Raw genomic sequence first — 72,089 nt, forward strand, 5'->3', positions numbered from 1 at the left:
AAACCGGCATTTAATCATCATTCTTTCACCATCTGGTCAACTCAGAACCCTGGTGCACGCTCACTCTAGCAATTGGGAATCACATGGTCGTCCATTATCCCATGTGGTCCGTCTCTCCCTCACCCATGAGTTATTTTCAGCAATTCATCAATTTACGAAAAATTGATCAAAAATAAGGATTTCGAATAAACGCTCCACAAATCATCATTTTGAGCAAGATTCAAACATTAATAAATTTATGTTGATTCAACAATCAATATATGGATTAATCATATAATATTTGGTAGTCTACCAATATTTTAATTATATTTTATTGGGTCACGTTACCAATAAATAATCCGTCGAATTGAGTAATACTCGCGCAATTACTCGAATATTGATCCAACTATCAATATTCAGTGATTCGTCGAATTGAGCAATACTTACTCAGTTGCTCGAATATTGATCCAACTATCAATATTCAGTAATTCGTCGAATCGAGCAATACCTGCTCAGTTGCTCGAATTTAACAGTATTTGCTCAGACGAGCAATATCAACATAAGAACACGTATGTTCAATCCATGAATCACTGAGCATTCATCACTCATGCTCAATTCAACAAAACTTAGACTCACTGTTGTTGATGGTGGATTTTAGTTCGCTAAAATTGTAAAACCAATTTTTAAGGTGTTGACATCCTGCAAAGGGTAAAGCCGTTTGATGAGTGATGAATACTTCTTCGCTTTATTTTATCGAAGCAATTCGATAAATACACAAAATTCACCCAGGATGGTGCATGTAGCAACAATCTCAAATATTCAGTGAGTTTTAGCATTATTAATTAATGCATGGTTAGCCTAGTGTTTCCTGTGCTGTTCCTAGCCGAGCTCTCATTATTAGCATGACATGACGACTGAGTGTTTACTCTCAGCAGAGTAACATGAATAGAGCTGGCAACTAGGGTCAAAACCCGCGGGTTAAACCTAACCTGGCCCGTGTAAACCCGGACCTAACCCGACTTGTTAGTTAATAGAGCCGGGCTAGAGTTGAGGTTTCAGAACCCGTTGGTAAATAGGGTTGACCCGTCTAACCCGCGGGTTAACCCGCCAACCCGTCTAATAAAATGATTGGTACAGTAATTAGATATTTGTCAACCTATTACCTGAGTTACAGGTGATTTTTGACGTATTACCTGGGTGACCGGTCAAAGGTCAGGGTATTTCTCTCACAGAACCTTATCTCTTCAGTTCCAAATCCAGTTTTCTAACTTTTTTTTTCCACTCCACTTTTCTCAACTAAACTAGATTTGGCCGTAACTACAGAGGTGTCGATGATCGATCAGTTCAAGTCATCATTCCTCTACAACTAACCCCTATTCTTCACCTTTTAATCTCTTCTTAGCGGTGGGTTTTGATTAATTTCTCTAAATAAATCTTTTTTTTACTAATGGTCTATGACTCTGTGAATCTGTGATTGTTTTTTTTAGGTAAGTTGGGATCATTTTGTGCTTGTACTCAGTGGTGGATCATCTTTTGCGTGTGGGTTGATGTCTTTGTTTTTGGATTTAGATTCATTGTTTTTGATTGCTTTTTATGATGGGTCTTGTTCAATTTTGGATCATGTTAACGGTTTATTTTCCTCTTGTAGTGGCTCTTTCCCCTGGTGGTATTGGTATGTATCTACTGCTTTCCCTTTTTTGGAATTAGATTTATTGTTATTGATGGTTAATTGGTTATGGTCCTTTTGGGTGAATGAGTTTGTTCAATTTTTGGTTTTAATGGATGGGATGTCTTGATTATTATTTTCCTTAGGAAAAAATATGGTTGTTGACTTGTTTCTATTGATGCATGATATTTTTGTGTGAAAGTGAAAGTGAAAGTATGACACATTTGTTAAGTAGGTGCTTGTCATCAGATGCAATGGCATTGGTACTCTGAACTAGAAGTTATTTAAGCACTTGAGAAAAGATACATCCTACTGATGGATCATGGAGTGTTGGGTATTTTTAATGTGGCAATTAAAGTCTATTTGTTTTGTGCAAAAATTAGATGCCATGTGAACGTAGTAAGGTCTTTGTTTGCATCCATATTGGTCATTGTGTGTTGTGAAATTGATGAATAGTTAGTGACCCAATTTTGATTGGTCATACATGCGATCTCGACCATCTGTGTTTATACATATTTAGTATCAATCTATGATTCAATCAGTAGTGAGTTTTTATGTTAGCTTGGAATTATGAATGAGACAATATTTCATTTCATGTTTCCAAAGGGAGATGAACCCACCATCAATGACCCATGTGATAATTTTAACTAGAGGTTGCATTTGCACCCACTCCGACCAAAGGTTTTGAACTCGCACTTTCTTAATTAATTAATCAGATTTAATTCCTCAAAGACCATGTGATATTGCTTTATTAGCTAGAAATAAGATGTTCTGGAAAAAAAATTGTATGATTAACCCGAAAACGCTTTGCCTTAGTCTTTCTCTTCACTGCTAGTGTTCAAGTTCAAGATATGCTAGTGTTGTATTATATTCATATGCCATTGTCCAATGGATATGATTAAATCTAATTTTGACCTTTTTGATTTTCTTATAGCTTCATAAAATGTCCGATATTTGGGCTCTCTTTAAATTGGTAGAACAAGCTGATGGTTCAGTAAAGGCGATGTGCAATGTTTGTGGCCATAAATATTCTTATGATAGTCACAGAGGTGGCACTTCAACTTTGTCAAGGCATAAGTGCCCTAGGCGTGAAATGCAAGATGTGGGACAAATGTTATCCGTAAATGGAAAAATGTCTACTAGTGCTCGCAAAATAGATCAGATGAAATTCCAGGAGCTTGCAAGAAATCTTCCATCAAGTTTAGTGGAATTGCCAGAATTTAGGGAGTTGTCACTTGTGTGCCTATCTGAATGATGATGTTAAAATCCTCCTCACTGATGAAAGACTGCAATTCCAATTCTATTTATAGACTTTTTGGAGGTTCAGTTTTCTTTGTTAAATAGTTGACTTGAATGCCAGTGATGGAGGCTGCTGGAGCTAGCTCTTTTGTTATGCTTATTGTTGTAAAAGTAAACCATTGTATGTGTATTTGTTTTAGAGTGGTTTCAAGACTTGCAGTTGCAACTTACCAGTAACCAGTATTTCAATTTTAGAAACATAAGAATTTCTGCTATATGATAAAACCCAGAGCCAACCCGTCAACCCACAGAGCCAACCCGTCTAGGGTTAGGGTTGAGGTTTCTTGACCCGTTCTATAAATTTATATTGTTAGGGTTCAACACTATCAACCCGTCTAACCCGCCACAGGTTGATCCTAACCTGGCCCGTTGCCAACTCTAAACATGAATCTCCAAGTGCCAATTTTGAGACATGCACGAAATATCCGTACAGGCTACTCTCTGATAAAGAGAATTTCGAGTCGATGCACTTTCGAACGCGTTTAATTTTCTTAAGGAAAATCTGGATTGCCCATATCAGTCTCGGAAACGATCACGGCCACACAAGTTGGCCGCGCAATTTAACAAGCCTACCCAAACCCTGGCAAGAGTAGGCGATCATCGTGATGACCACCGACAGGCCTGTTTATGCCCTAGTCGGTCGAACGTCACACGAACTCCTCCCAGCACGTCGAATGCCAGCCCTAAAATAGGGTGGTTGCGCTGCTTTGGAAGAAGCTCGACGAGCTTAGACTGTTCAAGGCAGTCTTAAAATCATCACGACCGTCCAACTTCACCAGCCTGATTGGACGACTTAGATCATCCCGCGAATGACCATTGAAGTGCCAATGCAAACATAGGCGGGCCCACTTTGTCCCTACCTGATCGGCTTGCTCACGACATGGCCATAGAGCCATGAGCGTTTGCACAAAACACGATGGGCGTGAGGCTTTTCAAGGGTCATCACACTAGCGTCTTAAATTGATCTCAACCATCAAACTTAGCCAGCATATTTGGATGGCTTAGATCGCGCCTAGGACCATCGGACAAGTACACATGTGTTCACCGTCGGCCCAACGTGGGCCCCACACGGTCGGTCACCCCAAAGGAGGAGCATAGCCTGCCAAACCGCTTAGCCAAAGTCACGCGTACGTGACCGTTTTAAAACCCTAATTAGGGTTTGCGGCGCCGCATAACTGCCGCAGTTCGATCGCGTCCATCCATCTTCGCCAGCCTAAGTGAAGGGTGTATATATAGACTTAAGAGGTACCAAGAGTATCAACGTGATCACCGTAGTCCCACCTATGCGTATCACCAATCGGCCTAGGCCAACCATGGCCGAGCGTCCCGAAACGCACGCCCAAAGGAGGCATATCAGGCGGTTCCCAAATCCTTTGCGGCAAAGGATTTCTATCGCAAATCGATCACGGCCACTCATATTTGCCAGTCGACTTGAGTGGCCTAGATCGCACCTTCATGAGACAAAGTGGTATGGACATGCACACCGGCATGCCGTCTATACGCATGCCCAGTCGGTCCCACCAAAAACTTTGTCCATGCTTGATTTCGGTCAAGCTAAAGAGTGATGTTTGCGCACCTCTTTAAAACCCTAAAAATCCATCAACAGTCGCAAATATGTGTCGTAGATCATCTCTTCTGTCCAACTTTGCCAACTTGGTCATACAACCTAAGCTAAGAGTTAAACAACCAATGAGGCACCTTGGTGATCACCGTACGACACTCTACCATAGGGAGTGATCGGCCAAGGGATGGCCCGCCCATGCGGCCTTCGAACGATCCCTTGAAGATGTTTGAACATGCTGCCATTTTAATACGCTTAATCCGCGACTTACTCCATTAAGCTTAAAACAACGATGATTCATGCATATTGATTGTTTTCAATGCATTACATGCATCGAGCATACACGATATTTCATGAATATCAATTTCTTAAATAACTTAGCTATTTAACTTAGCACCGTATGTTATTTCTTGTGGGTCCCATGATCCACTCATTCGAGACATCAAGCATGTCACAAACTGGGGGATACTTACTGGGGGTACTGGCGGTTTACAGCGTGCGGCGTGCAACACGCCCATTTACAAGAACGTGTCAGGAGGCATGGACGGTTAAGGTGATGAGGGAAGTGGGCCAAGACGTGATCATGTAATCACCTACATGACCCCACTACTCCATCACTTAACTTCCTCCACTTCCTACGAGATGAGGGTTTGCGCTCAATGACTTGTATAAATAGGTCCTTCACCTATTTCCAAACAGGACAGACACAGAAAAACCAAGTGTTGTCACAGTATCCAGAAAACACCCAGAACTGATAGCTTACAATGTGCAAGCCAGTTCGACGTTCTGATACAAGTCATAAACAGCCAACACCTTCACAATCTCAACACCTTCTTCGCTTCCCTCCCTAAGATCAACCCCATCTCCTTCACTTTGTGACCGAAGCAAGTCTGGAATGGCCATTTCTTGGTTTAGGCCAGAATTGTATAGATTGAACTCTGGAATCAAAAGCACTCCCGTGCAGTGCATTTGTTTAGGGTTTAGATTCGTTTCTCGTCCACACACCCAAATTTACCAAAAACCAGTAGAAACAGTTTTCACCCATAAACAATTGGCGACCACAGTGGGAGATTAATCTCTCGGTCGTTAATTCAATTTCTTCAATACCCAGTTCAATTTTACTGATTCCAAAATGGTGGATCTTAGGTCTGGATCAGCAACCAATCCCGAAGGAACTAGCACTGACAGCGCTATCAACGTTGATGTCCCGGTCAGTGGCGTTACCGTACAACCCGTCAATGCAATCAATGCATCTCGTGGAATTACGTCATCTACCACCAACGCCAACGGAGCAGGAGATGTTCCATTGGGCGTGACGCCTCCCATCACCAGAGCCAGAGCAGCCGCAAACCCCGGTATTTCTTCAAGTGTAACGCCTCCAGTCGTCACCAGAGCAACTTCCACTACTCCTTCAGGACGAGGGTCTGGAGGAACAAGAGCAGGACAACCCCCTATTACCATTGTGGATTTGATGGAAAAGAAGGAATTTCTTGCTAAGACTCAGACGGACATGGCTTCAACTCAGAAAGAGGTACTTACTTTTCTCAAAACATTAACATAGCGATTGCCGCAAGAGTCACCAAAACCTCTGGAGCCAACAAGGAGCACCTTCAACACACCCGGAGTGGGCACTTCAACGACGCGACCCTACATGGATGAAGAAGCTCGTGTTGCTCCTGAACGTCCAAGGGAAAGGAACCAACCATACGACTTTATTACGCGTGAAGACCTGGAGCGACTCCTCCAAAACTGGGGCAAAGGAAATCCAATGGACATGCACCAACATCAACCTCCATACCCTCGGGATGTACAACGATTTCCTCTTCCAAGAGGATACACCTCTCCTCAATTCTCCCTTTATGATGGTACTGGTAACGCTCGTGAACACATCTCTCGATTTTTGGAATCTTTAGGGGAACACGAATATAATCATGTTTTGCGCCTGAAAGAGTTCTCAAAGTCACTTACTGGAAGAGCGTACACCTGGTAGAACAACATCGCACCTAACAGCATATCCAATTGGGGTGAGATGGTCAGTGTTTTCTACCGGAAGTATTTCTTAGTGTCTGAGCAGATCACCTTTTCAGACTTGGGGAGAATCTTTCAACGGAACAACGAGTATCCAAACGAATTCGTTAAAAGATTCAGGATTCAAGCGTTGGATTGTCATGATCTGAATGTCACCGAACGCTAGTTGGTGGAATTATGCATTAACGGGATGGTGCCTATATACGGTGCTTTGTTAGAGAATCTGGGCTTCCAAACATTTTCTGAGCTCCATGAAGCTGTTAAGCGTTCAGCCACAACGACCCCGACATTGTTAGAAAGAACCAGAATTGTTCGAAATGAAGATGCACGTGAGAGTCGAGGAAAAAGGAGTCTCATCAACAAGCAATATAACACTGGTCCTTCTGTAAGCGTGGTAGGAGAAGGAGGAAAGAGGAAAGCTCCAGCAACAGAACAGCAACCCAAGCATGCAGCTCCAGCGCAGAAACTTCATCTCGAAAGGGAGCGGGCAAAACTCCTGTGCAAGAAGCTGGTGATACCACCCCGTACTTCCCGTTTCCCATGAATGAAGTCATAGAACTATTAGAAGCATGGATTCAAGATAATGGGATCAAGTTACCTCCTATCAGACGTCCGCCGACCTAAGAAGAGATGCCAAATCCCAAATATTGTCACTACCATAGGTTCGTCCATCACCCGACTAAGGATTGCAACAAGTTGAAACACATTTTCAGAGAAAAGGTGGAGGTAGGAGAGCTCTAGTTAGGAAACGAAGGTGTTCATAGGGACCCTCTTCCTATTAGGAGATGCATGATCTCCGTGGATTCTGTTCACAAGACTGTACAGTCTATGATGGAACATTTGTGCGAAATCCTGTATTTCTCCAAGGCACAGCGTCAAGAAATATTTGCATCCCTCAACCACATTGTGTCAGGCAGGCGTTTGTATCCAGAAAGGGAAACAACGAAAACTCAGTCTTTCCTGGAAGATGCAACCAGCAAGGGGAACTGGGAACTCTTGTCGTCACTCATTTGAAGGATGTCGAGTTCGACATCACACTGATTGATGCAGCCTCCGAATTCAACGTCATCACCGTCAAGCCTCTGAGAGCCGCAAAGATTTCGAAACAGGAAGCTATTCGCAGCCCAGCGTGATCAAGGGGTCAGAAGGAGAATTCAGAGATGCCTATGGATGCATTGACCTTGAAGTTAAAATCGGTGATGCTCCAACACAGGCTAAATTTTACATAGTAAAAGAGTATCCGAATTACGACATGGTCCTGGGATGCCCGTGGATACACGACAACAAAGCATCAATGGGAGTGTGTCCTTTGCCAATTTCATAACCTGAAAGAATCTCCAATGAACCATCAAATCATGAAGATTATTTTCTGCCATATCAACACCTTGCAAATAGGACGCAATTTCCTGGAGAAAGTCCGAACTCATACCTTAAAAGGTTCCGAGCCCAAGTAAGTCTCTTCGAAAAACCTTTTTTACAAACAATAAAACGTCTTCCTGCTGAGGCTCGGGGACTTATTTCGATCAACAACCTAACCGACACTAAGAGATGTGAGTGGGTTGCCGGTCCTTTCAAGCGTTTTGCTAAGAGCTTGGAAGCAGTCAGAGACAACGTGTCCCAGAATCAAGGTTTTGTGCCGAGCCCAAATCCGTTTCAAATTGGAGATATGGCAACAAAGATGACCACGTTTCGAGTTGGAAACGTGGTGGTGAAGATGACTACCCAATCTGATTTTCCAACAACGAAGGAAGATGAACCGTATTTGGTAGCAGATGTCATCCTAGGCGGCTATTGCAAGATCATCAACGCCGAAAATCTTGAGGGCGTGACGATTCACTCACGATGGCTCAAGCCCTACAATTCCTATGAGCATTGTGCTACCCCTTTTTCTCCAGTATTCTCCGTAGTAGTTCCTCCAATAATTTCCCTTTAATGCAATGTTTGTAATTCCTCCAAAATGATTGCTCTATTTGCATTCATAATTATTAGGGTTTCAATTTTCAATTAATCAAAGTACTATTCCCTTTTAGGAATTTCTTTGCCTCTTAAACAATGACACAAAATTCTAAGTCAGCTTAAACCATCATTACCCACTAAATTAAACCAGAAAGAAAACCCTAAAAGAAACATTCCGTATCCCCTAGAAAACGTTGGAGGAATAGAAATATGTACAGAGGAAAAGAAGGAAAAGCGCTTTGAGCAGTCTACTCCGACGGAAATCAGGCAGACCTCATGTCAGGAGCACAGGCAGGTTCGTGGTGTTTCATTATAGCATTATTTTTCATCACAAGAATAACGTGCAATCCCATGAACCTGAGAAGACTTTGATGTACCCATATTGGAAGATTTATATCAAAACAACATGAAACCCTTATTCAAACAAGCAAGCAGAAAGGGGAAGACTTTGAACTCAGCCGCCACTGAGTACAAGGAGAAAGTGTTCACAAATTACGAGAAAATACTCATAAAAAAAAGGGGAACATGGAATAGGGAGATTTAATCATCAAGGAGATCAACCGTGCCTTCGCCATTACCGGAGTCTGCTTCAACACCGTTGTCATGGGCCACAACTCCTTCTTCCGGATCTACTTCCGCTTCTCTCTCTGATATTTCTGCGAAGTCAGCAACGTTCTCCGCTTCAACGTCCTCAGTAGAAACAACTTTCATATCTTCTTCAAAGACCAACCCAGCATGGGAGATTGTGCTAACAACCTTTGGACGCGCGGGTTCATCAGTATCAGAATCAAGGATTATCACACCGTCACGAATCACATAATCGCACTTATCCTTACCCGTCCATTCATGTTCAATGCATCGCCTCTTTAGTCGTGCTGCAAACCTCTCAGCTCTCATGCTTACCAGTGGTTGCGACGCCTCATCATGTCTCCATTTTTCCTCTCTATCGATTGAAGTCAAAAGGTTTTGAATGCGTTCTCGAGCAATGCGCAGATGCATAATCGACATGCACCGTATAGCGCGATCAGCCTCGCGAAGCGGAACATAAATTTTAGCCATCACCTCCTCGAACGCATCATCAACCTCAGGTTTGTTGACCTCGAAGCTTCTTTCTGGAGAAGTACCAGAGTATCCCTTACCAGCAGCCTCCATGAGATCCTGCGGGAGCAATAATTGGGATAAGGAAAGGAACAATTCTGTGATCGGAGGAGACTCATGGTCTTCTTTCCCGGGAAGAAAAGGAGTCTCCACTTGCCGTATGCAAAGTCTACAGATGCGGGATAGCGATCAGTGGATGATTATCGCATATCTGAGGGCAGCTGCCGTGCAATAAGAAGAAACACATCCCGCCCAAAGAACGAGCTAGACTCCATCCTGGTAACACGCGCTGAAACCTTTCCCGTGAATTTCTTTTTATTTGTCACCATCTAATGCCTACCCCACAATAGTGTAACTATTACGTGCTAGGCAGGGGACTTAATGTTGACGGTGGATTTTAGTTCATGGCTAAAATTGTAAAACCAATTTTTAATGTGTTGAAATCCTGCAAAGGATAAAGTCGTTTGATGAATGATGAATACTTCTTCGCTTTATTTATTCGAAGCAATTCGATAAATACACAAAATTCACCCAGAATGGTGCATGTAGCAACAATCCCAAATATTCTGTGAGTTTTAGCATTATTAATTAATGCATGGTTAGCCTAGTGTTTCCTGTGTTGTTCCTACCCGAGATCTCATTATTAGCATGACATGATGACTGAGTGTTTACTCTCAGTAGAGTAACATGAATCTCCAAATGCCAATTTTGAGACATGCACGAAATACCCGTACAGGCTACTCTCTGACAAAGAGAATTTCGAGTCGATGCACTTTCAGTTCGATCGAACGCATTTAATTTCCTTAAGGAAAATCTGGACTGTCCATATCAGTCTCAGAAACGATCACCGCCACACAAGTTGGCCGCGCTATTTAACAAGCCTAGCCAAACCCTGGCAAGAGTAGGAGATCATCGTGATGACCACCGGCGGTCCCGTTTATGCCCTAGTCGGTCGAACATCACACGAACTCCTCCCAGCACGTCGAACGCCAGCCCTAAAATAGGGTGGTTGCGCTGCTTTGGAAGAAGCTCGACGAGCTTAGACTGTTCAAGGCAGTCTCAAAATCATCACGACCGTCCAACTTCACCATCCTGGTTGGATGGCTTAGATCATCCCGCGAATGATCATTGAAGTGCCAATGCACACATTGGCGGGCCCACTTTGTCCCTACCTGATCGGCTTGCTTACGACATGGCCATAGAGCCATGAACGTTTGCAAAAAACACGATGGGCGTGACGCTTTTCGAGGGTCGTCACACTAGCGTCTTAAATTGATCTCAACCATCCAACTTAGCCAGCATATTTGGATGGCTTAGATCGCGCATAGGACCATCGGACAGGTACACATGTGTTCACCGTCGGTCCAACATGGGACCCACATGTTCGGTCTCCCCAAAGGAGGAGTATATCCTACCAAACCTCTTAGCCAAAGTCACGCGCACGTGACCGTTTTAAAACCCTAATTAGGGTTTGCGGCGCTGCATAACTTCCGCAGTTCGATCGCGTCCATCCATCTTCGCCAGCCTAAACGGAGGGTGTAGATATAAACTTAAGAGGTACCAAGCGTATCAATGTGATCACCGTGGGCCCACCTATGCGTGTGACCAATCGGCCTAGGCTAACCATGGCTGAGCGCCTCGAAACGCACGCCCAAAGGAGGCATATCACGCGGTTCCCAAATCCTTTGCGGCAAAGGATTTCTATCGAAAATCGATCATGGACACTCATCTTTGCCAGTCGACTTGAGTGGCCTAGATCGCACCTTCATGAGACAAAGTGGTACGGACATGCACAGCGGCATGCCGTCTACACGCATTCCCGGTCGGTCTCACCAAAAACGTTGTCCATGCTTGATTTCGGTCAAGCTAAAGAGTGATGTTTGCGCACCTCTTTAAAACCCTAAAAATCCATCAACGGTCGCATATATGTGCCATAAATCATCTCGTCCGTCCAAATTTTCCAGCTTGGTCAGACAACCTAAGCTAAGAGTTAAACAACCAATGAGGCACCTTGGTGATCACCGTGCGACACTCTACCATAGGGAGTGATCGGCCAAGGGATGGCCCGCCCATGCGGCCTTCGAACTATCCCTTGAAGATGTTTGAACATGCTGCTATTTTAAGACGCTTAATCCGCGACTTACTCCATTAAGCTTTAAAACAGCGATGCTTCCTACATATTGATTGTTTTCAATGCATTACATGCATCGAGCATACACGATATTTCATGAATATCAATTTCTTAAATAACTTAGTTATTTAACTTAGCACCGTATGCTATTTACTGTGAGTCCCACGATCCACTCATTCGAGACATCAAGCATGTCACAAACTGGGGGATACTTACTGGGGTATTGGTCTGGCGGTTTACATCGTGCGGCGTGCAACACGCCCATTTACAAGAACGTGTCAGGAGGCATGGATGGTTAAGGTGATGAGGGAAGTGGGCCAAGACGTGATCATGTAATCACCTACACGACCCCACTACTCCATCATTCAACTTCCTCCACTTCCTACGAGATGAGGGTTTGCGCTCAATGACTTGTATAAATAGGTCTTCACATATTTCCAAACATGACAGACATAGAAAAACCAAGTGTTGTCATAGTATCTAGAAAACACCCAGAACTGATAGCTTACATTGTGCAAGCCAGTTTGACGTTCTGATACAAGTTATAAACAGCCAACACCTTCACAATCTCAACACCTTCTTCGCTTCCCTCCCTAAGATCAACCCCATCTCCTTCACTTTGTGACCGAAGCAAGTATGGAACGGCCATTTCTTGGTTTAGGCCAGAATTGTATAGATTGATCTCTCGAATCAAAATCACTCTCGTGAAGTGCATTTTTTTAGGGTTTAGATTCGTTTCTCGTCCACACACCCAAATTTACCAAAAACCAGTAGAAACAGTTTTCACCCATAAACAACTGTCTAATCAGTCAACAACTAACTTACTAATACACGTCTTCCTTTCAAACTTAACAAATCATGAGACATCAATCATGTCACATGGGGGGATATCAATTAGGGTTTTGGTCTGGCGGTCTACGACATGTGGATTCATCCACGATGAGAAATGTGAGTAAGTCATGCAAACGGTTGAAGGAGTTAGCAAAGTAGTGGGTGGGCGGTTAACCAAGTCTTCGCACGACCTGGAACTGGTTTCACCACGATTTCCCACTTTCCCACTCTTTCACTCAAGAAACCGTCACACTGGCAGGGATCATTGTGTTTATTCTGACAATATAAATAAGTCTCTGGATCCATGATTGAAAGGGGACAATTTTTCGAGTCATCACTCTCAGAAATTCCATCAATCGACCATAACTTACTTTGAACTCAATAGTTCACAGAAAACTTGCAGAAACCTTCAATACATCCATAATCCTTGATCATCATTGATCCACACAATTATCAGCTTCCCTCATACAGATCAACCCATCTCCCTCTTTATGATCGAATTGACTCTGGAACGGCCATTGACTTGGATTAGGCCGGAGTCCTATAGATTGATCTGTCGAATCTAAGCACTCCCTTTGCAGTGTATCTGTGTGAGGTTGAGAAGTTTGCTCGGTTGAGGAGTCTGGGCAACACATTCGTCTCCTCAATTCCTTAAAAACTAGCAAATCGTCTTTCCCCATCTACACACACAAACTATGTACGATGTTACTCGGCGATTTTCACATGGTCAAGAACTTGATTGAAGCGAAAGCTTACAAAACATATTCTGAGAAATGTGTAAGCCATTTAAACTCAGCTCAAAATCTCAAATGTGTATAATAGAAAACTATATCGTAACACGACTTATGTCTCGATATAGGAGATAAAGTAGAAATATACTTTCTAAGTGATAGATGAGTTTCAGTCTCCATATACCTTTTGTTGATGAAGTTCCACAAGCTCGCCTTAGTAGTTCTTCGTCTTCAATTGATGAACGCCTGATGTAGTTTTAATTGTGGTAAGAACGGATTTGATTCTCGGACTCTTTTAAATATTTGATTTCAGATTAATAAAGAAAAATACTAAGACCAACTAATTGAAATTGATTGATTTTTAACCAAGGAGAGATGATTCTAGGGTTTTGGATTCCACTACTTCCAATATTGTAAACTCAATAACAATTTCTTTGACAAAATACTCCTAACTTACTAAAAACAATCTTCGAACTCAATCTCATGCTTTAGAAGATATAACATTACAAGCTCTTTTTTTTAATTGACTTTCGTCGCTATTCTAACGCCTAATTTTCCTTCGCTTATAAAAGATCGGTATTTAAACTACCCAAAACAATTTTCACGAAGCATATAAAGAAGAGAAAAATTTTAATAATTTAAAAATTACATTAAATGAGTATTTTTGTCAAAGAAAATAATTACTAAAAATTGCGCATCAAAAATAGTTTCTTCCAAAACCCTAGAAGATATATTTAGCTACTCATGAATCGAAAAATGGAGAAAACTTGATTAATCATTGTAGTCAAAAGAGTATAAGATGCTTACAATGATTCTGCAGTCGCAAAAGATGTTTAGCTACGAAAACAAAACAATTAAGGAAGAAAACAACCACTGCGGGTTTCAGCACTCAAAGGATTTTCACTACTGAAATTCAATGATAGAAGTCTTCTGTGGTTCTATAGATTATTTCTGAGACTGCTGTTGCGACTGTCCCGAGCGTACCTTTGTTCTTCGTGTTCTTGATTAACAGCAACAACAACTTTCTGAGAACTCTTGTTTTACGATTCTGCAGTATCTATTCTCTCCTAGGCTATTCGTATCCCGACTCTGATTCAATGAAAAGCTATATATACAACCTAGAAGCCAAAATACTTCCCAAAATATCTCGCAAATTCTTCTTTTCTTTCACCTAAAGCTTCAGACATTTGATTCTCTGTAATCTTCTCTACGTGTCTTCCAGATCCTTCTGAACTTTCCATACTCCCTGTAGATTAACTAAGAACTTGACATAGTTAAATATCAGTATAATATCTTCTCAAATCTTCCAATTATAACACACAGAGGCCGAGTATTTTTCATTCCCTGTTTCACTGAGAAACATATGGGAACTTCATTTTCTTACGACTCTGAAAAGATTGTATTTCCTGTTTCGAGAAAACATGCCCGAACCAACTCACTCCCATGATTATCTCCGGTTAAATCTCTCTCCAGAAACACGCAGAAATCCCGAGAAAAATATCCTCCCCTGTTTGCTCCAATCCGACGTTGTATCCCAAGTTAACCGGTTATGATGGGCATACCAGTCCTGTTTAGCTCCAAAAAGTCCATCCCAATAAAATCTGGCGATTGAATCTACTCCAAATCCTCCCAAAATTCTAACCCTAATTCTGTCCGTGAAGATCAAAACTTTCCCGCCAATTTCAAAATTCAAAATGGGAAGAAGATGACTGCCCCTTATCCAACAGCGGTGTCCCTTTAGCAATTTGGGGGTATAAATATCAATTCTTGGGGTCCGAATAGCAATTTGTGGGCTACAAGAAGTAATTTTGGGTTGTAAATAACAGAAACTCCTCTGGGTGTCTTTAACACATTTCTCCGGAGGTTCAAACACCACTTTTCGAATTCTTCCACCAACAGCAGCCGTCTCTTACCTCTCAGATCCACTTCTTTTCTTCAATTTCTTTATTACATCACTAAAGCTACCATGATTTTCAGACATAACTTGCATCACTAAAGCCGACATGCTTTTCAGATAGAGATGAAGAAATAAAAAACAAATAATGAGAAATAATCCGCCTCCAACAGCAGTTGCACATGAAATGATACTTTAGCCTTTTTAAGCGACGTTTCTTCTTCTTTTGCTCCAAAGTACCTAAAACTCAAAATTAAACATAAAATACATAATTTGTAAGAAAACTTCGCAAAGAAAGCATAAACAATAGATAAATATCAAGGTGTTTTAGACACCTATCAAATTCCCCCACACTTAGACTTTGCTAGTCCTCGAACAAATTAAACTAAACTAATTTTAAAACATACAACTCCATCTCGTTGAGGATACGGTCACACTTAGCATGTATAACAAGCCTTTTAAACCCCTAGGTGGCCCTAGTGGCCGAGTTATAGTCTCGGGAGGGTTTACAAGAGGTGTACCCACAAAACCTTTATTCCAAACCCTAGCTATCTGTGAAGAACTCGGGAATGACACTAAAGAATCTCTTTGGTTGGCATACTCTCATTGATCACAAGAGAAAGTACCCTGATGCGAATCATATTCATATATATATATATATAAGTGACAAAGTTCTATTCAGATAGTCACACTATGGACTTCAATATCGGAACCACACAAATGAATAGATTAATAAGATGGATTATAGAGATAGATAGTTCAAAACAATGTTGTCTAAGGTAAACGGTGTTTCCCATTTCTGTCTGAAGGCCTCCGCTAAGATGAACCTATGAATCCTAATGGATTGAGATACTGGTCTGGACTAATATCAACACGCTTGGCATATACAAGGGAACCAACGGTCGATAATCTTAATTCTAGATCAACTCAATTGGCATATATAAGGGAACCAACGTCGATTTTATTGCACAATCTTAAACTTTTTTTTTTTGTTTTTTCTTTTTAACTACATGATTTTATCTTTTGGATCCAAGCGCATGCTTCTTGTCAGTAGATTACATGATAGTTCCCATGGATCCTGCATTCCACGCTTGTTTAGGCGACGGAGACAGGGAAAACGCACACACATATTGCTATCCAGGTGTTAATCATTTTTTTAAAAAAATTATTTTGTTTGGTCTGATTGGTATGGTCTATTTATTATTTAGTAACTCAATCACTCTATTCCATCCGGCAGTGGTAACAATTCGATGTGTGGGCCCCACCAAATCACTTAAAGAAACATATAAGTTTTCAAATAAAATAAAATAAAAATAGAACATAGTGTGATGATTCCATTTTAACACTTGAACTCTGTCTTTTTATGAATAGACTCTGTTATTGGGCTCCTTAACTCCTACAACCAAGATGTTTCCATCCACTTAGATTGGTTAATGTCATCCTAAATTCGCACAAATTCCTAGGCTCTAGAGTTTTTATTACTATTTTTTTTATATTAAAAACTAACTAAAAGTTTTTCCCTCACTCCCAAACTTAAATCTAACATTGTCCTCAATGTTTCAAATTAATGTCCAATGCCAAAAATATAAGTAACAAGAGTAATAAAGAGGTAAGTCAGAAAGATAGTACCTGGATGAAGCGTAGAAATCCCTCCATGGGAGAAAGAAAGAATAAAAACAAAAACAAAACTAATGTACAATAACAGTAGGGTCCTCCAGAGGGACCTTAATATCACTATGTATGGGTTGCTTCCCAATAAGCGCTAAGTTTAATATCTTCAGCCAGACGTTGGTAGAATTAGTCACCACATAAAATCATATAGCAAATAGTCGGAACTTATGTGGGTCATCAAAACCGAATAAATCTACCACAAATAAAAGGAAATCCAAGAAAATGAACAAATAAAGCACACCCTTATCTAGTTTCCCTTTTAAGACAACTACATCTAGTTGTGGTTCGGGCTCAGGTTATATGAAAGGGTCTAGATATAATATTTTCATGGGCCAGGTTTCCTCATTGGTAGGATGCGGAGGATCAGGTTGCAGAGTCTGGAAAAACTCAAATAAGAACTTAGAAGCACATAAGAATAACCAGAATAATTGAGGATCTTCTAAGTCAATTAGATTTGACTCACATAGTTGACCATAATGGTGGTCATTCTTAAGTAAATGTGTCGATGATTCTAATTTCCTAAAATAATTAGGTTTAGTTCTAAAAACTATATAATGACACATTTCAGATTGGGATACTCCCTGTTAGAGCATAGCTCAGTCGACCTTGCATGCATTGTTATTTCAAGCATGTTTGTCAATGTTAGTGATCAAAACTATGAGTATTGATTTCTAGTCTACATAGCTAAGTCTCGGACTAGGATAGAAAAGTGTAGTTAAGCTCAAGGACTTCATGGCGATTCATCATACAACGACGAATATCTACTCAAGGAACCGTGGAACTTCATCAACAAAAAGGTATGTGGAGACTTGAACTTATCTATCACTCAAAAGTCTATCTTTTCTATCTCCTACTTCTTATTAGACAAAAGTCGTATGCTATATAGACTGGATCATACACATTTGATATTTCGAGCCGAGTATATCTCGCCTATTTATATCTCGAAATCATGTGTTGGTAAAGCGTTTCGCTTTGATCGGGTTTATCTTCACCTAATGACGAAAGTCATATTGTTTCAATCACTTTGAAAATCGCTTTGACGAGAAATAGTGTAACAATTATATAACGTCCTCTAAGAATGTTTCAATGGTTGGAATGAGAGTTTAGGTCTATATAACCAATGATGGATATAAGCATTGTGTGGAAACACATATGTGCATAAGTCATATTCCTTAATCCGAAGTTTGTGAACTTTGTTGATTGAGAGAAACCGGAGGAATTGGCTTTGCCAAGTCCGCGAACTGACGAAAGTTCTCTTGCCGAGAATTTATGCTGGGATTTTCCAAAAACTCGTTTGCGTGTTTAGTCCGCTAACCTAGTCGGCGAACTGGCGGAGGTCTCCTTGCCGAGATTTTCTGCTGAGTTTGGAAAACTCTGCCGGTTGTCTTAAGTCCGCGAACTTGTTTGCGTACTTGAGTGGGTTATGATCTAAAGATGTGCTCTGAACATGAAACTTAAATTACTAAGGAATGCAGTATGCAAACCGTGGCTATAAAGTTCATGAGTCAATTCAATCGAATCGAATCATCTTTGTTTCAATTGTGTCTTGTGTAGTTACATAAGATCTCATAGCAATTGAAAAACTCTCTAACTAGTTCATTTGAGTCAATTGAACTAGTTATGGTGAAGAAGAACAAGGTCAATATGAAATGCTCATATGGTTAACCTTTTGGGTTACTATGTTGAACCAATGTACACATACACGTTTGGGCACGGTTTTCACAAACCCAGTAAAAGTATATCTCAAGTGTGTGTGACAAGCTAAGTTTTCGATCTAACAGTTGAGAAATATTAGCTTGAATCTAAATCAGGTTTTCATCTAACGGTGAATATTGATTGCTTTGTAACTAAGGCAAAACCCTGATTTGAAGATTATATATAGAAGACATCTAGCATTGGGAAAAACCAATCCCCACACGTCTGTGTGATACTAGTGCGCTCGCTAGAGTCGATTATCCTCTAACCTTTGATTTTCTTCTCTAAAACCAGGTTAACGACTTAAAGACTTCATTAGGATTGTGAAGCCAGACCGATACTACTTTTATCGTAGTTGTGTGACCTGATCTTGCATCTTCTATCGTACGAGTACAATATTTGATTGGATTGAGATTGTGAGAGTTCTCCGATAGGCAAGATAAAGAAGTCACAAACATCTTCGTCTCACTGTTTGTGATTCCTCGATGTCCTGTTGTGTATTCAAGTAAGACTGTTGAGAGGTGATTGATTAATATAGGTTGTTCTTCGGGAATATAATACCGGATTATCAATTGGTTCCTGTTCACCTTGATTTCATATCTTAAGATGGAACAAAAACCTAGGGTTTTATATGGGAGACAGATTTATCCTTTGATAGACTTTTCTGTGTGAGACATATTTGTTTATTATCATGTCTGCGATTTTGGGTTGCAGCAACTCTTGGTTGTGGGTGAGATCAGCTAAGGGAATCAAGTGCGCAGTATCCTGCTGGGATCAGAGGCGTAGGAGTACAACTGTACCTTGAATTAGTGGGAGACTGATTGGGATTCAACTATAATTCGGTCCGAAGTTAGCTTGGAGTAGGCTAGTGTCTGTAGCGGCTTAATATAGTGTGTATTCAATATGGGCTAGGTCCCGGGGTTTTTCTACATTTGTGGTTTCCTCGTTAACAAAATTTCTGGTGTCTGTGTTATTTCATTTTCTGCACTATATTGTTTATCTTTATAATTGAAATAATACAGGTTGTGCGTTAAAGTTTAATCGATTAGAGATCCGACCTTGTGGTTGTTGATTTCATTCATTAACACTTGGACATTGGTCTTTGGTATTGTCCAAGTTATTCCTTGTATTTGATAAAGACTCGCTATTGTTTTTAGCTTGAGTAAAACTCAAATCAAGAGAGTGATATTAACTCCTTGAGATACTTTTATCTAGATTGAGTCTGACTGTCTAGTTGATTCTCTAGCAAAGTATTTCGGAGTTAGTCCATACAGATTGCTAAACGAAATATTGGGTGGTGTTGTTAGACCCCCGCTTTTTCAATTGGTATCAGAGCAGGCAAACACGTTAAAGACCTTATAAGTCTGTGTTTGTAGCGATCTGATTATAGACGAGTCTATCTCTAATAACGTACCAGTTCAGAAATTACCAGATGATTCTAAAATCTTGGATTCACCTGAGAGAACTGTCACATCTAAGTCAATATCCAAACATTCTCTTGATGTAAAAATTGTTGATTGGGAAACTCTCTTAGAAGAACAGTTGGATGAACTTTCTGATGAAGGTGATTCAGATATTGATAAAGATGTTGATGAGGAAGTCTCAGAGTATGTTAAGTTTTTGGATTCGTGGAATATGAAGAAGATTACAACTTCTCATGTCACACCTCTTCTGACTCCTCTCTGTCGAGAAAACAAGAAATTGAGAAGATGTTACGCAGGTGTTTATTTTTCGAATCGTTCTACCGAATCGATCCTCAAGGATTCTGAGGAAAACCTACGTATGAAGTCACTTGAATGTGATAATCTTTATCAAAAGTACTTTTTGTTGGAAGAGAAACTTGCAGAATCTGAAACAAGGTTTAACTTCCATCAAACAAGTTTTGACGACAGAGAAATCGCTTATCTCACTCGAGAAAAACACCTTGAGGCTAATTTAGCTGCTGCTCTTGATAAAATCAAGATGTTGGAAGATGACTTGAAAAATTTCAATACTAGTTCAAGCAAATTAACCACTATGCTAGGAGCAAGTAAAAATCATCGTGATACACGAGGATTGGGCTACAAGGGAATAAATGCTCCAAGTACTAGCAAAGAGGTAAAATTTGTCAAGGCTAGTGATTCTTCTCAACAAAAGATTTCCACTGATGGAAAAAGTGAAATACCTTCTCCGGCAGTTAAGGTTCAAAAGAGAAAAGTTTATCAACCTCCAAAGTTAGCACACACGGATCGAGGTAAGAACATTCCTTATGTTTGCCACTATTGCGGAAATAAAGGTCATCTGGAAAGGAGATGTCGTTTCCTTATAAGGAATGAGAAACTTCATGATGTTCTTGTTTGGGCATCACAAGAAGTTGTGAATCCAAGATCATACGTTAAGGCTGATCCTCTGAACGTTACAGGTTGTAATTGTCCAACCTTTAGGCAAAGGAATCAGTGCTATGATAGACCTAAATTTTCCTATAAACGTCGTACGAATCCTTTTCATAATCGTAATGGTTATCAAAAGGATAACTTCGTAAAGACGAAGACAAGATCCGATGCTCCCAATTGGAGAAAGACTAACTTGCAAAAGAATAGTCAATCCAATTCTCTTCCAAGAATTCTAAAAGAGAGTGATGGGAAGAAGGTTCCGACTGTTCCTAAACGCACTCAGAAGTGGATACCGAAGAAAGACAATGATGTTTTGAGTGTGAAAAGGAATGATCTTCCAGAAAACTCCATGACTATGGAAAAGGCAGTATCCATGATGTTGGAACTTAACAAGTTTTTTGGAAAAATGGAATTGGATGTGAAAGGTTCTAAAAGTGATATCTTTCATGATAATACAAAGGTCACTTGTGGTGAGCAAGACTTTGTTCACCCCAACGCAACTTGATTGTGTTGGAAGTGCATCCTCACCAAGGAATGCCCTGCTTTGTATACGGTAAGGGAAGCACAAGAATTGGGGCACACGGATTATGTTCGGTAACGCGGTAGAATTCGATTGGATTCATCTAAAAAGGTATGTCTATAAACTTGAGAAAGATTTGTGCTTTTATTTTCTTAGAGAACTTATAATGATTCACATACCTTTCTTATCGTTCTTTTCTACCTAACTTGATCTGTGTTTAAGGTTCTTAAATGTTCACCTTTGAAAATAATAGTTAGGGATGTTTGGACTTCATGGTACACATACCAAGTATGCTACCATCATTTAAAATCAAAATCCAGGGGTTTAAGTTCGCATACCCAGTTTGCAAACTTCTCCAAGTCATGAAAATTCGTTTGCAAACCCGCACGCATACTTGCCTGTAGACGTCGATATTCGGTAAACTTGTTTTGGCCGTAATTTCTTCGTCCGAACTCGGAATGATCTCATTATTTTTGCATTATCTTCCTCTTTGATTTCTCTTCAAAATGGAGATGAGAATTTCTGAATTTGGATGAGTTAAGATTGGTATTTGTCCTGTCTCTTGTTTTTGAGTATTTTGCTCTGTTTCGTTGCACTTGTTCCACTTCTCTTGAACTTGGGCACTTGTATTCTTGGAGTAGTACTATTCTAAGCTCATTTGTATCTTTTACAAGAATGTTGTTGGTGAATCACAAAGAAGGAAGTTCAAAAATGGACAGTAGTACGCATTACTATGGGATTCTTGAATGTTCACAATCATTTTATGTGAACTATGGTGCATGGTCGTTAATGACTTTGTATGTTCTTCTTTGAAAATCTTTTTACACGCCTTTGGTAGCTATTCTTGGTATAAATTCGGGCGAAAAAGATTGATTTTACTCTCTAAGGACAAATCATCTTATATGTGCATTACGAGTTTGTCTTGATGCCTAGGAAACTTCTTATGAGAATTTATTCTTGTTTTTGAGAAGGATTACTAGAGTTTGGAATAGCAATTATTGTGATTACACATTGCTATGTCCAACGGTTTCATCTTCATGTTTTTAGATTTATTGGTTTTAAATTCTAAAAATATTTGGAGTATGATGTTACTGCAGTATTAATCTTTATGATTTTGTGATATTGCAATATTTTTATGGGATATGTATTGTTTGCGTCCGTGAACTTGAAGGTCCCATATGTTTCCAAAAGTAAAGTCGTTCATGAATTGGTTTTCATATTGATGAAAGGACGAATGGACTTTTGACAAATACAAAAGTTATGCCTATGCAGTCATTTACTTGATGGAAAATAAGATAAAATCTTTTGTGTGACAAGGATAAAGTCTATTATGTCATTATGCATATAGTGATGGAAAGATAGAATAGATCCTTGTATGTATTTCGCGGTATTGATCTTCTTTGATCCATTCTTTTTGTATTACCGTGAAGGCTCCATTGTGTGTCTTATGTTGAGCACGATACAACTAAGTCGATTATTCTTATTGGCTTTGTTGGTTGTTCCGTAAGGTACTTTATGTCGAGCATCTTTGAACTAAATTAATCATCTTGGTTGGTCATTTAGTTATTTGCTCCGAAAGTCTTCTTTTGTCGAGCAAAACAATTGACAATTAAATTGATTACTTCTGTGATTAGTTTGGTTGTATTTTCCAATTAGATTAATTATAGGTTCTCTTGTAATTAGTCTAGTTGAGTATTCATATATTCCACAAGTCCTTGTGTTGAGTATATGAACGGCTATACTAATCATGTTCTATTGGTTAATGTAGTCGTATATTCCGTAAGGTTTTCCTTATGTTCAGTATGTGAACGATTAAGTTAGTCATCTCCGTATGATTACCTTAGTCGTGGATCCGTAAGATTACTTATGTTGAGCAAAATCAATTAAATTGATCACTTTTGTGGTTTGATTTAGTTGCGTATTCCAATTAAATTAATCATGGGTTTACTTGTGATAAATTTTATTGAGTTTTGTATATAGAAAATCATTCCTATGGTTTTTGGTGTCCAATTAAAAATCCTTCTTTTCTTTCGAAATTAAGGTCGCTCTTGTTGTTCTTTCGGGAATGACATCAAATGTGGGAGAGTTCTTTTGAACTTGTACTTAATGGTAATATCTTGCGGGGTGTGCGGCTGCGGAATTTTATAGGGGTTATCTTGTATCTTAAAACTCCTTGATGAATGCATTTAGCTTCGGCTTTATGATTGTATCTAAATTAAGTTGGTATGTATTTTTTTCTTGTATTCTATGAAACGTCTCTTCTCGGAAATTTCATTAGGAACCCGTTCTTATACCTTTGCCAATTTTATAAACAAAAAGGGGGAGAATTAATGTGTAGTTCTACTACATATACTTATGATTTTCGGATCATTGTGTAAGGGGGAGTGGTTTCCATGTGAGATGGAGTATTGACTAAGGGGGAGTGATACATATCACTGCAGTATTATTGTTAAAGTCGTGATGCAATTGGACTTTGATGTTACATAATAATACTATGTCACTGTATAATAAAGATTGAGAATCTCGATTTCTCTCATTGTTATAGCTACGGATCTTCGACAACGGTGATGCTAAACTTATAACCTTTGGGATCATTGGAGTACTTGGAAGGAAGAAGATTTCAGGGAACGTTGAAGATTAGACTATGGAATAGGAGCCACTAAAGTTTATCTTTTTTGTATTCCATATGTATTAATAGTTTTTGTAGCGCCCCCTAAGCTAGAAGCTGACTAATCCAAGAGATTAACTATAAAATGAGGCACTAACGATCTATAACATATATTTAAACATTAAGAAAGAAGTTCTAAACAAAGATTAACCCGAATCTAAAACCTCTCTGAAATAAATACAAGAAATCCTCTCAAGTGTTACATATTTAATAGTGAGTTGATTTACAAATAGAATATCAACACAAAATAAACATAGCGGAAGCTAACCAACTAACGAAACTAACTCCTCAAAGCTTTCATCGCCACGTGCACAACTTGATCTGACTCTGAAACTGAAAGTGGGAATGGGTGAGCACATCATCCCTAAAAGGGGTGCCCCGTAGAAATAATAACTAAGTTTCAAGTAATCACTAGAATGATTTAAAGACAATGCAGGTTTTACTGAAAACCGATAAAACACGGAAAACATATAAAGCTTATTAAAATAATAGTAATATTGAGATTATAAAGTTTTACCAACCAATAAACCGGCACACATTCACAACATAAATAGTAGTTGAGCGACGTCTTCCTTCGGAGTAGCAAGGCATAACTGTTGCGGATTATTCAATGATCATTAAAGCGTCCATGAGATTTCCGTCCTCAAATCATAAACTATATGTACCTTACTAGTACCTTATTCTACGCGCACTCTACATATAAAGTATCTAAAAAAATCTAATGGTAACAACATTATATCCGATCGAAGTGCTTACACAGTGGAGAGCCCCTTTTACCGTCCCCGCGTAAATCCAACAATCTTATATAAGATTCTCAACATCATTCTCTCTAAATACCAAAACATAATATAATAGCTTTTGAAAGTAATTTAAAAGAAACAGTAAACATTCACGTATGAGACATGTGTTGCCCCCGTACAGAAATAGGGAAAATATAATGGCCAAATTAAAATCAGACCTATATAATATTCGACCCAACGAGGTCTATCTAGGTTCGCAATAAATAGATATAACATTTGGGAGCACACATCTCACACCAATCAAAAGGAAACCTTCTCCCTTTCATGCTAACAACAAATAAAGATTGTAACCACTTTCCAGTCAATGGAAAGAATCACATTTTGGAAAATAAGTAAATACTCCCAAAACACAGATATTAGTTGTTTCTAAAGATCCAAACCCATCCCAAAATGTAAAATAAAACTAGTTTGTAATACACACAAATAATACATGCGTACACATATCATATAGTAACAAAGACATGCATGCATTTCATAAAAGATAGATTTTTAAAACAATAATGAATACAAGAGAGTTCGTTATTGATTCCCACCTCTTTTGATGACAAGCCTCGCGTACCTTGAGATCCATAATCCACTGGTTCGTCTTTTAGATTGATCGTTGTTAATGCAGAGTAACTGTTAGTCACACAGGCACTCTAAGATTAGCCAAGAGGCTCATACAAGTCTCATATCATAATCTCATACAATTCTCTAGTTATAGGCTAAGTGAACTGTCTAATGGTTCTAAGCCCATTTATGTTTCTACACCTTTTCATTATCTATCTTTAGCACCAGTAAAGGTTTACTAATTCAATTAGATTGGTTCTATAATTCATTAGATATGTCTTAAGAATATCTACAACTTTGGAGAAGGAACCAAAGGTTAATTCAGACCACAAAGTCCAAAACATCAAACCAAGAATACATTGCACTAACCCAAGTCCACTAAACTCGGCCCATACACAAGTGTTGTCCCAACTGGGTCAACTAACGGTCACTGATGGTCAAATGGTTCAACGAACAGTCAACGTCCAGTCAAAGGTCAAAGTCAAGGGTAAATGGTCAAGGTCAAGTCAACTGAGTCGAACCGATTCAACTCGGTGAGATATCCTGAGTCAACTAAGAATAGAGTCAGTCAGCCGATCTGATTAGGATGACTAATAGGCCAAATTCTAAGCCAAAATTCTAATGCATAAACAAGGTGCAACACAGAACATGACAAGACATGAACCAAACACTACAATTCTAACTTCAATACAACTCTACAGCTTAACCTAATTACAACCCTCATTTCTTATTCTTGAATCTCAACAATTCTGCCAACCTCGCATCATTTTCTGACAATTCATACATCCACTTCTTTAGCTAGAATCCATACTTGTTCTTCATATCACATGTAATTCATTCACAAATCACACCTCATATCTCCACCGACCATTCTACACAACAACAACAACATCATCTTCTTTCACTTGCACTAGCTAACACATTCCTAATTCATACATCTAAACTTCAGTTCAGCTTCCACCTGCAATCATCAGTATCTCTTCATCTTCATATCTGCAACACCATTCTTCTCAGCTTATTTTATACATATCTCAAGCCTCCTCTGTAAAGCATATACATTTCAACTTTCCAAGCTCAGCTAAGACAACCACCATCAATAAAACTTCTCCATTGATTCATTCTCATAATAATCTAGCATTCATATTAAAACACCACCAATTCAGTTGAACAACACCACAACCATTGCTATTTTATCTGACCAGCCAACATCCGATTCATCTTCATGGCTCATAATCAACCACTCTGCCATGTCTTGCACCAGCAACCAAACATTACATTTAACTTCAACACTGGCAAAACTGTACATTCAAACCTTAATCACTTCCAGCTCAATTGCTACAACTGTAATTCAGAACAGCATCGCCAACTACAATTCCAACTCCAGTACAACGCCTTGTAACTCATAAACCACTACCACCTGTAGTTGTATCTCAACATCATCAATTTTCAACCAATTCAAACAAACAACACCATCAGTTCATTCTAGCCTGACCTAAACTACAATCCCAGTCATACTTCATATCTCTCAACTCAAGTTCAGTATTACCATCTTCCCAATACTTGAAATTTCATTCACAGTCACCACCACCTTCACCAGAACCATCTCCTCTGCCATTAACCAACCAACACCCTAAATTACAGAATTTAAATCACACAACCTATTCACGTGAACCCAATTCAATCATCACAGACCTGATTCCCAATTCTTCTTCATCAGTAATTCTCATCTCAGAAAACCTAATCCTCAACTTCAATTTATCAAAACCCTAACTTGAAACTCAATTATCTTAAGGAAACTAAAATTAAATCCTATAGAATCATCTAGACCTCAATCAAACACAAACCCATCATAATGATTCGACCAGTCAATCAAATCAAATAATAAACTCTCGAATTAATAAAACCCTAAGTTACCTGATTTCGATTCATCATCAGAATAGCCTCATCTCATCAAATCAACAACAACCCCTCTTCTCTTCATCCATTAACGACCCAGTTCACCTCTCAATTTCTTTCCAAACCCTAATTTCGATCTTCTCAAACTTATCCCGAATCTGTAACAATCTTCATTTGTTCTTCTTTACAAATCAGAATCACAACATCTTCATCATCTCTAAAACAGCTTCAATATCTAGTTTACTTCTATAATTGATCACACAACTCACCAAGAATCAACAGAGGTCGAATAGAGAAAGAGAAACAGAAAGAAGAAATAAGAAGAGGAAAGAAGAACGAAGGGAGAAGAAAGAAAAGAGAAATGAATATCTCTTCGACACGTTTGGGTGATAAGGCCGACCAAAACTATAAAGGCACCCAGAAAATTGATACGGGCAGCCAAGCGGTCTACGACCTAATTACTATTTAACCCCTTCATACTTATCCGATGATATCTTCTTCGTCCGGTATCCGAATGACACGTTCGAGTAATCCATTCTGCATAACTTTTCAATACCTATCTAACGATACTAGTTTTGTATCTAAATCGTTGTTAGATTAATTTCTATTAGTTAAGGTTAATCTCTAATTAATCGAGCCATTAACAGCTAAGTCAACTCTTGGCTGGTCTAAATAATCTTTATGATTTTGTGATATTGCAATATTTTTATGGGATACGTATTGTTTGCGTCCATGAACTTGAAGATCCCATATGTTGTCAAAAGTAAAGTCGTTCATGAATTGGTTTTCATATTGATGAAAGGACGAATGGACTTTTGATAAATACAAAAGTTATGCCTATGCAGTCATTCAATCCTAAATCAATTTAAGCACATCAATAACAACAACATGAAAACTGACTATCTTAGCATACAATCAAGGGATTCATCTAAACCCTAGCAGATGAATATAGAACATGGTGAAGATGATTAGAACACAAATGTATTAAGATAACCAACTGATCCAGATGAGATTGGATGATTTGTTACACAACAGTTGCCCTATTTATACCTCAATTTCTTCTCAAAAATACTAGAAATGATAAATTAGAGAATAACCACTCACTTAAATTGTGTTTTCCGACAAACCCCTTCTGCAATTTCTTCTCTGCCACTTGATTTGATGTTTGCTTTTAGTTATTGAGGCTAACCCTAGCCTTATCTATCTCAACCCTAGATTCTAGGGTTATTGATGTGGAGAAGAAGCTATGATGGAGATAGATAGAGGCTAGGAGGTTGATTGATTGCAAAGGATGGATGATAGGTTGGTCGTGCTCAGAGTTGGTCGAAGATGGAGGTGATTGATGGAGAGAAAGAGGTGAAGGTTTTGCAGAGTCTGGAGATAAGAATAACGACATACAAAGGGACTGTTTGGCTCTTGTTCGAATAGGATGTGAATATGAGGTGCTCTTGTTGATGAAACGCTTTTGGATGCCCTTGGTTGCTAATAATATACATCAAATCTGACGGCTCATAATGAAGACGGGTTTGGATCTTGGATTTCATACTTCTAAGACCATGTCTTCTTCAAGGATAAAAATCTCATGCCCGATTCTAGTTTTGAGAGGTGAAAGAAACATTCTTCACTTGCGGATGAGGTGCAAAAGACAGTCTTCACTGCCTCCCAGCTGGAGCTTTGTTGTCTCTCTTCCATTGTCACTAACTCCGCTTCTTTTGGCTCCTTAATTCTTCCAAGCTTTATTTAGTACCTAAAAATACAAAATTAATTAGTACAAGTATTTATTCTTGAAAATAATGAAAATACAGGATTTGGGATAATATATGATTTTAAAGCGCAAAAGATGAGTTAAATGCCAATAAAAATGTGTAGAAATATGCAATATTTGGCACTCATCAAATACCCCCAAACCTGAACTTTTTTACTTGTCCTCAAGTGAAACAAAAATTAAGAAATCCTAACTATACCACTATCACTGGTCTATCGAATGCATTTAGCGTATGCACTAAGCCTTTAAACCCCTAGGTGTCCCTAGTGGACGAGTTGTAGTCTCGTGAGGATTTACTAGAGGTGTACCCACAAACCCTTCTCCAACTTCAGAGTGTAATGGAGTCCCAAGCATCAAAGGAGCTATGATGACATAGAGTTTCTGCATACTAGTAACACGAAGTTATAAATACCAAAGAACGCATTCTCATCCTTAAGAGTTGAGCGAGAAGTAACCACACCATATGAAAGAATTTGGGTTCGGGAGTGATCACAAGCCTCGACTTCTGCCTCACCAATAAGTTTTTGTGATAATTGCACTCAAAAAGACCGCTTTTTTAATCTCTCATGTGTGCAGACAGGAATAAAGAGAGAAGTCCTGCACACGTTGAATGATTGGAAGGAGAACCTTCCGAAATAATTTCTGGAGACTCCACAGAATCGTGGACAAAAAGAATCTTTTTCTGATGATCTCTAAGAAAGAAAATCAATCATTAGCAAGGATGGGAGTACTCACTTACCTTCACATCTGATCGGCAATCAACACCACTCTCACAACATCCATAGAAACGTCTTCAATCTTCGGTCTTCGGTCTTCAACTGTTGATGATGAACTCTTGAACTTTGTAGAATCTTGACAATGTGTAACTCTTCTCTTCAATTTCCTTATTGCTTGAATTTTCCTCTTAAATTCTTCTTCTTTACCAAGGTGTTTATTAAACAAAACTAAAAACAAACTGTAATAAATATTTTTTTTTAATTACAATCACACTGAAAATAACAAAATAATAATGAAACTACTAAAGCCATGGATGACGGACTTTATCACTTAATTCTTCACAACCTGTATTGTCTTGATTTTATGAACTTCACTAATTCTCATCTTTTTCTGTTTTCTTTGCTCTTGTAAAATACCTCTTCAAATGTGTATAGAATTCTGCTCTTCGTACCGTATCTTCACTTTGAATAGGATTTTTTTTTTTAAAACTTTTTCTTGAATTGTTGCGTGTAAACCTTGGACTATTTCAACTTTCTTCATGTATTCCGACGTTTCTCTGCTCGTTGATGATGATGTGTTTCTATGGATCTGTTGATGTTGTCGAGAGAGAGAGAATGGTGCTAACTGCAAATCAAACTACAAGAAGGAGTTTTCATCTTTAGACGTCATCCTCATGACTGACAAAATTAGCACTCAAGAGATTAAAAGTAGTGTTGAAAGTGGTGCGAAGTTGGGTAGCTCATCATTCCTACCCGGAATTTACGTACGGTTACACACACTCTAAAAGGACTTTTTAGATAGTCACAAAAATTGAAGGTTGGTGCCTCACTTGATGTAAAAATAGGTAGTCTCCGCTAAGGGTGATCACAATTCTACTACAAAATGTCTTTGGAGCACCTAATTCGCCCACCGACATGGTTAAATCCAACTTTAACGCTCTAACAACTAAAAAACCCGATTGTGTTCTCTAGTACTTCCAAGTTCAGTTATTTCGGTCAGACTCTCTATGTAAACATAGCTAGAAGCATGCTAGTGACTCTAAGTTCTCTAAAAGTTGAAGGTTTTATGCAAATATTTACAAATATTTTTGAAAATTTTGATTTTTTTTTGATTTTTTTTTTAAAGATGCAAAAGACTAAAGCTCTATATGCAAAATACTCCCCCACACCTAAATCTAACATTGTCCTCAATGTTTCAACATATGGGCATAATTACAACAACATACCAGGAGAACAACGCAGAGTAGATTTTAAGGGAAGAGATTACCAGATGCAAAAAGGATGGTACTAAACCAGAAGTGGATGAATTCTTTTAAAATCAAACAACAAGATATAGAACGATAACACAAAAAGTTTGGTTAGCACACATAAAAATATGCAAAAAGAAAAAGAAAAAGAAAAGGGAAAGAGAATGGACTTTTAATCCATATGTATGTACAGAGGTGGACCAGTTTAGTCCACATAGACGGGGTCGTCCAAGTCCATGGTCTCAACTTCTGGTAGAAGATACTCCAGAAATGGTTTCAATCTCTGACCATCGACCTTGAAGATGTTCTTGTTCTTGTTTGCTGGATTTTCTATTTCAACGGCTCCATGAGGGAAAACAATACGTACCAAGAATGGACCTGACCATCGAGAACGTAATTTTCCTGGAAAAAGATGCAAACGAGTGTTGTACAATAAAACTTTTTGACCAGGTGTGAAAGACTTGCGCAAAATGCGTTTGTCATGAAACACTTTCATTATATTTTTGTACGTTTTGGCACTATCATATGCATCATTTCTTAATTCTTCTAACTCGTTGAGTTGAAGTTTCCTTTGGGTGCCATCCTTATCAAGATCAAAGTTCAATTTCTTAACAGCCCAATAAGCACGATGTTCTAATTCTACAGGTAGATGACATGTTTTACCATACACAAGTCTATAAGGGGACATGCCAATAGGAGTTTTGTATGCATTTCTATAAGCCCACAAAGCCTCATTTAAACGTAAAGACCAATCTTTCCTAGTAGGATTAACAGTTTTTTCAAGAATATGCTTAATTTCCCTATTAGAAACTTCTACTTGGCCGCTGGTATGGTGTTGCTACCTTGTGAGTGATTCCATACTTGCGCATAAGTGATTCAAAAGGTCTATTGCAAAAATGAGTACCACCATCACTGATTATTGCTCTAGGTGTTCCAAAACGAGAGAAAATGTTTTCTTTAAGAAAAGAAAGAACTACTTTATGGTCATTTGTTTTGGATGCAATGGCCTCTACCCACTTAGAGACATAATCAACAACAAAAACAAGAATGTATAACATACCTTCAGAGTTAGGAAATGGACCCATGAAATCAATACCCCATACATCAAACAATTCCATAATCAAAATAGGTTGTAAGGGCATCATGTTTCTTCGTGAGATACTTCCTAATTTCTGACATCGTTCACAAGCAACACAAAAGGCATGACTATCTTTGAACAATGATGGACAATAGAAACCACTCTGCAAGATCTTTGTAGCAGTTTTCTTGGCACTAAAGTGGACTCCACATGCATGGTCATGACAGAAAGAGATGACATCTCTTTGTTCAGAATTGGGGACACATCTCCTAATGAGTTGTTCAGCGCAGTATTTAAACAAGTATGGGTCATCCCAAAAGAAATGTTTTACTTCAGATAAGAACTTGGATCGGTCTTGTTTAGACCAATGCAAAAGAGTTCTACCAGTAGCAAGATAATTAACAATATCAGCAAACCAAGGCATTTCAGACAAAAGCATCAATTGTTCATCAGGGAATGACTCTCTAATAAGCAAAGATTCATCAACATAGTCCACATTCAATCTAGACAAGTAATCAACAACAACATTTTCAGACCCTTTCTTATCTCGAATTTCGATATTGAACTCTTGTAACAAGAGTATCCATCGAATTAGACGAGCCTTAGCATCTTTCTTAGACAAAAGGTATTTCAGTGCAGCATGGTCGGAGTATATGATGACTTTGGATCCTATCGAATAAGATCTAAACTTATCCAATGCAAACACAACAACTAGCAATTCTTTCTCAGTTGTTGAATAATTCAGTTGAGCATTATTAAGTGTTTTACTGGCATAGTAGATCACATAAGGGAGTTTGTCTACTCGCTGTCCTAAAACAGCTCCTACAGCATAGTCAGACGCATCACACATAATTTCAAATGGTAAGGTCCAATCAGGTGGTCTGACTATAGGGGCAGATGTGAGAAGAGCTTTCAATTTCTCCCATGCTTCCTTACAAGCATCATCAAAGACAAATGCAACATCTTTTGCAAGAAGACTACACAAGGGTCTTGAAATTTTACTAAAGTCTTTGATGAATTGTCGATAAAAACCGGCATGTCCCAAGAATGACCTTATCTCCCTCACAGAGCGAGGTTGAGGCAAGTGTTGAATGAGATCAACTTTAGCTTTATCTACTTCTATGCATTTTTCAGAAATGATGTGCCCCAGGACTATGCCTGATTTAACCATGAAATGACATTTTTCCCAATTCAAAACCAAATTCTTTTCTTTACATAAAATCAACACAAGAGTAAGATGATGCAAAAATTCATCAAAAGAAGACCTAAAGACAGAAAAATCATCGATGAAAATTTCAAGAAACTCATCTACCATGTCAGAAAAGATGCTCATCATGCAACGCTAAAAAGTAGTGGGTGCATTACACACCCCAAAAGACATGCGACGATATGCAAATGTACCATAAGGACATGTAAATGTGGTCTTTGGTTGGTCTTTGGGTGCTATATGAATCTGGTTATAACCTGAATAGCCATCTAAGAAACAGTAGTGACTATGACTCGACAATCTTTCTAGCATTTGGTCAATGAAGGGAAGGGGAAATGGTCTTTCTTTGTTACTGTGTTCAATTTACTATAGTCAATACAAACTCACCACCCTGTGGTCACACGAGTGGGGACAAGCTCATTCATGTCATTTTGAACTACAGTAATGCCAGACTTTTTGGGTACAACTTGAATGGGACTGACCCACTAGCTATCTGGAATTGGATATATGATACCCGCAACAAGCAATTTCATAATCTCACTTTTAAAAACATCTCTCATGTTGGGATTAAGTCTCCTTTGCATTTCCCTAGATGGTTTAGTGTTTTCTTCAAGATTTATGTGATGCATGAAAATTGTGGGACTTATACCTATAAGGCCTGAGATGGTCCAGCCTAAGGCCTCTTTATGTTCTTTAAGAACTTCTAAAAGTTGGCTTTCCTGTTTTGTGTCTAAACATGATGCAATAATAACAGGCAAAGTCTAATAAGAACCTAAGAAAGCATATTTCAAAGTATTGGGAAATGGATTCAAATCAAGTTTAGGTGGTTCAACAAGATATGGGGTAGATTTGGAATCAGAGATTGGAAGTGGTTCTACTGCAGTCTGCCATTTAGCAATGTCCATGGGTGGCACAAATTCAAGCAAAGAGTGAACCTCACTAATGTACTCAGAATCAAAAAGATCTAAGTCAAAGTTATCTAAACATGCTTGCAAAGGATCCACAGATAAGATGTCAGGCAACGAGTCTTGAATCAGACTCTCAATCATGTTAATCTCATGCAATTCAGTATCATCACAATCTATGGGCTGTTGACTAATGTTAAAAACATTCAGTTCTACAGTCATGTTACCAAAAGACAATTTCAACACTCCATTATGACAATTTATGATGGCATTGGACGTCGCCAGGAAATGACGTCCTAAAATGACAGGAATGTGATTATCTGGGTTTTGCACAGGTTGAGTATCTAACACAATGAAGTCCACATGAAAGAAAAATTTGTCAACCTTGATTAACACATCTTCGACAATACCACGAGGGATTTTTACAGATCTGTCCACTAATTGTAGCGTAACAGGAGTGGGTTTCAGCTCCCCAAGTCCTAACTGCACATACACAGAGTATGGCAATAGATTTACACTTGCTCCTAAGTCTAGTAAAGCCTTTTTGACATCATGGTCACCTATGGTGCACGGTATTTTTGGACAACCTGGATCCCTAAACTTAGTTGGGATCTTGTTTTGAATTATGGAACTTACCTGCTCAGTGAGAAAAGCACGTTTGTGCACATGGAGCTTTCTCTTTTGTGTGCAAAGATCTTTCAAAAACTTAGCATAGGTAGGTATCTGCCTGATTGCTTCGAGAAATGAAATGTTTATGTTTACTCGTTTGAAAATTTCCAATATCTCGTTGTATTGGTTACTTTTCTTCTGTTGCACCAATCTTTGAGGAAATGGAGCAACAGGTACATGAGACGCTGCAGGGACATTAACATCAGTGGAATTCTTAGAGTCACTATCATGCTCAGATTCCTTCTCCACAACGGATGTTTTCTGTGGAGTTGTATGCACCGGTGAGTCTGATTTAGACTCGACTAACTGTGGTACACCTACATTGTTCTCAATAACTTTACCACTACGAAGAGTAGTGACAACATTCACATGATCATGAGGATTCTCATTGCTATTTGAGGTGCTTGCCTGAAATGCATTTTTCTAAATTTGTTGAGGTTGACTAGGGAGTTTTCCTTTTTCTCTCTCATTTAGAGCATCACAAATTTGACCCATTTTAAGTTCTAGACTTGTGAAACATTGGTCTGTGGTCTTTTGAAGTTGTAAAAGATTTTGGGTCAACAGACCGACACTATCTTCAAAGCTAGGCTTTTTCTCTACAGGGTACCGAGAGTGTGATTGTACTTGGGGATTTCTAGGATATGAATATCCTTGGTTATTACTCGTTGTACCCCCTTGTACGACCCATTTAGACCATGAAAAATTAGGGTGATTCCTCCACCTTGGGTTATAGGTCTGAGAATAAGGGTTGTTCTCTTGCTTATGATAGTCTGAGAATAAGGATTGTTCTCTTGCTTATGATACAAAGAATTAGCCTGATCAAATCTAGACTCATGAAATGCTTGTAGGTCTGGACAACTATCCACTAGATGGTCCGAACTGTGGCATGCGACACAAGTGGTCATTTCAATTTGGTCACGGAGAGTAGGGGCAGTAGTTTTCACATTCTTCTGCAGCTCTAGCGCTTCTACTCTCCTAGCCAAGGATGCAACATTTTCTTTTTCTTCAAAATCAGACTCGATTCTATGGACATTAGCTACAAGGGCAGTCTTTTTAGGTTCACGAATGGACTCCCACTGCTGAGTCTTTTCAGCGACTTCGATTAAGAAGGTCCAAGACTCATCAGCACTTTTGTCAATAACTGCAGCACTGCACATTGACTCAACTGTGGTTCGGGTCCTGACATCTAGGCCTTCGTACTAAATTTGCACAAGTCTCCATTTTTCAAATCCATGGTGAGGGCATTGGAGCAATAATTCATTGAATCTCTCCAGGTATTTGGCTAAAGTTTCACCCTCTAATTGCACAAAATTATTCAGACTTTGACGAATTGTAGCAGTCTTATGGTTTGGGAAGAACTTGTTGAAGAACTCTTTTGTAAGAGCATCCCAGGTTGCAATGGACTGTGGTTGTAGGGCATACAACCAAGACTTGGCCTTTTCTTTCAAAGAGAAGGGAAATAGTCTCAGTTTGAGGGACTCTTCTGGCATTTGGTTGAAACGCAGAGTCCCACAAATTTCCTCAAATTCTCTTACATGGTGGTAAGGGTTTTCAGCATCAACCCCTCTAAACACAGGCAACATATGAATCATACTAGCTTTTAGTTCAAATTGACCAGCATCAGCTGGTAGAATAATGCATGAGGGATGGCTTGCCCTAGTTGGGTACATGTAGTCCTTGAGACTACGGGGGTGGTTCAGTTCTTCACCCATGGTCTCAGATTGGTCATGGTTATCTACTTCAGAACTAGGTATGTCGACTACGTCCTCTTGATGGATTCTAACTAATCGATTTGTTTGGTCCCTAAAGGTCACAATCATATCCTAGATAACACATTAATCATGATAAAACACTCATACAGACAACAGGGAAGTAAAGCTTATATGAACCAAAATCTAGCTTTGAGAATTAAGCACTCCGATTCAAAGAGATGGAGTAATGATCAGCCACAATGAAATTGCACATCTCAGAGAGTTAGTACATATGAAAACGATAGTCAGTTCCAGAGAGGGATGCACACAAATACAAGTTTTGCTGGGATCAAGATATGCACAACAAAATACAAATTCAGCAAGCAATTGTGTAGTTCAGATATGAAAGAATCAAGAACACAGATGCTATGAGTTGCAGGATTAAAAGAAAAGCTCCAACAGGGTCACCAGTGTACAAGCAAACACGGTGTTTATGTGAATGTTTGTCTAAACTAAGCAAAAGTTCATACAATGACCAACATTTCAGACTTTGACAGATGCATGCACAGAAATAGCAATTTCAGCAGGTGATAATGTCACCCAGATGTTACAGAAACCAAAGATACCAAGGCAACCAGATCAACTGATAGTCATGATATGTTAATCACATAAACAACAAGTGTAAAAAGGAGTTGAAGAACAAACTGCCGGCGCAAAACCGGGTTTAGGCAATTCCACAAATTGTCCAGCTCCCCTTTTCCTTGTTTCGCAGTACAATATTATGGGTACCCGGTGACTCAGAGATCAATTTCAGCTACCCAGAAGTGTGCAAGTATGGCAAAGAATTTCAGAAAGTAGTTGTTTACAACTGATGGTTAACAACTAGAATAGCAAGGCATATACTGTGAACCAAATGATGAATTATTTGAACAACTAGGCAATTCCTAACTGAAAGATCTGAACAGGACAGAATGATGCAAGCAAACGAAAAGAAAAACTAAACAGATGAAGGCATGTAACTGAATATGGAAGGATCAAAAATTGCAGCTACTACTAATAGGGAATATATATATACAGATGACAGAAAAAAATCTAATTCTAAGTTGTGCTAAAGCAATTTACAACAGTTACAGCAGGCCAAAAAGCTAATCAAAACTACAACAGATTGAGCAGAAGTAGTTATGGATGAAAACACACCCAAACTTGATATAAACACAAGACAAATACTCAGCTAACTTACTGAAATTAGATGCAGTTATGCAGATTAAGCTAGAAATAAACAAAATCTACAGCTAAGATGGATATATTACAGGTGCAGACTATATAACAGATGGAGTACACAACAGAGCCATGCTAAAGAAACTTACAGGATGCGAAGATAGATAGGTGTAACGTGATGCAAGATGCAGGAACAAATGTACTAACTAAACTACAGTACAACGACAAAGCTACAGATGAGAGTCGATTACAAACTGAAAAGCAACAGAAATCCTAGTATGCGAAGACAAAATACAGGACTAAGTTACCGCTAACAATTACAGAATGATTGAATGTTAAGGCTAGGTGCAAAGACAGTATTACTATGCAAAATATATGACGATGCAAATGATAGAAAGAATTAAAACTACAACTAACACTGAAGCAAATATGTACAGAACTTGGTATAAAAATCAGTAAATAGACGAAGCACTTCAGCTACACCGCTACCGAGTCCCCGGCAGCGGCGCCAAAAACTTGGTATAACTTTAAACAAGCCTATAATTGTGCTAACTGCAAGTATACAGTGTCGAGTTTGTAAAACAGAGTAAGCACGAGTCGATCCTCAGGGACAAGGTGGGTGTAAGTTGAATCTATGGTCTTATTATACTGATTCAAAGTGAGAGTGATAACAAGGGGTTTTGTTTGGTGTCGACACGACAAGATTTTGGTGGTGAACAAGTAATAAATCAAATTGTAAGAAGAGAAGTAAGAACAGGTTGTAAACAAAGGCTAGAGAGCACTAGGGCATTTGAATCCACCTCCTAATCCTATGCTAAGGCAATAATTATTCAAATTATGTTCTTGTTCCTTTTCAAGGAAGATTACAATGGAAGATTTATCAACTATTCTCACTAACTCACCCCTAGTATAAGCTGTCTTCGTACAATACAACTTATCACAGGCTCATTCGATCAAAAAGCTAACTAATCCTTCATACATCAATTAAGCACAGATCTTCTTCCAGAGAGGTCTCTAATGAATGACTTATCAACCAATCTCCCTAACTCACCCCTAGTATAAGCTGTCTTCTTACAGTACAACTTATCACAGGTTCATTTGGTCTATTAGCTAACTATCAATCCTAAATCAATTTAAGCACATCAAGAACAACAACATGAAAACTGACTATCTTAGCATACAATCAAGGGCTTCTTCTAAACCCTAGCAGATGAATTTAGAACATGGTGAAGATGATTAGAACACAAATGTATTAAGATAACTAACTGATCCAGTTGAGATTGGATGATTTGTTACACAACAGTTGCCCTATTTATACCTCAATTTCTTCTCAAAAATACTAGAAATGATAAGTTAGAGAACAACCACTCACTTAAATTGTGTGTTTCCGTCAAACCCCTTCTGCAATTTCTTCTCTGCCACTTGATTTGATGTTTGCTTTTAGTTATTGAGGCTAACCCTAGCCTTATCTCTCTCAACCCGAGCTTCTAGGGTTATTGATGTGGAGAAGAAGTTATGATGGAGATAGATAGAGGCTAGGAGGTTGATTGATTGCAAAGGATGGATGATAGGTTGGTCGTGCTCAGAGTTGGTCGGAGATGGAGGTGATTGATGGAGAGAAAGAGGTGAAGGTTTTGCAGAGTCTGGAGATAAGAAGAACGACGTATAAAGGGACTGTTTGGCTCTTGTTCGAATAGGAGGTGAATAACAGGTGCTCCGGTGTTGGGTGAATACATCAGATGTTGATGAAACGCGTTTGGATGCCCTTGGTTGCTAATGATATACATCAAATCTCCCATTCTTTAAAATACTAAATCATATGAGCTCCCACGTTGCACCGTGAGTGTAACACTCCCTTCAAATTAAATTAGATAAAATCTTTGGTCATTAGTAAACATGGAGAGGACACTTGGCAATTCTGTATTGGTCGAGACATTAAAACATGAATTACACTCTATTTACACCATGTATTTAACTGACCGTTTATAATACCGACAAAACATGGGTATACAACACTTATGTGTGAATTTACACCTAACTAATTACTTACACTTGGTTTACACCAAATACTTAACTGGACGTTACTAACGCCAGTTAGGTAGACAATACTTGCGTTAAAAATCAGACCTAAAACCTAAAACGACTTCCGCCTCCGATTTCATCTTATTCTTTCTCTGTTCTCCTTCGCCGGCTTATCAGACAAAGAGGAAGAAGAAATAACCGAAAACCCAAATCCGATTTGGAATCTGCCAAGGGTTTGAGGAGTGAACGAAAATGCAGAACGAGTTTCTCATGGATTCGAGTTAGACCCGAAACTAACAAAGTTTTCTCTAATTGTATTCTCTTTTCAATATTCTTCCATTAATATTGATTTTGATTATGTAGACAGTGATTTGATTTTCGGAAGGTAATGGAGAAATTAAGCTATAAATGAAGCAGATGTATTCGATCTGAGAATCAAGGAATTGTTGGTAGTGCTGTTTCTGTTATGAATTTGGGGTCAGGAACAAAGGATTTAAGATGGGTATGATTTAAGTAATGCTGTGGATTAGGGTTTTTGTATGAATTTGATTGATTGAATGTGGACTGTGTAAGAATCCTTCTTTGCAGGGAAGGATAACAAATAAGGAACAAGAAGACTACCAGCAGAGTCTTCCCAATCAACAGCTCCCAATGCATATAAAGTGTTTGTTTATATGCCTGAATGACCAGATTACATGCATCTTTTGTTTTTCACTGTACCAGCAGATTTTTCACATTAAAACTCTATTTAAAAAGCCAAACTACTTTGAGGTCTTAATCTGTCTGATATGTGAAGTGTTCAGTACGCAGGAAGGTCCTTGGAATCAGTATCAACAAAAAATAACAGTTCAGTACCAAAACCTATTGTAAGCCTAATTTCATAACTTTTGTTATTTTAAGTTAATGTAGTTTGTTGTGTATTTTGATTTATTCATCTTCAACAAAACAAATTTGAGGAAAAGATAATTTCTAAATTATCATACTGTAACGTCTTTGTGCAAAATTTGAGGAAAAGATAGAAAAAAAATAATATCCTCCCTTAGATATCATCTCCGATGTCCTCAATCTCGAATAACAAAGTCTATAATGAGTGATGTATGCAGTTTTTTGGTGGTTATGCAGGGTGCAACTGATGGATTTGGCTGGTGCTGCTGATGGTTTTCTCAAAGCTAGCTTTCATGTAGAAGTGGCTCAATTATTCATGACCAGAGAGGGAACTGGTGCTACACAGCTAATTAAAGGAGAAAACTCAGAGGGCATCTAGCATCAAAAGACGAATACAGAGCTCTAGAAATATTGGCGGAGCAGGTAGGCACAAGAACTGCAGCCAATAAGTTCATGTAGAATTGAAAGTAGCAGTGAGAGACGCCATTGGGAGTAGGACAGTCTACATTGGAGTATCGTGCAAAAGGTATATGATTATTTTATCTCAACTATTTCCATCGTTTGATGATACTATTGAAATGTTGAAGGACTGCAATGAAGGTATATGGTTAAAGAATGGATGTCAAATTTATTGATTGCAGGAATGTGGGTGATTCTTCACAGACATCATTTGGTCCTCTTTCTGACTTCTTTGCAATTAGTTCTGGCCATGGTGGGAGCAAGGTAGTTTTGTAAAGGATTCATAAAAGCTGACTGAAGAACTTGGTGAGGACGTACATTTGGATTTTTTTTTTTTTTTTTTTTGCGGGTATAAAATGTCAGGTCCAAGCATAATTCACGAAGATGGCATCGACTGGTAATATCACAATTATATGGCCGCTCTTGACACATTCACCAGTCAATAAACTAGGAGAAGTGAAAACTACAAGACCTTAAAGGATTGTAGTTTAAATGGCATTTACAACTTTTCATTGATTTCTAAATCCCGAGTCTAACATATTATTTCTTTTCACTAGCTTTTTACATGAATGGATATTGGGCAACAACGGCTACAACAAGTATATTTATTGTTGCAGCAATTACAGATTGGTTTGATGGATATATTGCTAGAAAGCTAATTCTTGATATATGGATTGATTCTCTCTAATCCTTCAGCAAAATAATATGCTATTGCAGTTGCTAACACTAATCTATAACATGTGTATTAGATGCGGTTAGGCACATCATTTGGTGGATTCTTGGATCCTGTTGCGGATAAGGTAGGCTCTTTCTTCGTTCTATAATTTTTTTTCTTTACTAGCGGATATTTGTGATGAAGAATATATCCAGGCTTCATATGATAGATAAGGAATCCTATCACACAAATGAATAAAGGAAAGTGGAAATTGTATCGAGTTTGGAACCAGTTAGGTGTTTGTTTTATAATGCAGCTCAAGAGCTCTATCTGATGAATGAATGCAGCTTATGGTTGCTGCGACGTTGGTGTTACTATGTACGGGACTCTGGAAGTGGCTGTGTTTGGTGAAGTGCCATGGTTGTAGTAGGAAGGAATGAATATAGGGAACCCTATATGGCCTGAAACATACATTGGTTTGGATATGCAACTTTTAGCATATAGTACAATATTATCATGTATTAATATCTGAGAGTTGAGGATGTATCAGTCGCACTGTATTCTTTAACCATATGAAGAAACTCAAATGCAAAATTAAAATCTAATAATTGAGGACGATTCAGATCTCTTATGATATGGTAGTTATGCTCTATGAAGAGAAGACACCTTGGTAGGATTGATGAGGTCAATTTCTGCAAGGAGCATGTAATAGTTTTTTCATAGTAACCAAGTTTCATGAAACAATTTGGCGGATTCAAGCTCATGTAGTCTCAAAATTATATAGACCTTGAAAAAATAGCTACTACATGTATAAAGGCTCTGGCTTCTGAATTCTAAAATGTATAATTTTGTGGCAAGAAAACAACAAACAAATGGGAAGTCCAAGTATTGTGTCAGGTGGACAATACTAACACATCATACCAAATCAAAAATGCAGGGGCGAGGTGATGCCGAGCCATACCAAATCAAAAATGTACAACGACGGGGCGGGGAGAATTCCCGCGACAACAAATAAAAAATGCACGACGGGATTAGGTGAAGCCGCATTATTATACCAAATCAAAAAATATGGTTTAAACAAAAAGATGTATGATGCGGAGCACGGACATAATCAAAAAAAATTAAACAACGGGGCGAGACAAAGACGAACCGCACCAAATCAAAAATCCTAAACATGCAAAGGGACGGGGTGAGCCAAAGTGGTTTTCGAGCCCGCCCGGTGTGTAGCACGGGCACATAATCTAGTCTGACGGCTCATAATGAAGACGGGTTTGGATCTTGGATTTCATACTTCTAAGCCCATGTCTTCTTCAAGGATAAAAATCTCAAGCCCGTTTCTAGTTTTGAGACGTGAAAGTAACATTCTTCACTTGCGGATGAGGTGCAAAAGACAGTCTTCACTGCCTCCCAGCTGGAGCTTTGTTGTCTCTCTTCCATTGTCACTAATTCTCCGCTTTTTTTGGCTCCTTAATTCTTCCAAACTTTATTTAGTACCTAAAAACACAAAATTAATTAGTACAAGTATTTATTCTTGAAAACAATGAAAATACAAAATTTGGGATAATATATGATTTTAAAGCGCAAAAGATGAGTTAAATGCCAATAAAAAGGTGTAGAAATATGCAATATTTGGCACTCATCAATAGAGATGAAGAAATAAAAGCAAATAATGAGAAATAATTCGCCTCCAACAGCAGTTGCACATGAAATGACACTTTAGCCCTTTTAAGCGACGTTTCTTCTTCTTTTGCACCAAAGTACCTACAACTCAAAATTAGACATAAAATACATAATTTGCAAGAAAACTTCGCAAAGAAAGCATAAACAATAGATAAATATCAAGGTGTTTTAGACACCTATCAACGTCGTGAAGTCTAATGCTCAACTACACAATCTATCCTAGTCCGGGACATCTATAAGTAGACTAGAAATTAAAACTTATAGTTTTGATCACTAACATTGACAAACAAGTTTGAGATAGCAACGCTTGCGAGTTCGATCGAGCAGTGCTCTAACAAAAATGGAACTCCTCATATCAACTTATTTAGATGATATCACATAGTAATAAATACTTAGCGCTCATCCTAGGAGATTAAAAAGATACAAGCATCCCCTTTAAAATTCCACAACCACACTCCCCACAAAGATATAACAATTAAGCACAAGTTCATTTAAGAACTCTCCCCCATTAAATGTTATTCCCAAGAGAACAACATGAATGACCTTGCTTTTGTGAAAAAGAATGATTTTGGCGGACATTAACAAATCACAAGGATTTGTATCCATAGTATCGACATAAATTAATCTCAAGGCCGGTTACGAACAAAGAGACAATTTTACTCAATTTTACTCAACATAAGAGATTCTTACGGAGTGTGTCAAGCAGCAAAACAAAAAGTGTGATCACAAGAAGATCAATACTGCGAAAAAAATCTCAAAGAGTTTGTTCTATTTTCCATTTATAAAAACATAATTGATTTAACTTATGAGCATATATGAAATATTAGCTCGATTCACGAGAACGTAAAGGCATAAATATTTCATAAGAATTTTGCAATAATTAAACCAATAATGATTACAGGCTGCAAGTTCATCTTCCAACAACTCTAGAATTTAAATAAATAAATCTAAAAACATGCAAGATGAAAAACGTTGGAAATAACTATATGTAGTCACAATTTTTTCTATACCAAACCCTAGTTATCCTTCTCAAGAATAAAATCCTCAAAAGAAGTTTCCTAGTATTTAAAGTCTTTGAAGAATTCCTTATCATCTCCATACTCATCATCAATGACTGGCAAAGGAACATACAGTTCATGAATGAAAGAGTTAGGTCCTGCAAACCTGGTAGGTTGTTGATTGACAAAAGCATCTTATAGTTTGAGAGATTTCTGTAAAATCTTTTTTAGTCCCTGCACCTCCTTCTTGGGTTTCTTAAGTTTTCCAAGAGGATTTCAAACCTTTTCTGATTGGAGTAATCCGATCTAGCTTTCTTCTAATTCTTCCTTTTCCTCTTAAGGGATGAGATAAAAGGAATAAACATCTCTTTCTCTTTGTTAGTTGAAACAGTATCAACAACCATTGGAGCATAGGTTTTACGAGAAGATGTTGTGCTTGGATCCTCCATGATTCGTGAGGACAAAAATTTGTGAAACACAAATGTATGGCTCGAAATGCAAAACTTCTTGTTAAAGAGATTTGAGTCTTGAAGTATAAAACATTTATCATGCAGGATATCGGAACTTATAAAGGTTCACGCACTGGAACATAAAAAACCTAAAATTGATTGAAAATGTCATTTTTATCTTTTTAAAAGTTTAGCAGATCAAAATTTCCAATACAATTACTTGAGACATAAAAAAGGATGAACAAACAAAGGTGGATATCCAAGTAATAATATTTAATTTTGATCCAAAGCCCTGATGTGCAAAATTCTTATCTCTTCTACGGGTTCATGAGATAAGACGCACATTTCAACACAATTAGATTGTGTTGAGGTGAGCACTAGATTGCTCACCATCAGATTCCTGCACGGAATTGACAATATCCTTCAAAACGGAACGTTTAGTCCAGACTCTTCTCTTTGTTTGAGATTTTTCCTTATCCTTTGAATCAATCAATCTCTTAGAAGACGAAGAGTTAACTTTGTGTACCTCAGGATTGAACTTTTGAACAAGCTTAACCGCATTTACCGACCGACTAGCCCTCCATTGCAGTTTGTTGACATACCTTAGTTTATGTTTGTATTTGAAATATTGTATGAGTCCGTGACCTTTACTAGTACAATAAGGACATGTCGGATTGGAGATTGTTTCAGGAACAACTTTAGCGGTTAAACACATGGTACTTAAAATGTTATCAGAATTCACATTAGTATACGAAAAGTCCATAACATTCTCCATTGATTTTGATGAAGCATCATCAATTAAATTATCAAGATTAATATGAGTATTGCTACAACTATTAAAATTGACTATTTCACCCAAGAGTGCTACACTTGAAATTTCTTCCTCTTCGGAATCATAATGATCATATGTTTCATTAAGTGTTGCAGCCAGACTCTTTTTGCCAGTATACTTTCTTCGATTTGGACACTCATTGGCAAAGTGACTGAATCCTTTACACTTGAAGCACTGTGGCATATCCTCATCATCAGTATCGTTGGAGTCTCTGTTTTTAGCAGAAATACGATTATGTGGCTTAGCTGACGTTGGAGGTTTTTATCTGGAGAGTCATTTATTTCTCTTCCTAAGAATCTCTCTAAACTTCCTTGTGATCAGTGAAACTGAGTTATCAAGATCTTCATCTGAAGAATCAGGATCGACAAGATCATCTCCAGAGTTGTCAACACTTTCACTTTTTAGAGTTCTAGTGTTTTTCAGTGCCTTGAACGCAATATCCTTTCTGGCTTTGGATTGCAGTTCATGATCAAAGATCTTCAACTTTCCAACAAGAGTGTTCCTGGAAAGTGTATCAAGGTTATTTCCTTCCATGATGGCATGTTTATTAGACTCGTATCTTGCTGGTAAAGATCGGAGAATTTTCATCGCAATGTCCTTTTGGGAGATAGTCTTCCCTAATGCAAAACATGCATTAACAATACTAGACACCTTTTGATCAAATTATTCGAACGAATCTTCATCAGACATACTGAGGTTCCCAGTCAGAAGTTAGGTTTTGAAGCCTAGCATCTTTCTCTGAGGTATCTCCTTCAAATACAGTTTCTAAGATATCCCAAGCATCTTTAGACTTAGTGCGCGAAATCACAACCAACGGGCTTAGGAAATAAATTAACGTGGACCAACGGGAAATAGGGTACTCGTAGAATTGTGAGTAAACTGGATCGTGCAATTATTAATGATGTATGGTTATCTAAGTATGAGAATTGGCAGTGTAAAGCTCTTCCTAAGGAAGTTTCCGATTATTCAACATTACTTGGTTATGCAGTGGTTAATTCTAGACCGCGTCGAGATCCTTTCCGAATACAAAAAATGTGGTTTCAACATGAAGATTTTTAAGAATGGTGATGGACAGTTGGAATGAACCAGATTACGGTTCACCTGACTTTTTATTTCCTTACAAACTTAAAAGGTTGAAGCAACGAATCAAGATTTGGAACCAAACAGTTTTTGGTAACATATATTACAGGTTGAAGCAAGAGAAGATACGTCTAGAAGTGGCAGTAAGGAATTCAGATGAAGATCCTACGGATGTTACTAAGCTCAGTATTATGAAGGATGCTATGGGGGATCTTCTTAATACTCGTTTACGACAGTCGACGATGATGAAACAAAAGTCAAGGAATAAATGGTTGGTTGAGGGTCAAGTAATATTACTTTCTTTCATAACAACATTCGAATTCGTATAAGTAATAATTTTATTTCTGAATTGGAAGACGATAATGAGGCTACTATCAGTGATGCAGACATGTTGTGTGACCATTGAAAAGACGAGGGTACCCAAATATACCTCAATCTAAAACTTTTCCACCTATAAGTCCTTTCTCCGAAAGTGATTGTCTATGGACTGAGTCGAGATAATACAACTAATCGGTTCACACTTCGTGTGATCGTCTATGGATACGATATCGAGACGATACGACAACAAGAAAACTTGTGTGATTGACTATGGATACAAGATCGAGACAATACAACAACGAAGTATGTTTACTTGATAAAAGGTTCAGACTTAACCAAACACAATAGGATTGCTATCAAGTAAATAGGAATTAACGTTTGTGTAATTTATTTTAAATTATAATAACAACAATTATACTTGCGGAAAATAAAAGTAAATGACACGACAATATTTTGTTAACGAGGAAACCACAAATGCATAAAAACCCCGGGACCTTGTCCAGAATTGAATACTCTCAGGATTAAGCCGCTATACAAAATCTAAACCAACTTCGTATAGTTGAGACCAAACAACTAAACCTATAGTTCACCTAGTTCCGTCTGTATCCCTGCGCCTCCAACTTGCAATAAGTCATGCACTTGGAACAATTTCTTTGGTTCGTATTCCAAACAGTAAAGGAACAACAAATCTGTTCGGTAACAACTCTTTTCAAATAACGTGATATGAGTTTGACAAAAGGCTCTTCTGTTTATCCCAATAAACTCCTTTGTCAGGTCCTTAGATCTATCTTTTCAACAACTACCAAAGTAATTGTTAAGATTATGCAATCAATACTTTGAATCACAAAGAAAAGTATTGATGCCGATCTACTCAACTAATCAATCCAATCTATCACAAAGATAAACCGATTATAGTTGGATCCTTTTCCAGACGAAACAAGTTTTGTGCACACCAAAGATTATGAACCCAAATATCTTCTTTGTCTTCAAATCTTCTTTGATCTTCAATAAACACCTGCACACAAGCAGCTTGAATCTCTTGTGATCAATCACACACAGAACGGAGCCTGTTAACAATGGATTCTCACAAGACGTCTTTAGATCTACAAACAGTCTAAAGATCCCCGTCAAAACTTCGATCTAGTTTGAGTGAATCTTATATCAGAAGAGAAGATTCTCAAGCACTAGGTGCCATCAAAGATCAACAACCATTAGTCAATCAAATCAATCGAAAATTAATAATAAACTGTAATTATCTAGTTTCCCACCAACGGCACTAATAGAGCTTCTCAATCCCAAAGAAGTATTTAAATCGAGCGACCGTAAGAGATTTCGCTAAATTAGGGTACTTTCCTCTACGAATAGGCGGCTCCACCAGTAACAACACAACTAGGTCTGGCTCTGAGGATTAGTTTGCTAGAAATGCAAACTTCAGTATTTATAGACAATGAAGTTTGGACACCAAGGAATTTCCAAAACCGAATATTCTCAAAGATATGTAATAAGGGCAAAATCGGTTTTCATAATTCCTGGAAATGCTTTGTCCAAATATTGACCGAAATCTCAGTAGAAAATCTCCAACTATTAAATGCACATTATTAATTTTTATTTTCTAAAGATATGCATTTTAATTGCTAGAAATTAAAAGCATATAAAAACTAAAAACCTTAATTAAAAGATTCTCAATTTATTTCGATCCGGGATTCTCCTTTAGCTATTAAGGAATATCTTTGAAAAATAAAAAATAAGAGTTACTGCACATTTTCAAAGTATGTCGACATCTTTACTTTGTAAACCTTTTTCATTTTTACAATCTTGGAACCAATTTGCCATACTTCTAAACAAGTTTAGAATTGGATCATCTGACTTCCAAGAACTATGTGATTGATTATCCTATCAAATCATCATTAATGGGTTTCACGGTTCTACCTCAACATAAAGTTTCGGTTCTACCTCCAACTGGGTACTAGGATCGGTTACACTAGTTACCATAAAATGGCTAACTAAGTACTAGGATCGGTTACCACTTCTTATGGTAAAACTTGTGATCGGTTGACCAAGTTATTGTATTGGTTACACCAACTTACTAAAACTTGTTAAACCTCTTACAAGGATCGATTACACCCTCTCTTGTGATTAGTCACACCTCTTACTAGGATCGGTTACCCAATGGTTAGTATTTAGTCACACCAAATTCAAGATATCGATCTTACCATCTTAATTAGGTGATTACTTAAGATCGTTTTCACTAATAAAAGTCATACCAATACAAAAGTCAGGCCTTGTGAATAGTTTTACCAAGATACATAAACAAGTTATAAATAGTTATACTAAACACACATATTGGTAATTGAAAAGATTTGCAATGAATAACAATACCAATAAGCCTAAAAATTTCCCTTTCAATTCACAAAACAAGTTTATGAATTTACTTCCTTTAAACGAATGTAAAACATTGTTTCCTAGGACGAAATATTCACCCATACCCATACATAATCACAATAGGATTCATACGATTATATCAATTTTTTATATACGAAGTTCAAAAGATAGACGTTATACTTCGTATTGTAATTCCTTAATACTATGTCTAACTAGAGTATAATCATTCAAAGCTTCGCAGTTATGTTTTCAATATGCACGACTTGAAAGATACGTTAGGGAATGAAACAGTTCAAGTCAAATATTACTAACCTCAAGTGAAAGGATGAAGTCGTCGTTGTAGCTCCTTATTTCTTCACATTCTTCAAGTCTTCACGTAATACTTGTAATGTCTCATATCCTAATACTTTCAAGCTAACCTATACGAAGTTGACTCTAGTAAATAATCAAGCGACTCTTTAAATGAGTTTTGGTTCACTAAAATATGACAACCAATCTTGACATACCAACGCTTGGTGGGTTCAACCGAGCTATGCTCTAACAATCTCCCTCTTTGTCAATTTTAGTGATAAAACTCTTACATCATATGGATAAACAAATTACAAGAATTCATTACTCATACGCTTGATTCCAAGTTTCAACATCACAATAACATGTATACAGTCGATCCTTTAAATGCCGTTATTGACATTATAATAAAAAAGATAATACTCCCCCTAAAGGTAAGATAGGTATATTTTCAATCCGCACGTCTTTGTTATTTCCATCATCATATGATGGGTTACTCCCCCTTAGTCTATGCTTTACTCTTTCGTTAGATATAACGTTTAAGCACCATTGTCCTTTCCTTAGTGATACCAAATCAATACAAATCAATATCACTTGGTTACTCCATATATTTCTCCCCCTTTTTGTCACAAAATGACAAAGGTACGAGCAAATAAAGGACAAACTGAAAGGATCTTACAAATCCTACAAAGAGACTTGCAACCTATAAGAGTTAAGCACGAGGGTTCCACACACCATTTTTGATAACCAATATCAAAACCGAAACTACAAAGTAATTTTGTTTTGATATGTTACCAAGGAAACAATTGCCCGAAGCAATTTTCCCTAATAGTTTAGAAAACCAAAAAATCGACTAAGCACCTTTGTTCCTTTGTTAAACTGATTGCACAAATACAATCGCTTGTTCGATAAGACCAAAATAAAGATCAGAATTAAGTCTATTTTTCTCATCAGGCTCTAGTTATTCCCATCAATAACTTAGACCTTTCACTTTTAAACAAGACAAGTGCTAGGTTAGTTAACTAGCATTTCTTGTTAAGGCATTCGATTAGACTTGAATAACCGAAACCTCCACTTTGATAAGTCTAACTAAGATCAGAATTAACGTAGTTTCTCTTATCCGGAATCGAATTGGACTAAACAATTCATCCCGAAAACCTTTTCTTTTGTTAAGCCATAAACAATTCATACAAACCAAATAAATCAACTTGCATAATTATTTACCTCAATTGGAAGCAATTAAAACAACATATACATTAAAGTACCGCAATTTCACCGTAATTTCGTAAGCCTAAACAATTGATACCAAACAATAAAGCAAGATAACAATAGTTTTTCTTAACCGGAAACAATTGAATCACACACATCCATACACAAGCAATGGAATAAAACATCAATTGTACCGAAATTTTGTTAAGCAAAAGCAATAAATATATGCAATAAAATAAAGCTTTTCTTAAACAGGAAAACGATTAACTAACAAATTCGTTACCTCAAATTTCGCATCCTCTTCTCCTTTTCTTCATATATTTCCGGGGAGAATATCATCATGTTGTCATCCTCTCGCAAAACAAAAGAACAACAACAAAGAGCAACCTTTACCAGAGAAAGGTTGAAAACCGGTTTTAACTATTGCAATGCAAAAGTTGAAACCCCGAAACACATATGATTTTATGATAAACCAAACGATTCAACATATTGTGGCTTTTTCACATATTGTTTCAATCGGAACCCCTCATGATCCTTTGATAAAGCCTACCAACATGGGCTAGAACTCAATCTCGCTAAATCAAAAAGTCACCCAAACCATAAGGGTTCACACATATGAGATCGAATATTAAGGTCATGAAAACTGAAATCAATCATATCATAAACATACATAACAATAATATAAAGCATTCAAGCACAGGTTATGTAATCAAAAACTATCACAAGAAAAATTACAAAATAATAACTTTATTCATAAATAAGATAGTTTTATTCAACAATAGACCTTATACAATTTATTGAAAGAAATCAAAAACTGATGTCTATTTCCCATTTTTGAAACTCTAACTTTATCCTTTTAGAGTTTCCTTCAAGGTTGAAGCCGGATCAGAAGATTTCACAGGATTCCAATCATCTTCTATGATTACTAGTCTTGATTCAAGACTAATAACATTTTCATTGACTTCCTTTACTTCCATTCGCAAATCCTTTTCCATGTTCCTTACTTCACATAAGATTAGATCTAATTTTAGTGAAATATTCTTGAGAAGATTATCATTGAGAGAAGAGATTTCTTCATTAGGAACATCTTGATGAAGCTCTGGAGATGAATCTGAATCATTATCAGAAGATTCGAGACGAAGTTTTTTGTTAGGAAACAGTATGGTCCAGACTTTTTCGGTTTTGCGAGAGTTGCAGCTAGAGGTAGACATCCTGTCAAAACTCTAAATCTTTGAGAATATAATTTCAATTAAATTCTTAACCGAAAAATTATTTTAGAAATATTTTTATTCAAATATTTACATTCATATCCTTACTATATACTTTTTGAGGGTAACAAGTAAGGATTCATGATAACCAATTCGGTTGTTGAATCTTCTTCCCTTGAAGGTTTCAACATCCTTATGGATTTGAGAAGCTATTGTGTTTGAACTCTTAGGTTCAACCCTTAATCTTGATGTAAGATCTTGATGTTCGAAAACCTTATTCTCCCTTTTAGAAGAGATTATTGATCTAGACTTAGAACCTGAAATTTTGGGTTTATAGAGTCTCCCTCTCTATTTAGTATCAGGACATTGCCTTTGATAATGCCCTCTTTGTTTGCATTGGAAACAAACACCAGAATTATTCCGGTTTCTGGATTTAGACTCCACAGATTTATTTAACTTTGCCTTCTTGCCTTTTGATGCATTCTACCAGGTAATGGTTTTTCAAAGCAATTGAGTTTATGTCATAGTTTCTGATTTTCTGTTTTTAACTTCCTTATCTCATCTTGACAACATTTAATGTCGAGAATGAGTTTAGATACTTGCACCTGTTCGGAATATTGAGAGTGAAAAAGCGGGGGTCTAACAATACCACCCAATATTTCACTTAGCAATCTGTATGGACAAACTCGAATATACTTTTAAGAGAATCAACAAGACTCAATCAATTAAAAGTATATCAACAAGTTTATATCTCTCTCTTGATTTTATTTCCTCAAACAGAAACTGCGAGTACTAATCAAATACAAGGAATAACTTGGATGGTACCAAAGACCAATATCCAAGTGTCAATCAATATCAATCAACAACAGTTAGGTCGGATTCTCCAATTGATTGATCTAACGCACAACCTGTATTATTTCAATTATAAACATAAAATAATATAATGCGGAAATTGAAATAACACAGACACCATAAATTTTGTTACTGAGGAAACCGCAAATGAAGAAAAACCCCGGGACCTAGTCCAGATTGAACACACATTGTATTAAGCCGCTACAGACACTAGCCTACTCCAAGCTAACTTCAGACTGGACTGTAGTTGAACCCCAATCAGTCTTCTACTGATCCAAGGTACAGTTGTACTCCCTACGCCTCTGATCCCAGCAGGATACTGCGCACTTGATTCCCTTAGCTGATCTTACCCACAACTAAGAGTTTCTACGACCCAATATCGCAGGCTATGAAAATAAACATATCTGTCTCACACAAACAAGTCTATCAAAGGATCAATCTGTCTCCCACAGAAAAACCCTAAAGTTTTTGTTCCGTCTTTTGATAATAATCAAGGTGAACATGTACCAAATGATAATCCGGTCTTATATTCCCGAAGAACAACCTAGATTAATCAATCACCTCACAACAGTCTTAATCGTATGGTAGCGAAACAAGATGTTGTGAAATCACAAACAATGAGACGAAGATGTTTGTGATTACTTTTTATATCTTGCCTATCGGAGATATCAAATCTCAAGCCAATCAATCTGATTGTACTCGTACGATAGAAGATGTAAGATCAGATCACACAACTACGATAAAAGTAGTATCGGTCTGGCTTCACAATACCAATGAAGTCTTTAAGTCGTTAACCTGGTTTTAGAAGAAGAAAACCAAAGGTTAAAGGAGAACCGACTCTAGTACGCAAACTAGTATCACACGTAAGGTGTGGGGATTAGTTTTGCACAATACTAGATGTCTCCTTTATATAGTCTTTCAAATCAGGGTTTTGCCTTGGTAACAAAGCAATCAATATTCACCGTTAGATGAAAACCTGATTTAGATTCAAGCTAATATTTCTCAACCGTTAGATCGAAAACTTAGCTTTTTATACACAAATGAACTGCACACTTCTAGGTTTGTTAACCGTACCCAAACGTGTACATTGTCGGTTCAACAATAGTTAACCATATGAGCATTTAATATCAACCATGTTCTTCTTCACCATAACTAGTTCAAATGACTCAAATGAACTAGTTAGAGAGTTGTTCAATTGCAAGGAAATATTATGTAACTACACAAGACACAATTGAAGCAAAGATGATTTGATTCACTTGAATCGGTTCATGAACTTTTATAACCACGGTTTGCAAACTGCATTCCTTAGTCTTTTTAAAGTTTAAGTTCAGAAATCATCTTCAGATATATAACCTTCTTAAGTTCGCACACTAGGTTCGCGGACTTAAGCAACCGGCAGAGTTTACAAACTCCAGCAGAAAATCTCGGCAAGAGACCTTCCGCCGGTTCGCGGACTGGTACTCATGCAACTAGTTTGTCAACTCCAGCAAAATTTCTCGGGATGAGAAGCTCGGCAGTTCGCGGACTTGGCAACAAGCCATTCTTCCGATCTCTCTTTATCAACAAAGTTCGCAAACTTTGGTTCAAGGAATATGACTTATACATAAATGTGTTTCCACAACAATGCTTATGTCCATCATTGGTTATGTAATCTAAATTCTCATTTCAATCATTGAAACATTCTTAGAGGACGTTATACAGTTGTTACACCATTTCTGGTCAAAGCAATCTTCAAGATGATTGAAACATATCATGACTTTCGTAACTAGGTAAAGATAAACTTGGTCGAAGAGAAAAGCTTACCAACACGTATTTCGAGATATAGATAGGCGAGGTATACTCGGCTCGAAATACCAAATGTGTATAATCTAAGTCTATATATATAGCATACGACTTTTTGTCTCAAGAAGTAGGAGATAGACTTTTGAGTGACAGATAAGTTCAAGTCTTCACATACCTTTTTGTCGAGAAGTTCCAACGGTTCCTTGAGTAGTTCTTCTGCTTGTATGATGAATCGCCATGAAGTCCTTGAGCTCAACTACACTTTCTATCCTAGTCCAAGACTTATCTATAATAGACTAGAAATCAAGACTTATAGTTTTGATCACTAACATTGACAAACATGCTTGAGATACCAACGTATGCGATTTCGACTGAGAAATGCTCTAACAATCTCCCCCTTTGTCAATTTTAGTGATAAAACTATCAATACATATGGAATACAAAAAAGATAAAGAAACTTAAGTAGCTCCTATTCCACATGTCCAATCTTCAACATTCCTCGAAATCTTCGTCACTTTTAAGTACTCCAATGATCCCAAAGGTTGTAAGTTTAGCATCACTTCTGTTGAAGATCCGTAGCTATAACAATGAGAAAGCATCAGTCTCGATCATTGTTATACAGTGTCATAGTATTATTACACAGTGTCAAAGTTCAATTGTATCACAACTTCAACAATAATGCTATGGTGATATGTAGCACTCCCCCTTAGTCAATACTCCATCTCACATGGAAACCACTCCCCCTTACATAATGACCCGAAAACCATATGTATTTGTAGTATGAACTACATATTAATTCTCCCCCTTTTTGTCAATAAAATTGGCAAAGGTACAAGAACGGGATCATAATGAAATTTCCGTAAGAGACATTTCGTGACTAAAAAGAAAGAACACACATCATCTTATTTAGATGCAATCATATAGCCGAAGCTAATAGCATTCATCAAGGAGTTTAAAGATACAAGATAACCCCTCTAAAATTCCACAGCCGCACACCCCTCAAGATATGACCATTAGGCACAAGTTCAAAAGAACTCTCCCCCAATTGATGTCATTCCCGAATGAGCAACAAGAGCGACCTTAATTTCGAAAGAAAAGAAGGATTTTATTGGACACCAAAAACCATAAGAATGATTTTTTTATATCCAAAAACTCAATCAAATTAATCACAAGTAAAGCCCGTGATTATTTTAATCGGTATACGCAATCAAATTAAACACAAAAAGTGATCAATTCAATTATTTGTGCTCAACATAAGAAAACTCATGGAGCAATAACTAAATAACCAAACAAGATGATTAATTTAGTTCAAAATGCTCAACATAAAGTACCTTACGGAACAACCAAGAAAGCTAATAAAAAATAATCAACTTGGTTGTATCGTGCTCAACATAAGACACATTAAAGAGCCTCACAGTAATACATACGAATATGGATCAGGGATGATCAATACTGCGGAATACACAAGGATTCATTCTATCTTCAATCATTATTTGCATAACAACAATAATAGACATAATCCTTGAAAACAAAAGATTTTAACCTATCTTCCATCAAAATTATTGACAACATAGGCTTAACTTTTGTATTTTTCAAAAGTACATTCATCCTTTTACCAGTACGTGAATACCGAACACGAACGACTTTACTTTTGACAAAGTATGGGACCTTCAAGTTCACGGACGCAAACATACATATCCCATAACAAGTTGCAATATCACAAATCATAAAGACTAATACTGCAAAAACATCATCCTCCAAATATTTTTAGAATTTTATGCCAATAAACCTAAAAAATAACACAAGAAGATGAAAAATAATACCTATGTGTAGTCACAATCATTGCTATTCAAAGCACTAGTTATTCTTCCAACTAAGCCAAAAAGAAGACATACTAGGCAACAATGTCTTTGAGAAATTCTTTATCATTCCCGAACTCCTTGTCGTCAACAACCATTATAATATAAGGTTCATGGAGGAAGGAGTCAATACCAACAAACCGTCTTGGATGATGATGTCGAACCAAGGCTTTCTGAATTTCCAAAGATCTTAAAACACAAGCCTTTATTTCACTAATCTCCTTTCTTACTTCCTTCAACTCATCAAGAACATCGGAAAACTTCTGAGAGTTAGAAGGGACAACCCTTGGCTTTCTTGTATTTTTCCTTTTTCTTTTCAGGGAAGGAGTTACTGGAGATTTTTCTTTTTCCTTGATTGATGGCTTAACAATCATGTTGACATCTTTTCCATCCAAAGACATGATGCTTGGAGAACAGTTTTAAACAACTGGTTTTTGTGAGTGGAATTCACAATCTCAACAAGCAGTCTTAAGATATAAAGGATATCAGAGAGGAAAAAGGAATGTAGTGTTCGCAGCATTTTACATAGGTTCGTGGACGCCTAATTCTAAACCCTATAAAGAGTAGAATTGTTGATAATAACCCTTTACTTTATTTGATAGAAAGAAACACAAACCTAAAAAAAAAAAAATTCTGAAGCCTGAGCAGTACACAATCTCATCTCTTTTGAACAGGCACATGAGACAAGATTTACCAAACATCACAGCTAATTTGTGCTGTGGTGAACAACAATTTGTCCACCATTTTCCTCTTGAGAGGAATCCTCTGACTTATGTCTATCAAAACGATTTGACCATACCTTCTTCTATAATGGTCTAATTTTTCTTTGGAAACCAACTTCTTAGTCAAAGATAAAATCCTACATACCTCAGTAGTCTTTTGGGCAAGTTTAAGCTTTCTTGCCAATCAGTTTGCTCTTCGTTGAAGTTTGTTGGCGTGCCTCACTTGATGCTTGTACTTGACATCTTGATAGTTCATGACCCTTCTGAGAACAAAACAAGCACGTCAAACCTGGATAGTATTCAGGCATCTGTGGTGTGAACGCATCTAGACACATAGTGGATCCTGAAACATTAAAACCAGCGTTTCCAAAGGATGGGTCAATTGATTCTTCCAGCTTGATTGGATTCTCCTCTTCACCGAAACCATCAAGGTTGATATATGTATTGCTACAATTATGAAAAATCAATGTTTTCACATATGGGGGGATATTAACTAGGGTTTTGGTCTGGCGGTCTACGACACGTGTGTTCATACACACGATGAGAATGTGAGCAAGTCGTGCAATCAGTTGAAGGAGTTAACAAAGTAGTGGGTAGAAAATAAACCAAGTCTCCGCACGATGAGCAACTGGTTTTAACACGATTTCCTCTTCCCCACTCTTTGACTCCAGCAACTGTCACACTTCATGGGATCAAGGTGTTTACAATTCTAGAAATATAAATAAGTCTGTGAATCATGATTGAGAAAAAGACAATCTTTCGTCAAACAGACAACATGAGATTAACAACTCAACGTCTGGGCGATTACTCTCAATAGAGCAAATTCAATCAATCAGAGCTTATCTTATTCCTTTACGCAGAATATACAACACACCTACAATCTTCGATCACCATTGATCTCACACATTTCTCAGCGTTCCTCCTACAGATCGACCCATCCTCTCTTGTGACCGAATTGACTCTGGAACGACCATTGTCTTGGTTTAGGCCGGAGTCCTACATATTGATATCTAGAACTTAAAGCACTCCCTTCTTGCAGTGCATCTGTGTGAGGTTGAACATTTTGCTCGGTTCAAGGAGTCTCCTCCGTACGGTCGTCTCCTCAATTCCGTAAAAACCAGCAAATCGTTTTCCCCCATCTATAACCTGGTACAACAACATCGCACCAGGAAGTATCAAAAGTTGGGGAGAAATGGTCAATGCTTTCTACAGAAAGTATTTCTTCGTTTCAGAGCAAATCACCCTCTCTGATCTCGGAAGGATATTTCAAAGGAGCAACGAACATCCTAACGACTATGTGAAAAGGTTCAGAGTTCAAGCTTTGGACTGCCATGATCCGAATGTCACAGAACAACAACTCGTGGACTTGTGCATCTATGGAATGATTATAGTCTACAGAGCTTTATTGGAAAATCTCAGGTTCCATACTTTCTCAGAACTTCATGAAGCGGCTAAGGGATCAACAACTACAACACCTGCTTTATTGGAGAGACCTAAGACTACAAAAGCTGAAGAACCGCAAGAAACTCGAGGTAGTAGACGTTTAATCAACAAACAATACAACCTCCAACCTTCCACAAATGTTGTTGCAGAAGGGAGCAAACGAAAAGACTAGCCACAACGCAAGTATACCTCTCCGACCCTTTCGAAAGCACAAAGGAAAGATAATCAAACTCGAGATGCACAAGCTCCTACCCAGCGCACAGGAGCTGACCAAGAAGCACCTGATTTTCCTTTTCCTATCGAAGAGGTGATTGAATTATTATATGTATGGGTTCAATACGGTGCAATCAAGTTACCATATGTCAAGAAAGAACCAACTAAAGAAGACATGGACTCGTCAAATACCACATTACTGTCGCTTTCATAGATTCGTCGATCATCCCACAAGGGAGTGCATGACCTTGAAGTGCATCTTCCAATAGAAAGTCGAATCAGGAGAACTTAGCTTGGGGACTGAAGGAGTGCACATAGACCCTCTCCCGATCAGAACTTTCACTTTCTCTGAACCACCCGTTAAGGAAGCAGTTCAATCTTTAATCAAGCATGCCTGTGAATCGCTGTACTTATCAAAGGCTCAAAAGAAAGACATGTTTACTGCATTGAACCACATTGTGTCAGGAAAGCGTTTATTGATTCAGGAGACACTTCCTGAGCTTTCAGCAGCAGACGAAGAAATGTACGTATGAGGACTTCTCACCACAGTCCATCTCAAAGGAAACAAGGTCAAACGAGCACTGATAGATGTTGTCACTGTTGTCAATATTATCCCTATGAAGACTCTCAGAGCTTCTGGTATCACACGACAAGAATCCATTCATGCTACAGTTTAAATTATGGATCATGAAGGGACGCTCAGAGATGCTTATGGCCACATTACTCTCAAAGTGAACATAAACTCATCCTGGACATAAAATTTTTTTTACATAATCCGAGAAGATACAGGATATGATATGATCCTTGGACGTACGTGGATTCATGCTGGAAAGGTAACCCCAACGCCTTCAATTGCACATTTCTCTGTTGAAGAAATCTCCGATTAGGAAGAAGAAAAGAGGATATTTCACCGTTCGAGTATCTGAAGGAGGTCAAAGCCTTGACAGAGCTGACACAAAATCCTGAAGAAAATGCAAAGGCTTTCATCTAAAGATTTCGTACTCATGCAAGTCTTATTCCTCCTCATATGTCCATATTATCAGTTTTCAAACATGCTTATTTGGTCCGAGGGCTTTACTCCACCAACAACTTAGCTATTGCAAAACGCTATGAATGGATAACCTCGCCTCAACAATATTTCACTAAGTGGATGGATGCGGAACCTCTCTGAATCGAGCACCTCACTAATACAGTCAGTGCTGAGATAATGGCTGAATTCGACAAACAATATCCCAAATATTCTCCTTTGCACGAGTGTCCACATGTGCCGCAAGGTTGGAAGACTTCAACAGCATGGAATTCCACTGCACGAAGAATTCCAAACCAATAGAAGATATTCAGGGCACGAACGATCAAGCCTAACAAATTCCAGGAAGGAGATTTAGTTCTCAAAGAAACTAAGATAACTTTCATTCTGCAAAGAAGAAGGACCTTTTATGATCTCTAAGTATATTATTGGTGGATACTACAAGTTAATCAACATAGACAACAAGGAAAGTGTGGCTGTAATACACGAGAATTGGCTCAAGGCCTTTGACGTCTAAGGATTTGGATATTCGAGGTATTGGATGTTCACAACATGAACGCCCAACATATTCGACATTTAGGATTTTCTTTCATTGTATTTAAATTCCTCCAAAATGTCTGCAATACTTGCATTCATTAATTTAAATCCAGCAATTTATCAAAATTCAGTTTACTTAAAGAAAATCTCTATCTAATCCAAAGAAAGTCCTCAATCATCTACTTATCCAAAACCAATTAAAACTAAAAATAAAACCTCACATCTCTCAGAAGTTCAGAAGTTCAAGAGGTTATGAAAATAAATCAAAGAAAACAGTAAAGAAAGACTTTTGCGCCTCTGTATCCTTCAAAACTTGTAAGGCCGCCTTCTCCATGTTCAGCTCTTCAGTCAGCCTGGCAATCTTGTCTTCCTTCTCCATCACAGCATCATTGGGAAATGGTATGTTATTCTCACATGATTCCTTAATAGCATTTATCTTCTTACGAAGCCACTTCACGTTGAAGCCAAGTCTCTCAGAATTCTCCAAGTTGAACTCCCAATCAAAAAGTACATCTGGAGTAACAGTATTTCTGGCCCTAGCGCATATATCACTTACAACACGCAAGATAAAACTTACTTGCATTGTTAAAGAATATGCATGCTTGGGATCTCTGGTAACGATGATATGACCAAATTTCCTCCATATCTTCTCATACAAGTCGGCATATCCAATAGGAACACTGAATCCACCAACCAGTTCGTGGTATGGGAGTGATGCATCAAATGGAGGGTCAAAATCAATCCTTGCACTCGGGTATTCATGCACCACTATATGATTCTCAATTACTGGAGCAACTTCTACAGTCATGACAACAGTTTCTTCTACTCGTGGTTCGGCTTTTTCCGCCACTGAAGCAACAACAATTGAGGTCTCTGTCTCTTTAACAACACGACTTTGAAGTGCAGAAATGGTCGTTTCTTCATCAATAACCTCAGGGTTGCTCAGGTCATCATTATTGGCTCATTCATTCTCAACTTCGGTATTTGACGCCTAATATGAAGATTACATGAGATTAGAGTCATCCAAGCATGAAACCGGAAAAAATCATAAAATTTGGCATGAAAGTGAACTAATGATGTTTAATTTCTTCATTTTACATTTTATACATCAAATAACGTGAAAGCCATAAAAACACGTTTTACAACAAGCTCGTCTGAGAGGGTTTTACACTTCCCTGTGCAAAACGACGAATTGGGAGCAATTGGTGAAGAATCTAATGTTGATCTATATATTATTCTCTTCGTATGGATGTTATCTACAACATATCAAAATTTCATATCAATTGGACAAACGAGCAAAACGATGTGGTCAAACATTGTACTACATGACAGCTGAAAATTTTCTGGAAGTCTCCTGGAAGTTTACTTTTTCTCTGATTTCGGCCCCTAAACGTGTTCAAAATTCTAAACTCTGCTTTGCTAAATCTTGGAAATTTCCTGGGCATAAGGATACATGGGTAGATTGCGAAAATCTGACATCGTATGAAGATTCTACGGTATTTTTGCTAAAAGGCTGAATTCTGAAATTTCTGGTGACGTATTTCAGCAAAACTTTCTGTATATTCACATGAGTTCTCATTCATTCATACATAAATCAATAAATTTGTACTTCTACGGATAAAATGCAAGAGAAATACTTACTTGGGTGGTCTCTGAAGCGTTCAAAGAACCTGAATTGCTCGTATCAACCTCAAGAGCACCATTGCTTTCATTCGGTTTTGAGTTCTGGGAATTTTCTCTATCGCCATTTTCTGAAGATGAACGAACATCACCAGTACGCTCCACTTCCATGGAAACATCCTCATGGATATATTCTCAACAATTAGCATTTTGTCTATAAAGCATCACGATTGGTTATACAAAAAATACTATACGGGCTCTTCTTCATCACTCAAGTCAGAAATTGTTTGCCCAACAGAGAACTGAAGACCTTCGATACTCGATGGAGTGAAATTATGCAACGGAATAACAACTATTGATTTCCTGATCCTAATAATGCGGATGAGAAGAACTCACAGCAAAAGAAGTACTGACAACTCACCAAAGAAACAACTGGGGACTTTATGGTGTTAGGTAACAACTTATAATTTTTGCTCCTGCCTTCTCCGCCATGAATAATCGCTTCAGTTTCTGAGAAGTCTACATGGATTCGAGGTCTTACATTACGACTTTCCTGTGGTAAAATTTGATGCAATGATTATAATATAATTTTCATAATTTTATGAAGATTATACAAAGGTACATACCTGAGAACATCCTGGAGACGATTTTCGTTTATCACCACCAGAGAGATGCTTCAATCTTGGTCGAGTAGAAATCATCTCAACAGAAGGAGGATCTTTCACCGGAGACTGACCAATCATCACGAAATCATGTAATCGCTCAAGTTGCTGATTCCAAAAGTCTATATAATCTGGAGTTACATACGTAATTCTCTCAGAGCAAGGGAACCAGTAATCGCTTCCTTCCACATGCGTACGGTCTAAATGGGTCCTAAGTTGCTCGACCGATGGTTTCCTTCTTCGAAAAGTCGGAACACACTGATCCATACCCATTTGTCGAGTTTCTATATCAATGTTATATTCCTCCACTGAAAGTTCTCCATATATCGCTGATAACAAGTGACCAGGGGTGCAACTCAACATAAAAGATCTCTGGCCATCACTCAGAACTGCACCAGACGCCAAAGCCATACTTTCTTCAGTATTGAAAGTTGCCAGCTGAGAAATATAAGAAGGAATTGACACCCATGGGAAAAAATCGAACTCAGATTCATTATCTAACACATCAATGAGACATGTCTTAAACCGAGACTGCTTTGTAGACCAGCGCATAATCCTGGCATTATCTTTCTCAGAGAAAATATGACGAGAATCAGCATTCGGTCATTGCAAGATAGTACGTGGAATAGGTTCCTAATTCTTGAAATGTTCCCACATCAAAGCTTGAAGAAACATCGTATTGCCATAGCATTCGATCTTCATAAAGCATTCGATACACTGGAGTCTATAATCAAGGAGTCTAAGTTAGAGTACAAAGAACCCAAGAATAGACTACCGGAAGTTTCTCACCTTGAGCCATCTTGATAGTAAAGGGAATCACGAACGGATTCAACAAATTTCCAATATCTTCAAATATGTGTATGGATAGCCATAAACATAAGAAAGCAGCAATGGATAACATACCGTCAACGGGACTATCGGGGGGCCTCATCTCTTGGCCACCAGCGTGTTAACCAGTGAGCATAACAACCTTTGCTTCCGGACACCTTATTAATCTCCTCCATTGCAGCTGTCAAGATGCTAGAAACTGCTGTCTCCTTAGCTGAAAGACCCTCAGGGAGATTTTATGTGATTGGGAGATGCAACAAAGCAACTACATCCTCTACGGTGATGGTAAATTATCCCCATCTGCATATGAAGGTATGGGTCGGAATACACCAACGAGCAAGTAGAGCCACAATACCTCGCCCATCATGAAAAATGAACAAGTCTCCAGATGCTTGAATAGCTCTTGTTACCTGTGCCTGATTCAGCATAGCTCTAACGCGAGGGAAACCCAGCATATGTCTCGCCCATCCAGAGAATTTTTCTAAAGGTCGTCGAGAAAGCTTAAACTCTATGATTGTTTATGGGTGAAAACTATTCCTGCCGAATTTGGTAATTTGGGGTGTGTGGATGAGGAATGAATCTAAACCCTAAACAAATGCACTGCACAAGAGTGCTTATGATTCGAGATATCAATCTGTACAACTCTGGCCTAAACCAAGAAACGGCCGTTCCAGACTTGCTTCGGTTACAAATTGAAGGAGATGGGGTTGATCTTAGTGAGGGAAGCGAAGAAGGTGTTGAGATTGTGGAGGTGTTGGCTGTGTATGACTTGTATCAGAAAGCTGAACTGGCTTGCCGAATGTAAGCTATCAATTCCGGTGTTTGAATAGGGTTGTATCAACACTTGCTTCTGTTGTCTTGTATTGTTTGAAAATAGGGAGGAGAACCTATTTATACAAGTCATTGAGCCTAACCCACGTCTCTCATGGGAAGTGGAGAAAGTGGAGTGATGGAGTAGTGGAGTTGCGTGTGTTAGTGTTACACGATTAGACTTGCCCACTTCTCTCATCATCACTATCCGTCCATGACTTCCTGACACGTTCTTGTGATGGCGCGTTGTGTGCTGCACGTTGTAAACCGCCAGACCAATACCCCAGTATGTATCCCCCAGTTTGTGACATGATTGATGTCTCGAGTGTGTGGATCGTGGGACCCACAGAAAGCAGGATGTGATGCTAGATTAAATAACTAAGTTATTTAGGAAGTCGATACTTGTGAAGTATCGTGTGTATTCTATGCAAGTAATGCATCGAATATACTCAGCATGTATGAAGCATCGTTGTTTGAGCGTCTTAAAATAACTTCATGTCCAGCCTACTTCGTGTGATGGTTTGGAGGCTGCGCAAGCAAGTCCTCCCTTGGCCGACCACATGGTGTGGTAGAGTGGTGGATGATAATCACCATGACACCTCATTGACCAGTTAACTCCTGACCAAGGTTGTATAACCAAGCAGGTGAAGTTGAACGGACGAGATGATGTTTGAGACACTCATCTGCGCCGTTAGTGGAATTAGGGTTTGTGAAGAGGTGCACAAGCATCACTCTTCAGCTTGGTCGAAACCAAGCTCGGGACGCAATTTTGGCCAAACCGATTGTGCATGCGTGTAAACGACATGCCAGTGTAGGCGCCTATACCTTGCTGCCCCATGAATGTGTGATCTGGACCGCTCAATCTGTCTGGTAAAGAGGAGCGTCTAGGATCGATTTGTGACAGAAAATTTGTGCCGCAAAGGCCGCGCGACAAGCCTACTTCGGGCGCGGGTTTCGAGACGACCAAGCTTGGTCGGTCTTGGCCGATCAGTCCGGCGTGCAGATGGCGGTCTGGTGTACACGCTTATATTTTACTATCCCATAGAAACATGATCTAAGCCACTCAATTTGTCTGGCAAAGTTGAGTGGTCGAGATTAGTTTGCAATTGGGAGGTGTGACCACGCCTAGTTTCGGCATGCGAATCGAGGCAACCATCCATGATAAGCTTTGGCCGATCGGGTGTGGAGATAGATGGTTCCACAGTGATCATGTTGATGCACACCGCACCTTCTTAGTCTAATCCTAAACCCTTCATCCGAGCAGGAGAAGATGGACGCTCGTGATCGCAACACAATCTCTAATTAGGGTTTTGCCGGCCGTGCGTCATGCCTTGTTTGGGCGCACAAATTGGGAAGACCAACCATAGTTGGTCCTGACCAATTGGTCATGTATGTAGGAGGGCATACGGTGTTTGTGTTGACATGCTCCGGGCCCTTTGAATCTACAACTACACCCTGCATCTATGCCTGCGAAGATGGATGGTTGAGACTGTTTTGCGACACATGTAATGTTCCGCAAACCCTAATTTAGGGTCTCACGTCCACGCTGCTTTGGCTGGACGTATTATCAAGCTATGCTACCCTTTTGGGGAGACCGACCATGTGGGGCCCGCATTAGGTCGGTGGTGAATACTCCAATACTTTCCTGGGGGTTATGGATCCGATCTAAGCCATCCAATCATGCTGGTAAAGTTGGATGGTCGTGATCGTTTTTGAGACTGATACGGACAGTCCAGATGTTCGATCGGGCTAGTATAACACTCCGAGAGTTATGGCCTGTACGGGTATTTCGTACATGCCTCCTTATTTAATGCTTGGAGATTCGTGTTGCTCTGCTGAGATCCACACTCAGTCGTCATGCGAAACCAATAATGAAAGTGGAGCAGTACAGGAAATACAAGGCTGGTCATGCATTAATTGGTAATGCTATAAGTTTATAGTGAAGAAGTATTCTCCACTTTATCACTGGCTTTATCCTTTGCAGGATGTTAGCGCATAGGTTTTGCTTTTATAATTTTAGTCTTAAATGAAAATCCACCATCAACATTAAGTCCCCTGCCTATCACATAATGGTTACACTATTGTGGGGTAGGTATGAGATGGTGACATACATATGTGAGAAAGACAGGATACATGAAGCTTACCCGGATGAATTTTGACCGACCGCTAGTAATTGGTTATGTGCAAACTGGAATCCTTTGGTGGGACCGGTTTCCTTCCTTGGGTGTTTGAACAAAAAGAAGAATCCAAAAAGAGGAATCCCTTTTCTATTGGGATTCTTCCAATTTTTGTCTATAAAAGGGCCGACCCCTTTTTTTCTTTTCTCACGAATTTCTCTTTTTTTTTGTTTTTGTGGAGCTCCCGCCTGTGACCTTCAGCTGTCGATCACGCCGCCATTGCCGCTGGAGCTTTCCGTCGCCGCCGCCGTCTGTCCATTCGCAACAAGGTAAGCTTCCCGTTTTTTTTTAAGGAAAAAACCCTAATTTCTCAGGAAAACCTTTTGCAAGGTATATCATGATTAGTTCTTCCACCGAAATTGATAGCAAAAACTCCCAATATTTGCTAGGATTGCTTGGTCGTGAATCCATGAATACGTTGTTTTTGCTTCCTTTTCATCGTTGCATGAAAACCTAGTTTTTTAGGTTGTAGCTTGGAAAGAAGTTTGGCTTGAATTTCGTAAACACAATTCCCATGAATATAAGAAAACCGTGCTATAATACGTGCACATGAATGCGGCCCATCGTGTGTGTTTGATTGAACGCGGGTCCCACCGCATATGCCTGACCGAAAGTCGACCTTATACCAGCCTTGCTTCCTCGACCAACACCGGTTTTGTGATTTGAGTAATACCAGCCTTGTATGTTGTCATGGCTTAATGCCAGCCACGTTTGAATCCAATACCAGCCTTGGGACTTGATGAATGTCGGACTTGTAAATTGATCAATACCGGACTTGTGACTTGATGAATGTCGGACTTGTAAATTGATCAATACCGGACTTGTGACTTGATCAATACCAGACTTGAAACTTGAGAAATGCCAACCTTGTGACTTCGTATTTTGCTGACGTGGCCCAATACCAGACTGGTGACCTTGACCGTCCCTAACAAATACGGATTTGACATGACCCAGTACCAACCTATTAACATGATATCGATCTTTCTTGCGTGGCCCGATACCTGCTCGACTACGTGATATCAACCTCATTTGGGGGTATTAGCCCTGGCTTTGTAGAATTGACCAACGGTTTCATTTGTTGATGTGGCTCAATACCGGTATTTGGACCCAATACCAGCCTTGTGTACTCCAACGTGAATGTGTGTTCTGTCGTGTGTGACTACGCATCTCATGCGGTTTTATACAAGCACTGACTCTCTCGTCTTTTGTAGGATGAACAAAAAGACTCCTGCTGAAATGCCTTCTGAAGATAATGTTGGTGCCAAGTTAGGGAGTGTTAACATCTTCAAAGATAAGCCGAACATAGATGATGAGTTGTTCACTGTTCCTTTTCCGAACATTAGGAAACATCCTAGTCACAAGATAGTCCTGCTCTCTGGTTCAGAAAATATGGAAGCTGATCCATCCTCTTCTTCAGTACTTGTGATGAGGTTCTGTCTTCAGAGAAATGAATATCCTCCTTCACCTACTGACTTCAAGATTTGTCACACTCCGCTGGGCTCTTACGAAGGATGGATGAGACGCATGCTGAGTAATAAAAAGATTAAGGCTAATTTAATTAAGGCGCAAATCCTTGATGCGGTCATGGCGTCCGCCACTCTTCAGATTAAGAAAGATGATGCAGGCTTGATCACTTTCATTTATCAGTGGCGTCCTTATGCTCATACATTTATATGCATATGGGGAGAGATGACCATTTCTCTGGAAAGTGTGGCTGCGTTGATGAACCTGCCTGTTGCTGGAAGCTTCTTTTATAAACTTACTGATGCATAACGTCGGTCTTATAATGCTATACTTTGAAAGGCGGGAGAATTCGATGATCTGGGGAAGGAGAAGAAAGACACGAAATGCTTTTACGCTTGGTGGGTGTCGGAGTGGTCTCCTGTAGACCCGAAACCCGGTCAGGAGTTGGAAGACGAGCTCAACGTGATTGCATTCCTGTCTTTGTGGTTATCCAGAGACATATTTGACGACGGTTCTGGAAGAAAGACCATAAGAGGCGACCTTGTTATGTTTGCTATAAGGCTGGCAAAAGGTGAGGTCCTTCCCCTAGATGCCTTGTTTCTTGGATCACTGTATTCTCATCTGGATGCCTTAACGACGGACATGCATGCTTCCAATGGGTATAAGAAGGTGGAGTTGCATATCCACATTGCTTTTCTTCAGGCGTTTTTATGGGAACATTTCAAAAGCTATGCTCCTGTTCCCGCAACTTCACTCAAAAGTTTGTATGGTGGTTCGAGAATGCTCCGTTGGCAGAAGAGACGTCCCAAAACCGGTATGAAGCTCGTGGATGTCTTCGACAATGTGTCCTCTATAGATTTTCGTCCATGGGGGACGATCCATCCTTCCATTGTTCAGCCAAAGACTTTTGCTACTGTTCCTGATGCCTTGTTGCGTACTGATGTTGAAACCGCAAGTCTTGGAGAACTCATTTACTTGCGAAGCTGCACTCCGGGATATGTCCCGTCTTTATTTGACGAAGGATTTACTGTGACTCCATACAATATTGACAAGGCTGCTCGAAAAATGGGATTTGACCAGGGTGTTCCGTTCCTTCATCCATTGGAGGCTCCAAAAGAACTTTTCTCGGATATTATTAATGATGACGCCTTTTCATAAGTGCAGAGCCTTCCTTTCTTTCCTATCGGAAGAAAACCAGTGGTAACCGACAGGTATAAGGAATTTTGGAGGACACAATTGTTGGCTTTCAAAGAGTTTCCGGAGGAGATTGTAACAAATTCACGTGGCGAACCATCTCCTGACACTTTGAAGGAGCATCCTCGGTTGAAAACGCTCCCAGGTAAACGAACCAGAGCCGATGATTGCAGTCCCCAAGCAGGAGTGAGGTCTAAGAAGCAGGCATGTGGTTCGGTGATCCTCAATTCCTCCAATATGCAGGTATTTAAATTTATTTCTATTTGATCCCTTGGTTTCGTTCTTCCTGAGCAATTTTCACTAAAGGTAATCCTTTGTTGGCGATCAGGGAATCTCGAAAGAAAATGCTTTCGCAAGACTGGCTCGTAGTCATAACGATAGGTCTGGCGATATTGGTCTTCATGAGAAATCTGGTGATGCTGGTCTTCATGAGAAATTTGGCGATGCTTTGAAGGAGAGGTCCGGTGATACTGATTCTCTTCAAGATAATGACAAAGATGGTGCAAGCTCGACTTAATGGAATGCCTCCCCAAGTGGTAACCTTAGTGAGCTTGTAGACGAGGCCGTAACATAAATCAACATTCAGAGTGAAGTGGACATCCGGAGGAATGCAGGAGAGGCAACATCTGCAAATGCTGAGGCGGATCCCCTTAAAGATCTTCCTGAGAAGGTTCCCATTGATAAGGAAATCATGGTGACTTCTTCTGAAAGGCCTCTTGCAGTTGACAAGGTTCCTGATGAAGCATTGGCAAGGCAACCTATTGTTCCCGGGGCTATCTTCGACCATCCCTTTGATGTCCCTCGTCCAGGTCATGTGTTGGTTGGGGAGTTCAGTGTGCCGGCTCAGTTCGAGGAGTTGTACACGGCGATATGGAAAAAGCACGGCCACATTGCTACCACCACGAAGCTCAAAAGTCGCCTTGCATTAGTCAATCGCGTCCAAGAAGCTTTATTCTCCATTCAAAGGATGAGCGTCACGACCGGTCGCAGTGTTTCTGAGGAGGTGATTGAAGACTGGAAGTGCCATCGGGACGTGTTTATGCAGTACGACTTCAACGCTCCTTGGTTCTTTAAAGGGTTCTCTGAAATCCAGGAGCTTCAGAGATTGAAAGACGAAGCTCCTTCTGCAGACTGTATTGCTCGCCAGGAAGAAGAGGCTGAAAAGTTGTCTAAGGAGTTGAAGCTGAAACAGGACGCACTCCAAAGGATGAAAGCTTCTCTTGCTCAGAAGGATGAGTTGCTGCTGAAGGAATTTCCTTGAAGGATTCATGCTGCCTACTTGTGTTCTTTATTTATATGCTTTTGAGTGATTGTGAGGATTTCCTTTCACAATTTGATTTCAGGTTTTGAACTAATAGGTGGTTGAATTGGTTTATTTTGAGATAGTTTTGTGAATGACTTTTCTGAAAGAGATTTATTCTAAATGGAATTTATATCTTGGTTATGAATGATAGCACATGTCATATGAAATTGCAAATATCATACGAAAAGGGAAGTATGAAAGGGAAACAAACATGGTGTTTGGTTATCAAATCTCTTTCTCATGTGTGGGATGTCAAGTCCCCAGTAAATTCTAAAACTATCTTTCTCATAAAATTGTTTGATAGAACTTACTTGCTCTTTGGAGTATCATTTGTACGAAACTGAATCTTCCCGAGTTACCTCTTCAAGGAAACCGTACGCATTAATTTCCAGAGAGGGAAGCCAACTCCTCCGAATTAAGCTTCTCCTGAACGATGCGCTTCAAGGCGTTGCGTTCACTGGTAGGGTGATGAAGGAATCGATGATAATGACAATACCTCGGGTCTGTCATTTCTTGGTTAGTCGGCGGATGCCACACAGAAGGCAGTTGCACTTCTCCGTCTCGTACCCATGCCTCCAACAATTCCAATATCTTCTCCATTGGAAGCGGGAAACGTGGATATCTTGAGTCTAGCTTCTCTTGTGTTAGTGGACGTCGTGAAGTCTCTCTGTGATTTTGATATGGAGCACGCTTCGGAGATGGAGTTGGTAAACCAGCATGTGTCATCATATCCGCGGCTCGCTTGACTGGGTTACAGAATACGGAAGGCATTGTAATATCACTGCTGAGTGAATGAGTTGAATGCTCCCATCCGTCACACTCACGCGTCTTTTGGTTGATTTCTCCCTCCTCGAGCATTTCGTCACTTGGCTGAAAGGTCGTTGTGGATCGGGAAGTTTTCTGAGCTTAGGCAAGAGTCTTGAGATATAAATCTTCCAGCAAGGCTCCGTAAGCTGCAGGCTCTCTTTCTTTATCCGGCAGATGTGGCATCCCGGACAAGTCTTTTCTTCTATGGAGTTGTCCCGAGTCTCTATCGCCAGCTGGACCATGTTGTTCGTCTCTCCTGAGTCCCCTGTGGCTACGCGCTCTCTCTGCATCTCCGCTGGTAAAGGCATGACTTCTAGATAAGGATTCAGTATTTCTTGCACCGTCTGGGTAAATGCTTGCCGAACCTTCTTATAATTGAGCTGCTATATCATTCAAAAGGCGGAATGTTTCGCTATGCCTTCTAGCGACACCAGCTTGATTTTCTAGGACATCCTCCAGCATTCTAGCCACACTTCCCATGAT

The 72,089-nt window shown here is 38.7% G+C and overlaps 1 protein-coding gene and 3 long non-coding RNA genes across 11 annotated transcripts; 2 read left to right on the forward strand and 2 right to left on the reverse strand.

Annotated features, from left to right (window-relative positions):
- Positions 1–1,217: 1,217 nt before the first annotated feature.
- On the forward strand, positions 1,218–3,147 carry LOC113318455. The gene is made up of 4 exons (XR_003344565.1): positions 1,218–1,383; positions 1,467–1,518; positions 1,628–1,651; positions 2,580–3,147. It is a non-coding gene; the product is annotated as an uncharacterized LOC113318455 (long non-coding RNA).
- A 21,049-nt stretch (positions 3,148–24,196) lies between these two features.
- Positions 24,197–27,680, reverse strand: LOC113317120. The gene is made up of 3 exons (XR_003343257.1): positions 27,364–27,680; positions 25,434–25,518; positions 24,197–24,433 (listed from the first exon to the last, which is right to left on the reverse strand). It is a non-coding gene; the product is annotated as an uncharacterized LOC113317120 (long non-coding RNA).
- Positions 27,681–31,278: 3,598 nt separating this feature from the next.
- LOC113316225 lies at positions 31,279–33,001 on the reverse strand. The gene is made up of 3 exons (XM_026564444.1): positions 32,451–33,001; positions 31,935–32,345; positions 31,279–31,831 (listed from the first exon to the last, which is right to left on the reverse strand). The coding sequence occupies exons 1-3, from the start codon at positions 32,999–33,001 to the stop codon at positions 31,279–31,281; spliced, it is 1,515 nt and encodes a 504-aa protein (XP_026420229.1).
- Positions 33,002–40,020: 7,019 nt separating this feature from the next.
- On the forward strand, positions 40,021–42,493 carry LOC113317522. 8 transcript variants are annotated; one of them, XR_003343612.1, is made up of 6 exons: positions 40,021–40,143; positions 40,227–40,729; positions 40,986–41,274; positions 41,390–41,513; positions 41,957–42,007; positions 42,210–42,493. It is a non-coding gene; the product is annotated as an uncharacterized LOC113317522 (long non-coding RNA). The 8 variants fall into 8 exon arrangements; XR_003343608.1 differs by having other exon boundaries at positions 41,390–42,007; positions 42,179–42,493; XR_003343606.1 differs by having other exon boundaries at positions 41,390–42,007.
- The last annotated feature ends 29,596 nt before the right edge of the window (positions 42,494–72,089 follow it).

This window comes from Papaver somniferum, chromosome 10 (genome assembly GCF_003573695.1).
Source record: "Papaver somniferum cultivar HN1 chromosome 10, ASM357369v1, whole genome shotgun sequence".
Lineage (NCBI taxonomy): Eukaryota > Viridiplantae > Streptophyta > Magnoliopsida > Ranunculales > Papaveraceae > Papaver > Papaver somniferum.

What these genes read in the sequence shown, in the direction of transcription:
- LOC113316225 (XM_026564444.1), bottom strand. Translation starts at nt 33,001, where the DNA reads ATGTGTGATGCGTCTGACTATGCTGTAGGAGCTGTTTTAGGACAGCGA. An exon ending in TTTTGGGATGACCCATACTT is followed by an intron (nt 32,346 to 32,450) that starts GTTTAAATACTG and finishes AGTCCACTTTAG; the next exon opens with TGCCAAGAAAACTGCTACAA. An exon ending in TTTGAATCACTTATGCGCAA is followed by an intron (nt 31,832 to 31,934) that starts GTATGGAATCAC and finishes TAATCCTACTAG; the next exon opens with GAAAGATTGGTCTTTACGTT.